This window comes from Diprion similis, chromosome 6 (genome assembly GCF_021155765.1).
Source record: "Diprion similis isolate iyDipSimi1 chromosome 6, iyDipSimi1.1, whole genome shotgun sequence".
In the NCBI taxonomy this organism is placed as follows: Eukaryota; Metazoa; Arthropoda; class Insecta; order Hymenoptera; family Diprionidae; genus Diprion; species Diprion similis.
Window position 1 is genome coordinate 16,956,988 of NC_060110.1, and position 59,843 is coordinate 17,016,830.

The 59,843-nt window shown below is 35.4% G+C and overlaps 11 protein-coding genes across 17 annotated transcripts; 6 read left to right on the top strand and 5 right to left on the bottom strand.

The window, feature by feature from the left end:
* Window positions 1-1,245: 1,245 nt before the first annotated feature.
* Window positions 1,246-6,698, bottom strand: LOC124407269 (coronin-6). 2 transcript variants are annotated; one of them, XM_046883250.1, is made up of 6 exons: window positions 6,597-6,698; window positions 5,829-6,055; window positions 4,131-4,612; window positions 2,517-2,895; window positions 2,002-2,244; window positions 1,246-1,900 (listed from the first exon to the last, which is right to left on the bottom strand). In XM_046883250.1, the coding sequence occupies exons 2-6, from the start codon at window positions 6,024-6,026 to the stop codon at window positions 1,724-1,726; spliced, it is 1,479 nt and encodes a 492-aa protein (XP_046739206.1). In that variant the 5' UTR covers window positions 6,027-6,055; window positions 6,597-6,698; the 3' UTR covers window positions 1,246-1,723. The 2 variants fall into 2 exon arrangements, with proteins under 2 accessions (XP_046739206.1, XP_046739205.1); XM_046883249.1 differs by lacking the exon at window positions 6,597-6,698 and adding an exon at window positions 6,182-6,344.
* A 313-nt stretch (window positions 6,699-7,011) lies between these two features.
* LOC124407270 lies at window positions 7,012-12,576 on the bottom strand. Of its 2 annotated transcripts, XM_046883252.1 has the most exons (6): window positions 12,254-12,576; window positions 10,535-10,915; window positions 9,893-10,171; window positions 9,052-9,545; window positions 8,717-8,861; window positions 7,012-8,604 (listed from the first exon to the last, which is right to left on the bottom strand). In XM_046883252.1, the coding sequence occupies exons 1-6, from the start codon at window positions 12,422-12,424 to the stop codon at window positions 8,596-8,598; spliced, it is 1,479 nt and encodes a 492-aa protein (XP_046739208.1). In that variant the 5' UTR covers window positions 12,425-12,576; the 3' UTR covers window positions 7,012-8,595. The 2 variants fall into 2 exon arrangements, with proteins under 2 accessions (XP_046739208.1, XP_046739209.1); XM_046883253.1 differs by having other exon boundaries at window positions 7,012-8,861.
* A 212-nt stretch (window positions 12,577-12,788) lies between these two features.
* On the top strand, window positions 12,789-13,659 carry LOC124407274 (cytochrome b-c1 complex subunit 9). Its single transcript, XM_046883258.1, has 3 exons — window positions 12,789-12,911; window positions 12,993-13,142; window positions 13,490-13,659. Exons 1-3 carry the CDS (start codon window positions 12,846-12,848, stop codon window positions 13,529-13,531), a joined length of 258 nt encoding a protein of 85 aa, XP_046739214.1. The 5' UTR covers window positions 12,789-12,845; the 3' UTR covers window positions 13,532-13,659.
* An 801-nt stretch (window positions 13,660-14,460) lies between these two features.
* Window positions 14,461-16,391, bottom strand: LOC124407271. Its single transcript, XM_046883254.1, has 3 exons — window positions 16,162-16,391; window positions 15,552-15,937; window positions 14,461-15,465 (listed from the first exon to the last, which is right to left on the bottom strand). The coding sequence occupies exons 1-3, from the start codon at window positions 16,194-16,196 to the stop codon at window positions 14,702-14,704; spliced, it is 1,185 nt and encodes a 394-aa protein (XP_046739210.1). The 5' UTR covers window positions 16,197-16,391; the 3' UTR covers window positions 14,461-14,701.
* Window positions 16,392-17,859: 1,468 nt separating this feature from the next.
* On the top strand, window positions 17,860-21,549 carry LOC124407273 (bolA-like protein 2). 2 transcript variants are annotated; one of them, XM_046883257.1, is made up of 3 exons: window positions 17,860-17,962; window positions 21,140-21,234; window positions 21,404-21,549. In XM_046883257.1, exons 1-3 carry the CDS (start codon window positions 17,900-17,902, stop codon window positions 21,498-21,500), a joined length of 255 nt encoding a protein of 84 aa, XP_046739213.1. In that variant the 5' UTR covers window positions 17,860-17,899; the 3' UTR covers window positions 21,501-21,549. The 2 variants fall into 2 exon arrangements, with proteins under 2 accessions (XP_046739213.1, XP_046739212.1); XM_046883256.1 differs by lacking the exon at window positions 17,860-17,962 and adding an exon at window positions 17,970-18,556.
* Window positions 21,550-21,623: 74 nt separating this feature from the next.
* LOC124407272 (mevalonate kinase) lies at window positions 21,624-23,599 on the top strand. Its single transcript, XM_046883255.1, has 2 exons — window positions 21,624-22,532; window positions 22,734-23,599. The coding sequence occupies exons 1-2, from the start codon at window positions 21,645-21,647 to the stop codon at window positions 22,992-22,994; spliced, it is 1,149 nt and encodes a 382-aa protein (XP_046739211.1). The 5' UTR covers window positions 21,624-21,644; the 3' UTR covers window positions 22,995-23,599.
* A 1,132-nt stretch (window positions 23,600-24,731) lies between these two features.
* LOC124407267 (two pore calcium channel protein 1-like) lies at window positions 24,732-33,791 on the bottom strand. Of its 3 annotated transcripts, none has more exons than XM_046883247.1 (12): window positions 33,655-33,791; window positions 31,487-31,668; window positions 31,183-31,347; window positions 30,465-30,590; window positions 28,539-28,846; window positions 28,075-28,355; window positions 27,642-27,860; window positions 27,457-27,576; window positions 26,903-27,242; window positions 26,463-26,764; window positions 25,867-25,973; window positions 24,732-25,642 (listed from the first exon to the last, which is right to left on the bottom strand). In XM_046883247.1, exons 1-12 carry the CDS (start codon window positions 33,758-33,760, stop codon window positions 25,397-25,399), a joined length of 2,502 nt encoding a protein of 833 aa, XP_046739203.1. In that variant the 5' UTR covers window positions 33,761-33,791; the 3' UTR covers window positions 24,732-25,396. The 3 variants fall into 3 exon arrangements, with proteins under 3 accessions (XP_046739203.1, XP_046739202.1, XP_046739204.1); XM_046883246.1 differs by having other exon boundaries at window positions 31,487-31,701; XM_046883248.1 differs by having other exon boundaries at window positions 31,487-31,782.
* A 633-nt stretch (window positions 33,792-34,424) lies between these two features.
* Window positions 34,425-36,985, top strand: LOC124406888 (60S ribosomal protein L6). The gene is made up of 4 exons (XM_046882549.1): window positions 34,425-34,619; window positions 35,186-35,371; window positions 35,949-36,222; window positions 36,558-36,985. The coding sequence occupies exons 1-4, from the start codon at window positions 34,440-34,442 to the stop codon at window positions 36,905-36,907; spliced, it is 990 nt and encodes a 329-aa protein (XP_046738505.1). The 5' UTR covers window positions 34,425-34,439; the 3' UTR covers window positions 36,908-36,985.
* A 1,295-nt stretch (window positions 36,986-38,280) lies between these two features.
* On the top strand, window positions 38,281-43,934 carry LOC124407080 (lymphoid-specific helicase-like). The gene is made up of 7 exons (XM_046882899.1): window positions 38,281-38,624; window positions 39,504-39,913; window positions 40,425-41,029; window positions 41,296-41,948; window positions 42,215-42,609; window positions 43,229-43,487; window positions 43,795-43,934. The coding sequence occupies exons 1-7, from the start codon at window positions 38,510-38,512 to the stop codon at window positions 43,884-43,886; spliced, it is 2,529 nt and encodes an 842-aa protein (XP_046738855.1). The 5' UTR covers window positions 38,281-38,509; the 3' UTR covers window positions 43,887-43,934.
* Window positions 42,637-49,247, bottom strand: LOC124407079 (SANT and BTB domain regulator of class switch recombination). Its single transcript, XM_046882898.1, has 9 exons — window positions 48,735-49,247; window positions 47,512-48,574; window positions 46,923-47,303; window positions 46,367-46,633; window positions 45,846-46,140; window positions 45,378-45,606; window positions 44,969-45,242; window positions 44,647-44,846; window positions 42,637-44,566 (listed from the first exon to the last, which is right to left on the bottom strand). The coding sequence occupies exons 1-9, from the start codon at window positions 48,853-48,855 to the stop codon at window positions 44,445-44,447; spliced, it is 2,952 nt and encodes a 983-aa protein (XP_046738854.1). The 5' UTR covers window positions 48,856-49,247; the 3' UTR covers window positions 42,637-44,444.
* A 1,004-nt stretch (window positions 49,248-50,251) lies between these two features.
* Window positions 50,252-56,894, top strand: LOC124406997 (phosphorylase b kinase gamma catalytic chain, skeletal muscle/heart isoform). 2 transcript variants are annotated; one of them, XM_046882759.1, is made up of 9 exons: window positions 50,252-50,473; window positions 51,439-51,614; window positions 52,090-52,374; window positions 52,464-52,554; window positions 52,661-52,797; window positions 53,013-53,110; window positions 54,261-54,344; window positions 55,734-55,892; window positions 56,116-56,894. In XM_046882759.1, exons 1-9 carry the CDS (start codon window positions 50,367-50,369, stop codon window positions 56,248-56,250), a joined length of 1,272 nt encoding a protein of 423 aa, XP_046738715.1. In that variant the 5' UTR covers window positions 50,252-50,366; the 3' UTR covers window positions 56,251-56,894. The 2 variants fall into 2 exon arrangements, with proteins under 2 accessions (XP_046738715.1, XP_046738716.1); XM_046882760.1 differs by lacking the exon at window positions 54,261-54,344.
* Window positions 56,895-59,843: the final 2,949 nt, after the last annotated feature.

Genomic DNA, 59,843 nt, shown 5'->3' on the forward strand with positions numbered 1-59,843 from the left:
TTTCGGGTTTATAAAAAAACATCGTTCTGAATTTCTCCAATTCAGCACTCGTTTTCAAACTCTCCAGTCACTCACTGACGTGGATAATTTATACGTTTTTACCGCCTTTAAGTGGTTGTCGTAATTCATATGCGAGTAACCAATATTCTATGACTGACTATAACTCGAGAACGAATTGCCTGATTGAGATGAGGTTTGTTCGCCAGATTTATATAAATAATCCATCACTAGCTATCCCTGATCACATTCAGAGCGAAATTAACGGAGTCGTTCCAAAGTTATTCGCAAAATAAAAAATATTTTCATCTACCATTTTCATTTTCGTTAATAACGGGAAAATCAGCAAATTCTAGCCCTGATTCTTTCAGGCAAGTCAATTTTTTTCGAATGAAGTATATAACGTAAATGTCTTAAGAATGGGCATTTGAAGCTCGTGATATTACGTGTTTTACGTTAATCATTCTTATTGTGAGTTTATTCTGAACGCCAGTAAAGGTCCGGATTCAAGAAAAAATATCTGATAACTTATATTGCCGATAAACGTTTAACGTGCGTTAGTCCAAGGTATTACTTGTGATAATCTTTGAAGTTATAGTGCTTGAATATATAATAGTATAAAAATATGATTAAAAAAAACACGATTGTGCAAACTTGTAAAAATCTATAGCACTATATCTTTGTAAAACGCAAGCAAATGACGAGTTATTTGAAATGACTCTCAAGTCAGTATAGTAGTAGTCAATCCGTTTGAAAAAATTAGATACTTATTTACTATAATCCATACATAGCTATAATTCTATACCATTGAACACTGGTCATAGTAGATTGCACATGGTTACAAGGCAGTTTTTCTTGACCCAATAATAGACCTCAATACCTACCGTAGTATAATATGTTATAGAGTACTTACACACGGTGTGTTTACACTATAAAGGTGATCTTGCATTATTTCTTCCTTATCAATCGAAATGCTGTCCTCGCTGAAAACTGCATCTCTACCGAACGTAGGCACGTAAGATTGCAAGTTGATTTTTGCCACAAATATGTCGATAAAACAAAACTCGCAAACGAACAAATAATTTTTGGATTACCCAAAAATCGGGGTTATGCAAGTTCAAAACGTAAGTTGTGAATACTGTTGGAACAATTCTCAGATCTGGGTGAGATATATTGATTCTATCAGGGTATCGTATTATACAAATATGTATGTACATACATATATCACGTATAATGATTACGACTAAGTTCAAATAGAAAAATCTCTTATTGTTGTTATCTTACAGCAAAATGTATTGTCTGTACAAATTAGGCACTCTTTGTTATTAAAAATTACTTTTACAGCAGCGCGCATTTACGTGTAAAATAATAATAATCATAATCATATTCATATAACAATAATATGTTAAGTTATAACATATGTAATATATGTATGTATGTATGTATATGGTAACAGCAATAATAGGTAACGACCGATGAATGACAATCGATTAGACAAATGATTTGAGTGAAAAGAGAAATAAAGGTAATAAAAATACGAAGATAATTCGATGATTGGATGAAAATAAATAATAAAAATAAGTAGCGAAGCTGCAAAACGCGCAAATCGGCTAGTACCTAGTATTTACACAAATTGTCATATCAAAATATAATACGCTCATTTAATATTAAATAGTAATATATGATCCTGTCTGTGTTCATGTAAAAATATGATCTCCAGAAGCATTTAGACCTCATCGGCAGCTAAAACATCCTTTTCGGTAGGAGAAGTTTTCTCATTTCTCTCCTGCTCTTTCATTTGCAGAGCAGCCGCAGCCTCGAGTACACGAATTCTTCCCTCGTGTTTTACGATTACAGCCTTCAACTTTCTTATCTCTTCGGCGAGCTCTTTCAAAACTTCATCCTAAAGAATTTTAAAACAGCAATAATATGTTATGATCTTAAGCATTTTACTGTCAATTTTTTGTCCAGTTGACGCATTGGAAGAATACAAATACTACGTACCGAAACGTTGGACGCTGGTGATGCGGCACTTTGAGTCGCGGTAGCACCAACTTTGGCACTTTTACCCAATACATTGGCTTTCTTATGCACCTTGAGTTCGTTCTTTGCCGCTGCTGGCTGATAACCATCCCTCAAAGAAATCAGAATGGGTTCAGCATCTGAACCTGATTCCCATTCCTCTGCAGTAATGGCAGCTGCATGTCCCGGAGTGTCCGGATACAAGTCTTCTTGGAATAGTTCGGACTATATGAAAACATAGACATCATCGTAATATTATTGGTAACTTGTGTAAAACTGTGACTCAATTTTCTCAATTAATCTTCATTAATGTCTTTAGTGTATATTTGCAAGATTTATAACCAAAAAATTGAAATGGAAAAGTATTATCGCTACTAAAGCCGCCTTATGAAGCTAGAAAAAGATTGCAAGAAGAGAAATCACATGATATTTTATGCCAATTAAGATGATACGACACATGGAATAAAAATTGTGTCATGAACGACTACTGACAATACCTTTCTCGGTACGGTCATGGAAACGACTTGGCAGAATCCAGAATTATTGAGGCGATAGAAACGAGATATTTCGCAACTGTTGACATCGCAGCCTCGTTTTGGCATCATTCCTATCCCTCGCTGAGGATCCGGTGTCTGAAAGGTGTTGATATAGTGGACAAAGGGTGGCTCAGGAGTGATCTCAAAATAACGAATCACAGAGTCGCCTTTGCCACACAGGAAGACTAAGTTTGTGTCAGGATCGTACAAAGGAAACATAACTCCGTTGCTTGTGTCCAACTCCACCATGACTATGGGTTCACCCAACATATCAGGGGCACGGAGTGAATACTGCCTCTCTGACATCTTGCTGAAACCTGTGGTGAAGATAAGACCACCCCTGTGAAAAAAATATAAAGGTATTCCATGAATGAGTGCAGCTAGTTTCGAGAATCAAAGATAGTAAGAGGTAATTTTTTTATACGCCACTCGATATTTGTGAATGATCGATCAGATTAATTTTTTGTATCTCACATTGGGTATAAGATATATGGACGCCATTTGATTTATTTAAATCACAAGACCCTATGAGGTTCAGCAGTCAATAATATTATTTTTCTTTCTCAATTGGTGAAGTCTTAAGAATAAGATATCAAATCTAATAATTAATCAAAATGTAAACTTGGCAATTAATTATCAAATCATATTTAATATACTCAGATATTTGCAACTGATATTTAATAAACGATGCGTGAGCACTGATATTTATCGGTCTATTTAGGTAATTATTCAAAAGCAAAATTAAAAATTGATGACAAACAATATATTATCTAAATCATCGTTATTATTATCGAAATAAGCCAGTTCCTGGTGTCTCTAATCTTTGCAGCTTATCATTAAATAGTAAAAATTTGGGCGGTGAAAAAGAGTAAAACTAAAATCAGATGAAATGGAATAAAATATAATCAAATTATTTAGCAACTGTGTTGGAAAATTACATTCGCTCGGTTGATTGTAGGAATACTTTTTTACAATCAAAAAACGTCAGAGTTATTGATTAGAACGTTACTAGTCAAGTAGAACTGACATAGAAAGGTTGTTTCAGGAGACATGAACAGACAGTTGACTGCATTCAAGACTTATCAAATTCTTATCAATGCCCTAAAAGATTAAGCAACCATGCCGTAACAATTTTAAATTAGATTTGAAGAACGAATAATCGTGACACTGGACGAATCTCCTGGAAATACAAGACTTCAGATAAGTAATGAATGATATCGATTCAACTGTCCATTTGGACAAAAAATGATTCGAAGAAGTTACGAAACACAAATCTCCTAGCTAAGCTTGGAGATAAAAATACAATAACTGTAATTGAGAATTGAATTTCAATTTTGAGCACTGAAGTGACGATTCAATTTCTCAACCTTCTCCCGAGATTCTGGATTTATTAAAACAGTTTATAGAAAAATATTGAAATAACTTTGCATCATGCGGTTTCAAAATGCGTTCGTGTGCCAAATTTGTTAGCCAATAAACTATCCAATAAACTATCCAATAAATTACCAAGGTATATTCTGCAAAACTGGCAGAAAAGAGTATTATTTTTTATTTTTAAACGAATGTTTATATTACCTGAGAAAAATAGCCCGAGTCGCCTTGGTGCCTTCATGAGCAATGGCTTCTTCGAGAACTTCTCCAGATCTAGGTTCAAGTAGACGAATTTTCTTGTCCTTACAAGTAGTGACTAAACGGGACCCATCCCAGTTCCAACAAGCCGAATAAACAACGTCGGGATGGGAGTCAATACGCACCAAGGCTTCACCAGTTCCCACATTCCAAATTATGACCAAATTGTCAGAGCCTGCGGTAAGAAGTACGTTCAATGCAGTTGGGTGCCAGAGAACAAGACCTACTCTGCGTTGATGCAGCTGTAGATCTACCACAGGCTCCGTGAGGGTGCGGGACAATCCACTGTCAGGGATCTGCCATACTTTAACGACGCAATCCTCCGATCCTGATGCTATGACATTATCATTGTGCGGGCACCATGCTATGTCCAAAACTGGTCCCTTGTGTCCACCCACCAAGGGATAATCAGCCGGAATTCTACCCACCTGTTCAAGTTGATTGATAGTTTTTTAATGTGTGGACTAAAACTTACAAGCTCTTCATTATTACATAATTCCTTCAAATGATATAACAAGCTTCTATAAAGTTTTGAAATAACTTAGAAAGCCTGCGAAAGCCGAACTCTAGCTCTAAATAAACCATACACCTTTTTTGCATATCGTTGTGGGTTTCTAAAGAGTCTTCAATTCATACAAAACAAACCTTGCATCATTTAATTCTGTGCGGAATGAAATTAAAGGATGTTCACTAAAGTTGGCTTTGCACCAAAAATGCAAACAAGAATGATCGAAACTGGCTGTACTTGTGCATTTGCCAATATTACGTCATAACTCCAGTTTCTAATCTAACCTCGGGCTTTGTACTCGGAAGTTTGCACGATATGAGCTGGTAACATGTCTCACAAAGCAAACTGATATCATGCTCATTATTGAATGTTATAACAAGACACTGAGAATATATGCTTATTTTTGTATATCAACTGACAAACTGAACAGTGTAATTAAAGTTTTTACAAATGACTTGAACTCAGATCTTGCAAGCAGGCAAAAAGAATCTCTCCATTACCAAGTAAAATCTAGTATATCTTAAATCTACTATGCAGCTCTAATGAAGTCTTCAGTTGATTCAAAACTTGAGATTACCAAGTTAAACTTTGTATTCCTGATGCTTATATAGCCAAAATTGCAAGAATACCATCGGTTGGATCATCATACATGCAAGAGAAAGTTATATTTCACTTGTTTACAGGATCATCTAAGATTAGCTCGACTGAGACTCTCTCAATGTCAGAAAGTCCAATCGCACGATCATGACTCATCAACCCTAACACCATTGAAAACTATTTATAGCTCACCCATAAAATATCAAATTTGTAAGATCAATTTACAAATAAGGTAATAACAAAAAAAGTAAACATGATAGTTTTGACAATAACCAACCAGAAACCATGCACATAGATTTTGGTGATGGAAATGTTCAATGGGAAATATTGTGAACAGTATTACTATACACACCACAACAACATACCTCAAATAGTCTAATGAGATTGAAATGTAAATTTAAGTGACTTAAGGGAATCTTTGGAACGTGCTACACAATTGGAAAAAAGTGACTTTCTTTCAGTCCCATAATATTCATGAAGTGTTCGTGGTAGAAGCGACCTGTGAAAAAAGAGAAAAATTCACACATACATCGACCCACCTTGTTATGGGGAAGTACTATGAAAGCACCGCCTCCGGCAGACTCGACAATGATGGCGAGAAACTTTGGATTAACAGCGCAAAAGGTTGAGTCCCATGAGGACTTAGAAACCCTGATGTTATCGTAGCATTGTTCCCGTTTCAATGCCGTGCCATAGACATGACGGAATTTGCTGCTTCGCACCACACGAAAAGACATACCTAACCAAGCTACCTACTACACTGAACCTGCAACAGAACAACAACAAACAATGGTGAGACAAGAGAACTTAACCTAAAAAAGCTCGGCGCTCCAACTTACTACTGAGCGTACGTGTATGTATTATAATATTATTGGTAATAAATAATTATTACGTAGGAAGCGCGGGAATGGCCGCCGCATGGATCATCCCCTTGACTTAAAAATAGATATTCCCCACCACCGGAGAGGAATAAAATGAAAAATATTTCCCAGATATTTTCACCGAATTTTCAACATGCGGACCAGGGGAAGGGAAGTGCCGCGGCGGTGTGCGTCAGTCGCGATATCTCATTTCGGTTGGGTGGATAACCGCGGGATGGCGGCACCCTGCGCCGGGACCGGAAACCGCCCTGCAACGCCTTATTTGGCAATGCGCACCCTCTCGCACGCACGGGTATCCACCCCATCCCTCTGCACATGTTCTTTCTCACTCGGTCGCACCGCCGAGGCACACCCTACCGCCCCTCGACGACGATGTATTTTCACAAAGAGTTTAACAGTTATTCAAATAATATTCAGTTATCTTACTATTTATCGAACGGCCGGCGATAACGCGGGAATTGACCGTCAGGAGACTTTCCTCCGATGACAGGCGGCACACGCTTTTGGAAAAGAGCTCGTTCTCTCCCCCGCCCCCGCGGCCATTCCGACCGCCCGTCGCCGTCCCACTTTGGCTACTCGGAACCACTCGGCCCGTTCTGCGCGCGCCCCGTGTCGGAGCGACCAGCAGCACGGGGGGAAAAGCGCGCTTATTTTAAAAATACTCATTGACTAACTCGAACCGCGACTAACGGCTATAAATAGATGTTGCGTAGATAATGCGTGGTCGTGCGTGAGCCAGTATCGTGTAACATTATGAGAAACATTTGTTTGACAATATTGGATAGGGTTTTTTACATTTTTTATTACTAACTTGATCGCGTGATTAATTTAAAAGTACAAATCAATTCAAGCACATACATCGTGCATTTATTAATACGGACAACCTGTTACACAATAATTATTTGTTATATTAATTACGCATCAGTAGATAAGGTTCTGAAAGGCTCCAACTGTGGTCTTCATATATAGGTTTATCTAGTAGTGTAGTTTAGTGGTACTTCAACAATTTATTTCACGTACATGCAACTTGCGTAATACTGAGTCTCCGAATTATATTTTTCACGGAAATTATTATCCTACAATGAAAACTTAAAAAAATTAATATCACTATTATATGATGATGCGAAAGTTTGAATTTTAAAATACCTACACTGTTCACACTTTGAGGACGTTGAGACAGTTACGGGCGAACTCCATTGAAAGAATTAGATTTTCAAATTTGACCAATGTTACACCAAGAACCGTATTCTTTTTTCTTTGAAATTTGTCCTCTTAACGTTGCACAAAAAATTGCTACAAGCTGCAGATCATTAATGTGTGAAAGAAAATTCTATAAGATCCGATCCTATTTTGTTTTTTAAACATTAAAAATTTTGCAGATGTAGATCTAGAATATCTAGAATAGGATTCTACAGTTACAAAAATAAACTGCTTCAAAGATTTTCTTAGTTAAAATTACACAGGCCTGTAGATTAATCTACAATATGTCGGTTTAAAAGTAATAGTAGTTTAATAAGCTTGTACACTTCGTATTAAGTACATGTTTCAATAATTAAAAACTGCTGTAACAGGTCGACGTACATTGTTTAAAAGATATTACTTTACAAAGGAGAGCAAAATAGGCTCACTCCTGCGGGGGAATGTCCAATACCCGGTCGTTAAGTACATTATCGATAATAATCGATAACTTCATCATATAATTACATATTTTATTTGAGTACCCTTAATTGAGATACTCAAGACAAGTATTAAGGCCGTTGTATTCTTTAATAATTACTAATTAATAATTAGAGTAAAAGCTAAAAGACTTATACTGATGCTTGAGTAAGGTTATGGACATAGGCCTGGGTGCGACACCCACGAATTCGTTCAATATATCTATAAATTAAACTGCAAATGTTCACTTGCAATATTAAAGTGAATAAATTTCATTGGAAAAACATAAAAATCAGCCCAAAGCAGTCACTTATTCTACACGGTATTAAACAAATAACGGAAAAAAGGAATTTGTAATGCTGGTACATTCGTTGACGGGATCTATAATACAATTCGAAAAATTAAGTTTCTTGCCTGTAAAAACTAGCGCCTCACAATAGTAAGTAAGTAGCAGTTGTTTGATCCCTCACTTTGTGGAGATATAAATATGTTGAGCAATTTTAAAGGCTACAAATATTTGCAAATTTAAAAAATGTCAAATCCATGATGCTTTGAATATTGTTTAAACATTCAATACTTTTTGGTGAATTTTTTTTTAATAAACGAACAACCTACTTTTCTAGTACTAACACAGTCTCTGCTATGTGAGTAAAATACTCTCGGTTCTAGCATGAAATCAGTACTTTGTGCGAATCTCAGAAAACCTTACTGAGCTATAAGTACTAGGCTTACAGTGTTAGCACATGTCCACTCTCTTGATAGGACATTTTTATCGATTTGATGTGTACAAAGGCTAGTTGGGCTGCTTTATCATTTGGCAATAACGAAGATCATAACAGTATGTACATATGTACAGAACTAAAGGAGCACCCATGTCAATCTATCTAGCTACCCGCATTATTGTAAGATGTTCGTCCACCCAGTTCAAGAAGGTAGCGGTCCGGGTGATCCAACCAATCAGTCGTACTTAGCTTGACCACCCTCTGTTTCTCAGCTTCTTTGACTTGCCACTTTTTAATTTCTAATTGTAATTCTCTGAAAAGTGAATAACTATTAGTTCGAATACTTGACACAATATGAAAGATGAATTGAAACTATGGAAATGTATAGCATTACAGTTTTCAGAGTAATTAGCCGCTGAACAGAGCTCATGAATAGCTGGGTCAGTCCAATAACAGACCAATGACCAAATTCGAAAACGATGAAGAATCAAAGTGTACCTTACCTGGATTTCCTGTCTCCACAACCCCAAGCTTCCAAGCTATCAAGACGATAAGGTACACCGTTAAGTTTAAGGCACTGGAACGATTTGTCCAAATCGACACAAGGATTTCGAGGATCGCTACCGGCTCTAACACCTTGCGGATAGCCACGGATCATTGTGTTTAGATATACTAGCTTTGGTCCTCTTTCCACGATTCTAAATGTAGGTGCAAGCTCTATAACCATGGAATCTTCGTCACCCCAATAGAGGTGAGATTCACGCCATTCAACAGCCGAACATATGCAGTATGTTGGGCGATCGCCTCCTTCCTCAGGACTCACACCCCTAAGGAACAATAACGTAGGGCCCTTATATCCCAGGACATGGTGTATGAATCGGTTGGCACCAGATCCGTGTTGCCCACTGTTATAAAGAAGAGTCCAATGACTGGGGTACGTTGGTCCAGCCATTTTTGCTATCAGTGCTTGAGTACCTTCCGTAGGAGAAGCCTCAGCCTACGTACATAAACATGACCACTCATTGAGTAAAAAGAATACTGGACCTATTGTGTTGACATCAAAATATTCCATACAATGTCAAATCTGCCAGAAAAGCAGCTATAAAATTGTAACCTCTCACACAAAAACACCCAACAAGTAAGAACTGATCTCTTGCTCTTTAAGTAACAGTGATTTGAAATAGTTTCACAAAAATGATCTATTCCCTTGCGGATAATAACTTTCATCAAACATGCGGCAGAAGCTACTATAAAATAGGCATAAAATTCTTTGGCCGTTGTTCCGAATTTATGGTTCAGACACAACAGCGACAGTGAAACGATGTTTTTTTTTTACATATTTACCTGTGTGTAACAAATCGGAAGACTTCCAGAAAGTAGCCAGACATGGCTTAAAGGAAGCAGAGGTTTTGATCCATCGAAAGGTGAAGATTGCTCCAGAACTGGTGTGGCTGCTGCTAATTGTGGTCGTGATTGAACTTCAGAAAGTAAGGCTGCGCCATTTCGATATGCCGTTGTGAAAGCGTGGACGATATAACGATGTAGGCCATTAAATAAACGTGGGCAATTCTGCCATAACCAATTGCTCACATAGCTCACAGATAGGACTTCTTTGCCATGAAACTGAAATAATTTTTTTTCACAGTCTTAACTGAATTACAGACAAAAGAATATAAAAAATTTGATAACAAGTCATAAAATTGAAGAAATAAGCATTCAAACGATCAGCAAAATCAAACTGTTTGTAACAAATGTGTAGATGACGTGAAAGTTATAATACAAGTTTCACTTTGAGATGAACTTTGTGAAAGTTTTTCAAAACTGAAAAACACATCGGCTAGATGAGGTAATGTAAAGTTTAAGCTATAATTTACTTTCTATTCTATAATTCCATGTATATTTGACAGCAGATATTGTTACCTTAAGTAAATTTTAACTACTGCCAGTAGATAATTATCATACAATGAAAAAGGTGGGTTTACTAACACAAGATTTGGTAACAGATTCGATTGTACGATGAATGTGTGGGCAGCGTTGTGGTCCTCCACTTGAACTGTCCACAGCTAATTGATAAGTAACCATTAGTAAATCATCTAAGCCTTCAGGGGCTACGTCTATGCTTTGCCTGGCGTACATCTTCACATAATTTTCCAATATCGTTTGGTCATTCATGATCGAAAGAAACCTTTCAATCTGCTGTCTGAATGCAGAAGTTCCGAGGTGGGACGTTGTTGCTTTTGACTGACGGTGTAAAAACAAAAACAACTTCTCCGCAAGCTTAGGATACTGCGGAAACATATATCGTTTGAATACATTCTCAGTAACTCCATTAACAGATTCCTCTTGCTGCGATCGTTCTGTTAGAATCTAAAAAGTAACAAATACATTAATTTTAACATTGCTGCAAACTATAAATTTATATTGATGAAATGTGATTTGAAATCTAACTGTGATAATGTTTCCGACACTTTAAGTATATGCTCTAAGCAGAGCCAGGGCTGATAAAACATTGATAACAAGTCTAGTCGAATAATCTGAAAGAAAGTGTTAAATACCAAATTTTAAATTAACTCTGCGGTATATAATTATTTGTACTTAAGACTGTGACTTGAGAATTTATAAATTTTCAGTCATAGCACTGGTTGGTTATGTGATTTTAAAATATTTACTATGTATAGTAAAAATTGTGTCAAACAGAGGAAGTGTGGCTCCTACTGTACAAAAATAGAAATTTGAAAAACACGTTTCCAACTCCTCAGTTCTTGATGTTGAATTTGGCTATACAGTATACTATAGGTTAAATCTCAAATAATACGGAAAATATACACAACCTAAGTCATCGTGATAATTTCCCTCAACTTCAGAAACAGAACTATTGCATTCATAGCTTGCAATGTGAAATATTGTGACCAAATTTGACAAGTTTATGCGTTTTCATAAAAGTAGCGATACAAGAATATTTAACACATAGGCATAGCGGATTATTTCGTTTCATCCGAAGTTCATCGTATTATTTGAGGATACACCTCGAGTAATGGGAAGTGCTCTGGTGAAATGGGCAGCCCAAATAATATGAAACCTTGGTTAATCGAAGGTCGGATAAGCGAGGTTTTACTATACTTCGCTGTCACAATTTCTTTTGAATGTGTGTATCAGTATTCGTTTCAAAATTGTACCACAGGACAGATTTTTAGAGACATACCAATATTGATGCAGACAGATTTAGTTCTGGAATAGAAAGTCAAAGAAAAAAACTGATTAATGATTAAGCGATTTCGTTTTTTTTTTTCGCGGCTTCTTAACCCGTGCAGGACACTACATGTCTATGTAAAAAAATACAGATTTTATCATAGTAGAATCGAATTTTACTCCGTGATGTTATCAGCGGTGTAAAAATTGAGGCACAAATCGTTATCAATATTTTACGATTCACGTGATCTACCAAACGGGGAAAAAGAGTCTTCAACGATTGTTCCCGCATCGCTATAAAAGCGATAAAAATACATGAATAAATACATCTGACGATGCGTTGTGACACGACTGTCATAACACTGCTCCATTCATTTGATGTGTCAGGAATTGTTGTTGAAAGAATGAAAAATAGGAGAATGCAATTCACAATGCCGTCAGCTCCGTTATGACTGTTACGAGTTGCGACAACATATTGAATGGCTAGAAAATAATTATGCAAACGGATGCACTTGCCTTGGCGAGTTTGTCAATCGGTTCGAATTGCGTGTGCGACGTGTGTTCAATGTCGGCCCCAGAAGCACTTCGTGACATGCCTTTCTTCGTTGTAACATCATTTCCCGTGGATGATACCGTGATTGCTTTCTTATGACCCCCCATGGTACCCCGTATGACCTGATTACCCATTATCGCAACTGAACCGTATCTTTTATTGCACAGTTTTCAGCTAACTACGATGCCCTCGCCTCACCATTCGCGACGTCAAGAAACAACAACACAACACGGAACCCTGACTTCGGACTGAACTGATGGGAAGCGGATGTCAAACCTTAGACAACGCAGTTTCGTTAGAAGTGCAGCAGTCCTGCAACTTGGACCATGAACTTGAATATGTGTAGGGTATTTTATTGTTGCGTGCAACACTGTGAGAAGTCAAAGAAATGAAAGGAAAAAATGTTCGTAACCTTTTAGACTGAGGTCAATTTATAACTGCTCAAATTCAAATCTGAAACTCAAATATTTCTCGACGTTTTTCCGAGAGATAATTAAGATCAACACAAGGTTTGTTTAGCGATATATTTTTATTACTCATAGTTGGTACGCATACATGCGAGCAGAACCAAGGCAAATCTCCCTAGGATCACTTGTCGTCTGTTCTCCTCCGAAGATTTACGTAAGGTATCGACGGATCCGAGATTTTGTTTAAAAGTAATTTCAACAGTTGATATCAAATTCTTTTGAATTTTGTTGACAGGTCAAAATGGCTGGTTTTGTGTCCACAGTCTACAATGTTATCTGCCGCCGCAGTTCAACATTTGCGCTCGCCATAGTAGCTGGCACGTACGTTTTCGAACGTAGTTTTGACTCCGTATCCAATCAAATTTTTGACTCTTATAACAGAGGAGTGAGTATTAAATACATAAGCGATGTTTTATTTAGGATTAAATTTCAAATAATAATTGATCTCTCCGTGTCATATACATGATTCATTTTTAATGATAATTCAGTTGGATTGTATTAGCTGGTAGGCCAGTTAGGTTAGTGTAGCATGGCTACTCACACGTAATTTATATTCGTTGAATTTTCCGACAGTAAAGTTGATTCTTTGCTGGATTTATTGACATTTTTAATCATTATTATTCATTCCGTTTTGATCGAATACCTGATTAATAAATCTAATAGAGGTAAAGATTTTGACTTATACTATATTGATACGTTTACTAAATCATATGGTGATTCTGTTATTCGCAGAAACAATGGAAGGACATCAAACACAAATATGAGAAGGAATAAGAAGAGACCACGATATGTGCATGCAATAGTATTTAATATTTCATGAAGATGATAATATAAATACATAATTTCGATGGACGAAAATATATTATAAGTAGTTTAATAAAAATATCACAAATATCTAGAGATTCTTCGTAGCAATTTTAGTTCTAAACTAGCCACGATAAAATCTTATTGCAACGCAAAATATAATGAGTATAAATGACAGTGTACTTTATGTTGAAAAATGCAAGAAAGTCCCATGGGAGATCAGTTTTCTAAATTGCATCACTTTCCATACTCTACAATGGGTATATTCCAATTTTGTAGAATGTTTCATAATTTTGTTATTTCACGTAAGTTATAGTTTATACGAATTGAAGTACAATGTATAGTTGAGCATTTTCATTAATGGAACTATAAAATAGGTATTAAATGCTATGTGTTGCAACTTGATTTTACCGTGGCGTGGGAATTAAATTACTCTAACCTAAGAAATTAACAGGAGTATTAGAAAAGCTATATTACGCATATGAAATGAGGAGGTGTTAATGTTCACTGGCTTTTCTTCAATTGTGTTAACAAAACTCGACACCAAATGCATTGTGTTAATTTTTTTTCAATGACCTGAATAGCAGAGCATTAATGGTAGATTGTGTACCAAGGAGACAAAGTAGGTCTCCTTATTCTGAGCATAGGTTTGCAATATGAGTTGTAGGTGAGTGTGTACGCGAGCTGAAGATGATTACGTCGAATACGCAAGGCAAAAAAGACTGCCTCTATGGTGTACATGATACTTTATGTAACAAAATTGTGGTTTACACGTTTTTTTCATAGCAAAATACAAAAAAAAAAACCATAGTATGTTACATAAATTATTTTATTGAAAATTTCACAATTTCTCCATTTTTGAATTCTGCAATAGAGAAATTTTGGAATTTTTCCCTGTAAATACACAGATATGTAAAATGGTATTACTCCAATACTTTTATGAGGTTGAAACTCGTAATGTTAATTATTGACTCATTGTTAGGAAAATGTTTAATTTACACGTTTAGAAATGGTTTGAAATGAAGCAAAATATGCTCAAATTTTACAAACTCAATCTCCTGCTTCATTCTGAGGCTGAAACCATCCTTTTTCTGCAATGCTTCGTCATATTAGCATTATTGATTTCGATCTCACGTACTTTTATTGATCACCTGATACTCTGCATGTCAGTTGGTGCTCCAAAACCTCCGTGAGATTTTTCAGTTCGCCACAGAGCTCGCAAGGTATTGTAGTCTGTCGACCCGCGGGAGAACAACAAATTTGATGTGCAGCCAATCTGTGTGGGCTAAAAGTTTCCTCGCAAAATTCACAGGGCAACTTTGTCATAGAATCATCCGTTTGGGACAAACGAGTGGAAGGTAATGGAGATTCAAGTACAGGATGGACGCAGTAAATGCGATGCCTCTGATAATCTTTAAGATCGATTGATTTGTTACATATCTCACATGGAATAACAGAATTTCTCCTGGTCTGGGATACAGTTATCCTATTACTCAATGGTGAACTGGAAGGATATTCTGAGCATTGAGTGTAGTGTGTTCTATATTCATTAAAAGGAACAGCTGAATCACATACGTCACATGGAATAACACTCGTGTTTGCCACATCTGCTTGGATGGGAACATCTGGCTGATCGCATACGATACGATGAGCCTCATAATCCCCTGAAGCAATCGACTTGCGACAAATGTCACACCGGACGACTGACATTTTTCTGAGTACAGGAGTAGTGGTGGACCAGCCATGCGTACATGATATCTGATGTCGTCTTAATTCATTTGGTGTAAACATACCATCACAGAATTCACATGGCAATAATGTGGCATCCCCATTCTTGAGACTAGTTGCTCTCGCACTGGATGCAGTAGCTCCAGTTACTTCCCAAGATGCACTCGGTCCTGGTTCTGAAACGAGAAGCATAAAGCAACTTTTGGATTTTTCTTCCAAGCAATTTTGATTTGAGTTTTGATTGATTCCTACAATAACCTACCATCTTCCAATTTTAAAAATTTGTGGTTTGAATCTAAATGCAATTGTGTGTATTTAAACATCACATATTCTCCACAGTCTTCACATTTCTCAGTGCGAGTGCCGCAATAATCAGTGTGTGCAGTCATGTCGCTAAAAGGTAACTCCAACTCACAGTAAAGACAGGAAATAAAACGTTTCGGGCATTCTGATTGCATATGTTTTTCAAGAAGTCTCTTTTCGATGCTTGCCCCGCAGCCAGAGCATTTCGCATTGGCATGCTCCAGGCTGTTATGTTCGCTGAGCTTATCCTTGGGTACTGGTTCCCCACATTTATTACATAGCTCTAAATGTCTGCTGCAGTGCACTGTATGCATAACATAATTCTGGGATGCAATTTTCTGTTTGCTGCAATAAATCATTCGCTTTACGCCAATTCAAAAATATCATGTTACATAAAGAAAAATATTCATTTTAGTTACCAATCGTGAAACAAAGAAGCTAATTTTTCAAGTATTAAAAATAGATGCATGACACCAATAAGGTTAGCCGTACGCGTAACTTCTCTCGAATTATTTCAACCATTTTTAAACAATTAAAAATTATATCGAACAGCGTCGAATGTATCTTACCAATTATCGCACTTTAAACTATCATTTTCACTCATCTTTGGAATCGTTTAATCACAATACTTCGGGATTTCAGCGATATTAATGGTGACCAAAGTAGCGTGCACGGTGCAAATATGTATCGTAACGATGAAACACCAATTGTTAATTTCAACAAAACCATGTAAAGTACCCGTATTCCTCACTAGTAATCCTCGCCTTTTTTAGCCGGTTGTCCTGTGTTCCCAAATTGCGATACCACACAGTTTTGAAATCCATTGGGTGCTATCCATGGAGATTAACATGTGACGTAGAGCGGCAGTTCCGGAAAATTACACAAGTTAGCCACTGGTCCCTGCGATTCATTATTTTTCACTCGTGAAAGCGGTGTAAGCACCGTCTAGACCAATCACAAAGCAGGTTTAAACGGAAAATCCTTCCACGAGTAAAAATCACGCAAATCAGGCCACAGGCAGTTTAGGTCGCTAAGTACCGATTAAGCTTTGAAATGCACCGGACGATTAACACGATTAGATTCAATCGCTTGTATCAGATAAACAGGGGGGTAATTGGTAATTAAGGATTAATAATTGTAGTTGATTACCTTTCAGATTGTCGAGCTCTGACAAGATGTTCCTTGGTTGAGTTGATAACGTGAGAGCGAGCAGCATTTTAAATGTGATTAAATCTTAAGCGCCTAAATTTATTTGAAACAACTCGGCGATATATTCGAAGGTATTTATTCTTTCAATAATCTGGCCACAGATAGTGAGTGCCAGATGAAATAGTGGGTCAAATGAAAATGTATCGGGGTGAACTTGTTCAGAATTGCCTGTAGAATGGGGCTATCAAAATCTTTTCCAGTGCAAATACACTGATCTGTCACAGCCCTAAATGGCAAGAGTGCTTATGGACAGTGCTTATCAAACACTGTGTCGACTGATTTCGCAGATGGAAAGCGCTCCAGGGGCACCACTCAAAGGAATGTGCCTTAACCGGAGGTCTTCTAGAAAAAGAGTGACATTTTACCATGCTCACTATACATCTTCCTTGTTCCTCTTAAAGTAATTCATATATTTTTGTTATAATGAGTGCGAAGTATGGAAACACGTTTCTATTTGGCTCACTATAGACGAAAAATATTGTTCGTATCACGGGCGTACAACTTTAAACGCCTCGAGTGATTGCCACACGGGGCGTAAAGTCATACTTTAGTAGTGGTACCAAGTAATACGTCACTAGCTACGACTAGAGTCTAGCTAGGACCAAGCCAAATAGACAAGTTGTAATTAAACACACCTGAAGAATGAAGATACTTCGTCATCCTCTTTGCTTTACGCCGCATTTGCATCTGTATTGTGATACCGTACGTCGACGGATCGCGGACGAATTTAAAGACAGTTTTCCACTGGGGCCACTGGGAAAATTTTCGTGACCAGTACTCGGCGGATAAGTAGGCCTGGGGCCATAAGAAGCCGTGTTACCGATTTGGTAGCATCTTTATCGGCGAAACCGCTCAACACCCAATCCCGTAAGATACACAAAACTCCATGCACGTGACTATCTTCAACCAATCTACAGTCAACGCCTGTAATATACCTGTAATTTAAGAATTTTATGTCAGTGTGATACCTGGTTGTGCGTATACGTATAAGAAACAATTGACGCAGCTGTAGCTATTTCGATGTGTAGGTAGTTCTTGATATCACGCCGCACCGGTATAAAAAATAACAGAGAAAATACGTGTAAACTCTAGTTTAATATGCCATATTCCGTGGATTATATAAAAAATAAACTGTCTGAAAAGCTGGATGCTCAACACGTGGTAAGTGAATCTTTCTCCAGTGCGTAAGACCGTCGGATCATCTGCCACGTTACTCGCGATTACGGGTTAACCTGTCAACGTTTGGTTACGGTCTGGCCTGAAGACATGTGACAAAACATTCAATAAAATATTCTTTATTATCGACTGATAACCGCATGATAATCCTATACATTGTTGGTATCAGCCATCGTGAACAAGGTTTTAGAAAATGTGCGAAGACGGTCGTCTGATTATTTTACTTGTGACTGTACTGCTAAGGTGGTGTACCACATATCACCCATATAGCGGTCAAGGAAAACCACCGATGTTTGGTGATTACGAAGCACAAAGACATTGGCAAGAAGTAACATTCAATTTACCATACCAAGAATGGTACACCAATTCATCGAACAATGATCTACAATATTGGGGCCTCGATTATCCACCGCTGACCGCGTATCACAGCCTGCTGTTGGGCTACGCTGCCAACAAAGCAAATCCAGATTACGTGAAACTCAGAGACTCAAGAGGCTTTGAATCCGATGGTCATAAATTATTTATGAGGCTGTCTGTGGTTGTTGCAGATTTATTAATTTATATACCAGCAATATTCTGGTTTGTTTCAAAATTAAAAATCACTGACTCTGAGAAAGTGAAACACAGTGACTCAAACATTTTTGCCCTCAAAAAACGCGATTTCATTCTAATATCTATTTTGATGTATCCTGGCTTGATACTAATTGATCATGGACACTTCCAATACAATTGCGTATCTCTGGGATTGTTTGTCGCTGCTGTCATAGCAATTTTACAACGAAAATTACTTGTCGGTTCGTGCTTCTTCACATTAGCTCTAAACTATAAGCAGATGGAATTGTACCATTCCCTGCCATTCTTTGTTTACATCTTGAGCAGTAATATAGTCTATAAAAAACAATCGCTAACTATTCAGTTCCGAAAGCTGATTTTCGTTGCTATGGTTGTATTAATAACATTTGCAGTAATTTGGAGTCCATTCTTATTAAGTATCGAAGTATTCTTTAATGTAATCGATAGATTATTTCCGCTTGCTAGAGGGCTGTTTGAGGATAAAGTTGCAAACTTTTGGTGTACAGTAAATGTGTTATACAAATTACGTGACACATTCTCTAATCTGACATTAGCTAAAATTTGCCTTGTGGCAACCCTTGTATCAGTTTTGCCATCAAACTTAGATCTCTTCCGAAAACCAACTAATGAAAAGTTTATATTATCGCTAATAAATACATCTTTAGCATTTTTCTTATTCTCTTACCAAGTTCATGAGAAAAGTATACTTCTGGTTGCTATTCCAGTGTTGCTCTACACCCATGAAGATCCTCTTGGGTGCTTTTGGTTTTCAATCATTTCTAACTTTAGTATGCTACCCTTGTATGCTAAGGATCAGTTACTTATAGCTTATGTCGCTATTACTACCTTCTACATTCTTTCTTTTTGTTGGATGTTCTCTGATATCTTTTGCCTTTCTAATGAAAAATCTGAGCATCCTTCTGATGTGAAGAATGATAAGCCAAAAGCCAGCGGATCTTTGCGAAAACCTCGATCGAAAAAGGAGAGCTCAAAGCTAGACTCTATTGAGGAAGATCCATTTAAAAATGTTAATTGGAATCGACTTGCAATTAAATTATTTTATGCTTCCATGGTGGGAATATTATTTTTAACATTGGGTATGTTTTGCCTAAAACCACCTAAAAGATACCCCGATCTGTTCCCAGTTTTAATATCTTTATACTCATTTGAACATTTCTTTTTATTCTTTATTTACTTTCACTTCAAACAATTTACTTTGGACACTAGTAATAGTAAAACTAAGTCTACGTAATACATCAACGGTAACTTAAGGGCAAACATACACTTGGTAGTTGTTAAGAAAATGCAGTCTTTGGCAGATAATTTTGAAGTAAAAGTGAATAACCATAAAAATTACCTTTAAGAAAATCTTTAGAAAAATGTCAATTGAATGTGTTAATGCGCAAACAAGAAGAATCTAGTTATTAGTTATATCACTTAATTATACATTGGATTACCAATAAGACTGTATTTTGAAAAGATTGATGATTATTTATTAATAAACTGACCACCTGTTATTGGTCAAACTAATTGCTCATGGAGTTTATATTAATGGATCCTAATGACTTCATATTTTTTGTGGGTGCACTCTTTTTATTTCTGCATTAATACAGACATAAATTTCTCATACTAGTTTTAACCATAATATTTAAAATGTAAAAGAGGTATGGTAATTTCCACTTGCTGTGTTAAGTTTGTTTGCCCCAGTTTGTGACATTAGAAAGGCTGATTACCTAATTGGAAGTTGATAATCATGCGTACATTGCCAAAGGTATATTTGTGGTGATGGACATAATACATATATTAATTTCGAATGCAAAAGCACTACTGATTTCCCATCCGACATAAATTGCAGAGCTTGTTGAACCAATTTTAAAAATAACATAAATTAATTATTAGTCCATCAGCTCATAGCCATATTCCACCAGCACTTTCAAATATTTCCATTAATGGTTACAAAAATTTTCTACTCTATTGTTAGTTCTAGAAACACATCTCAGTAGAAGTGTAAATCTGTCTGAACTTTAATCTCTTTTCTTACTCAGTCAGGGACACAAGGCTGTAAGCTAAAACTAGAAATAGCACTTTGGAGTGACTTTGGTGCTTCAGCCAAGATATAAGTGCTCCATTTTTTGTATTCAAAAAATATTGTTATTGTTGTGGTCTTATTATTAGTTTTATTCTTATTATCAGTAATTAAAGGTTACTGAACAGTTATTTGTATAGTACATTGTTAGCATTTGAAAAGGAGCAGCTAATTCCTGTCTAGACTCACTTGCCAAAATATTGGTTGTTTCTGTACTTCTTGCCATTACTCTGCTACCATGACGTGTTAGCAGAGCAACGTAAAAACGAAATGTAGAAACGATATAAAAATATCAAGCACCTAACTGTTGATTCAACACGTAAGAGCACCGAATTCTTTTTTTATTCGGCCAAGTTTTCTGATATGGTTGATATTCACGTCACCGATAATGCTATCAAAGTATACCATTCTTATTGTTACAATTTATAAAGTGGTTTGGATAACGAAATTCCATATTGCATTGCAAAATCGATTTTCGAATCAATCGCTTTTTTATTCAACAGGAAGTTGTGGACGAGTCTGATGGTTGTGGAGGAAAGTTTGTTGTGCTAGTTGTGTCAAACGCATTCATAGGGAAGCCTCTCTTACAAAGACACAGGTAAAGTAATTATCTAACCATGACTATTTCTACTCGATATTCTTTAAGAAATTCTTAATTTTGGTGTACTTTGTGCTCTAGAATATACCTTAAGAATGGATTAGTTTTCATTTTATCCAGATAAATGTCAAACACAACTACTGTTCATTTGGATTCCATTTAATTTCAGACTTGTCAATTCGATCTTGGAAGAAGAGTTAAAAGAAATACATGCTTTTTCTCAGAAGACCCTTACACCAGAGGAATGGGAAAAACGAAATGCTTAACTCTGCGTGATTTTATTAATACTGATTCAATGATAAATAAATATTAGCATTCGTCATAGAACGAATTTCTACTGATTCATTTGCCAGTATCTGCTAGCTGCTTATAATACATTATATACTTAATAACTATTTGATGTTAATACTATGGCCAGCTTTAAAATAACAGCTCCAGGAAAGCTTATTCTGTACGGTGAACATGCAGTAGTTTATGGTAAAACTGCATTGGCTGCCAGTTTAGATTTACGTACAACTTTGGAGTTCGAAGAATTAAAACCTGACCAGTTGTACATCTATTTGTCATTGCCAAAAATAAGTCTATCAGAAAAGATATCCATTAGAAAGATTCAAGATTATTTTTTCAACGACAAAGCATTAAAAATTGACAAGAATTCTGATTATTTTTATAAACATGTTCAAAACTTTGCTGAAGATGTAGGCTATGCAAACTTGCCACAGAAGTTGGCCATAGAAGCATTTTTCTATTTATTCATCAGCATTTTGAAGCATGATGAGGTCGAAATCAAACCGTTCCGTATACAAGTAGGTACCATGCTGTCCGTTAGTTCAGGTCTAGGAAGTTCTGCATCTTTTGCGGTCTGCCTAACTACTTGTTTTGTACATTACGTTAATCTACAAAAAAATGTATCTACAACATTGGACAAAACGCAGTTGGACGCAATATCTGAGTACGCCTTGAAATGTGAAAAAATTATGCATGGAAATCCATCAGGTATTGACAATGCCATCTGTACATATGGATCAATAGTTGAATTCCGAAAAAACGAAATCTTACAACCAATAATCGGAACTAAAAAAATGAGAGTTTTACTGGTAGATACTAAAGTTCTGAGAAGCACTAAAGCTTTAGTAGAGAAAGTAGCTGAACTGAAAGAAAAATATCCAAAGGTCTTCCAGCCAATTTTAGAATCTATAGATAATGTATCACAAGAAGCTTTAAGCATTATAAAACAAATGAAAGATCTATGCGAAACGGACACCGCTGCATTAAATGAGTTCTATGTCGAATTATTGGTAAGTTTATGTCTGCCTTAATGCAAATCATAATTCGAGGAGTAGATAGAATCAGAGACGAAAGAGTATTGTAAAATTCGTCAAATTTCAATCATTGGAAAAGAAAATTTGATTCAAATTGCTGAATGAAATTTCGAATTTGCCGTTCCTTTGATATCGATGTATTATGACTATAATGAATGTTTAAAAATTTTGTTGCAGACATTGATCGACGTAAATCAAGCTTTACTTGCATCTTGTCAAGTTTCACACTCGACAATAGATGAAATCTGTGCAGAGGCAAGAAAATATGCTCTTCGAGCAAAGCTAACTGGAGCTGGGGGTGGTGGTTATGCTTATGTTCTACTGCCGCCTGACACAAGTGATAATACAATCACTGAAATTTCCAATGCATTTGTAGAAAAGGGGTATGGCATTGAACTCACCAACTTAGGAGGACCAGGAGTAATGATTGAAAGTTGAAGTAGTAATAAATACCATATGAAAGATGAAAAAATTTTTAAATATTCACATTGACTGGTATCGTTGCTTCCGCACCAGCGGTAGCTATATTTTATTAGACTTTTTACTACTGTAGTTTATGTACGTAATCTTATTAGGTGTTGGAAATTAATCTTTTAGCGAAAAATATAGCGATTATATGCTTTGGCTTTATTTTGAATTTGACAATACTGATTTATAGGAGTTATAGTTTAAAATCATTTGGGATCTCACTTTCAAATTTCTATAGTTCACGAATATTCTTTAGCCAAAACTAACTGCAGTTCTGAAAAAAACTGGTTTATACACTGTGGTCACATCATAGCATTGAGTATAACACAGGTCACAACATAGAATGTTAATAAATTATTTATAATTATAAGCTGCCCTAAATATGATACAGTTTTTTGTTAAAAATCCACAAAAATAAAATCAAGTTCGATTAACAAAATAATAAATCTTTGTTATTAATATTATACTGCTTAAAACTACAGTAATATATACACTATCCACTCATAGATATCAATAATCCAAGGAGTTTAGTTAAATATTTTTTCTTGAGATTTAAAACTTGTGATTAGACTGAAATTAATGAAATTAAATAATTGATAAATGCATCTACCAGAGCTAATTAATTAATGCCGTATTTCACGTACTAATTATTATACAAGTGGAATTTGACAACTAGTGAAAACTATTTAATGAGTCGAACAGTTTTCTTTAATCAATTGTCTATGTCACATGAGCTATCGGTACAATACATGAATCTATCAATAGCTATAAGCAGAATATCTTCACCTGAATCACAAATTAGTTTTTCATCTACACAATTTCTCAGAACTTACATTATCAACTTGCTTAAGTAATGGTAAAATAAATTGAGACTTACACACAACCTGCAGATCTAAAAAAACATGTCGATTAAAAAAAGACATTCTCCAAAAATAAATGTAAAGAGTAAAATTTTCAAGAATGTAAGAAAATATGATTCTCTTTGTATCTACACTTTATCTCACAAATATGATTTAACCTACGTAATTATTTCAAATACTGGATCTAAATGGTCCTGTGTGTGAAATGTGTCACATATAATTAAAAATAATGCCCATCAACTGCAGCATTCCAGATGCTATTGATGAATACTAATTTCTATTCAAGAAAATCTTAATTGATAAAGGAAATTGTATATACGTACAAATATCGTATCAACGAATTATGAATAATTTCTTACGTATGATCATATGCATTCGTATGTTTTCAAGTAATCTATCAATGACATTTACTTTATTAAGTAAAAAAGTCAGTTTAATTGCATGAAAAAGGCTCAAGTGATGGTCAGTGTTTTTAAATAATTTTTGGAATTCAATCAGTACAACTTATTAAATACTACCACGCAACTCCAATAACCATTATAACCAATAATTATTCTAGTGAACATAGCTGTTTTGGTTTTCACCATTCTTTTCACAAGATATCTTATGGTTACAGAGTTTGAGAATCGCAAAGCTCCTCTGTAACATGATATGCGATAATGCTCATAGTGCACTCACGAGTTTTTTGATTCAAGGCTTAGAATTCCGAATAATACTAAAAAAGTTTTTTTTTGTTTCAAATCACAACAAATGATTTTGTAGTACTTTGGCTTGTACTATTAAATATACACGAATACCTCAAACTAGGTAATGTGTTCATACATACTTATAAAGTACATTTTCGGCATTTGATTACGAGATACTTGGAATCTGTTGTCTAAAATGAAGGGATTGCTTTAATACTATGTCAAATGATCGTGAGAAATGAAAACTATTTAAAATGAAAGAGCAGTAGCTTGCTAATTCTTAAACAGTTAGATTGAAGTGATTCATTCAACTATAAAATAAATAAATTAGTTGTTGATAAAAGTGTCAGCTACCCTAAAACTTGAAAGCATTTAACCCTGATAGACTTGACGACGAAATTTCACTCTTATGCGTCCTCATCAGCTATAAGCTTGCGGAGACAATGTATTTTAAAATTACAATTCACTGAAGCAACAATTGCAATAAGTTTGCCTAGCATATTGTGGACATGTGAAGTATATCACACTGTAATATGAAATTTGCATTTAATATACATACGTTTGTAAACTCATTACAATGGTTACTTTAGTTTGTGGTGACACTAAAATGTTGCTGTAAGTTCCCAAAATTAATCGTACTAGAAAGTTCACAGTATATGAGGATACACGAAGCTACAATTTTGTCGTCAATGACTGAGCCATGGTTATCTGGTTTATTTTGGTGATTCAAAAAATGATTACTGTGGTTATTCTGTTATTACCTTAGACCCATATTTCAGAAGGAAACCAATAGATTTGACGTACGAGAGACAAAACCATAACTCGGTTACGAAGGACTTGTAACACCATTCTGATGTTGCGATGATACTGTATCACCATTTGCTATTACGTGATCAGTACTCAGAATCATGTCTCCTGAATCGAGATCATCAAAACTGCCAATTGGACCAGAACCAATTTTCTTGTCCTCCAATGCTGCTTCAGCTAACCATTCGCATATTTCATGTATATACATTCTGCGCTGGAGAACTTCTCTAGTTCGTGGACGAGATCCAATGAATGTTGTGACACCCTTCACAGAATAAAATAATCAATTAGTATCTTTCCTTTCAATGCATTAATATTGGATTGTTTGCTTTACATGTATATATAGGGTGTACACATTGGAGATTAAACTGGTCGTATGTTCCACTAGAGTTTAACACTGCCATCCTCATACGTATAACTGAGCTACTTCTTGACCTTTTACATGTGAGTCGAGTTATACAGAAAAATGAATGAAATGTATTTACTTACACCAACAACCAGGGTAGATCTTAGCTGCTCTAGTAATTGGAAGTCCTGAACAACAGATTGCAGCTCATCCCACCTCAACTCCACTTCCTCGTGTAACATCTTCTCCTCTATTATTAAAGTGCAAAGATTGTTTAAGTATTATTTCTTAACATCCCATTAATGAAATCAGATGTGGTCAGTAATTGATCTTTTGTATGAATTGTTTTTGCTCTTTACGCATATTACAGAGTGCTTCTAGAATGTTGGCAATTTTTTTCGTGCTCACATGAAAACCACTGGAGATAGTCTTGTAAAGTAGTTACTGTCAGACAATAGACCTCAAAAAATTATTTTTCCTACCCAGTCTCGCCTTAGCTATGTTCGTTTAAAGTGAGGCCATTGAATCAATTCACTATAAAATGTTTCAAATCGATAAAGACATATCTATCCCAACAATTTGATTTTTGCCTTTGGGAAAAGAAGGTCGTCTAAAAGATTCGCCAAAGAATTTTCTAACCATTCAAATTTAGGCAGTAGTAAATGTTGAGGAAGTTATTGGTCACAATTCATATCTTCTACTATGATTTAAAACATAGCGGATTGTAAAATCAACGTACCGTCTCGTTTGGATGTTGACCTCTTATATTGAATCCTGAACCTGAATGCTTCCAGGAAACTGGAAACTACAATGGTCAGCACTATCATTGTGAAAAGGTAGAAGACCATGAAGTACACTCTCGTATACAGTCCAGCAGTGAATGCGTAAGCATTCATCAATATAAACCAATTGTTTACGACCGTCAATTCAAACAAAGTCATACCACTGGCCATCAGATTATCAAACGTGTTTAGGTAATAATAACCCAATGCTGTACTTCCGTTAGCGGAATATTTGTAGAAATCTTCAACAGTTGTGTTACTAAGAAAAATAGAGAATAGTGATCATATAATATTGTACATGGCTTCACGGATTAATACTATTCAGCTGTGCACTTCTCATAATTTTCATGAATTACCCAATAATTTTGATCAATGTTAATAACGACAATGTACTCACGGGCAACAGTTACGCATATCATATCCCTCAAACATTTCCATCCCGATTATAGCAAAGAAGTAATAAAGTACCAACATAACAATCGCAGTTGAGCACATCAAAGGGGACAGTAGTACTAGTGTACCAAATACATCTCGATATCTCTTTTTGATTTTGAATAGTCTGAGTAGTCTTAACGGTCTAAGTACAACCAGAAACGTGGCTGCTGGAGAAAGAAGCAAAAAAAATCCAGCTCCAAGTGCAAGAAGAGATGCGCCCAAATCAAAAAGATTCCAGCCTGAGCTTAGGTATCTCCTGGTACCCAAACCTAATACTTTTACGAATGCTTCCAGCAAAAAAACTGAAATAAAAGTAGAATTTATTGGAAACGTGCACACAAGATCATGTATTGTGAAAAACATATAAAACACAGACAGTGGTTTTGAGTATTTTCTTTACATATTTTGAGAAACAATTACGATATGCATAAATATTCTTTGAAATTTGTGCAATAGAAAATGAATTAATGAGTATGTGGAAGCAATGCAGTGGTAATCTACTACGAAGGGACTTACTCGATACAAAGAGGAATGTGTCCCAACTTGCTGCAAACCCATGGGCAGACTGCTGCAAACTTGTGGATGGTTCAATTAGTCGCACCACCATAGCTACACCATTTCCAATGATTATTCCATCTGAAAAAGAATGTTTTTCTACAGTTCTAAATTATCTTGCATGATGTTTTGTGAAAGATACATACAAACGACTGTTTCAAAGTACGGCCATGCAATGGCTGCATGAGCACCCTTGCAGAGGATCTGTAGTGGCTGCCATGTGGCATGGTACCATGGAATACTAGAATACTGTGGATCCCATTGAAGCGTTGTAGCGTCATAAACTTCGACAAATTCATCAGAACTCAGGGTACCAGTGCCGGATACGTTCATGTGCCGAAACATCAAGATCACATCTCTGATAGCTACAGGTTATTAATGTTGTATTTATGGAGTTCCTCCACATTAGTTTCCTTTCCAATAAAATGTAGTATAAATATGTTTCGTTCAGGTTTCATTTTACGTAACTATCACCTTAGATGAAAGCTTGATATATTACTCGCATTGCATGTAGAAGTTTTTCATGAAATTCTTCTGAAGGTTCACATATTTATAACTGCAAATGTTTAAAGCAATTACATTTCTGTGGAGCGTAGTATCGCATCAATCCTCTAAACTGTCGAAATTGCATCTTATCAGGATTTTGCTTCGAAACAAGCAATTTAAATGCATGATGGCAAGCCCTCCTTTTATGAAGTAATAATTTTTTGAACTTGTCTCGTTCTGCAGTAGTGAAAGTTTCGTTCACTACAGCCAACATCAGGTTCATCATCACGTACAACATTGTGCAGAGGTATGAAACAAAGTAAATGGCATACCATTTGTTTCTCGAATACGATGGCATCATGACATCTGGAAAGCTAAGAATTTATCCCATTTAATCTCGGGTGAACATTTTATATGCCCAATTGAATTTCCGTATGTAACTATAATAATACAGCAACAATTAACTTGGTGTTTTAGTTACATTCAGCCTAACATTATTTTTTGTGATTACACTTATTTACACTCGCAAATAAACTAATCTTGCTGCTCCTACGTACTTAGCAGTGGTTAGAAGGACGAAAAGGCTAACGAAACTGTCTTCCAATGTTGCAAAATTTCTGTTCATCTCAGAGAACATGTAGTAGCCTAGTACCATATACGTGATGATGAAGAACAAGAGCAGTCCCAACATGTCTATGATTGGTGGCAAAGTTTGCAATATTTGTCTGATGAATCTCCTCACTCCCCCACAATATTTAGTATCCACTAGAAATATTGGCCTAAGAGCTCGAGTCACTCTGAAGTGCGATGATTGTCGTACCAACACAGTCATTGCCTCCACAAACATAATGGCTAATGTCATACACTGTAAGAATAACGCAAATTTAAGACTGAATTACTTATCATTTTTTGAATATGAGGGTCAAACGCCAAGCACTTATAGTGTATCTTGTAAATACAAAAGTAATTATTTTTATACATGACCGCATCGTAAAATAATATGTTTGATACATAATATATAAAAAAAGTGTGCAAGAAATCTTCAACGAATGAGTAATCTCAGAAGAGGAAGAAACTGACTATTCTGAGTTTATTATAAAACTGAAAAAATACCAGGTCAATTATGGTTCAACTATTTTGTATTGTGAATTATTGATTTAAGATTAAATGCATTTGGATTTTTGAGAATTCGTTTTCCAGAGATTTTTTGACAAAAATATTTCTCAATAAAATCACTGCAGTGTCAGAGTGCATTGTCCCAGAGAAACTGAATGACAAGCCAGTGATACCAGTGCTCTGTGTGTTAGAAATCTTATACTGTGTGCTGTGACTAACAAACTTACAATTTGCATACAACTTAGTATTGCTAGATATATAGTATGCACTGATTTTTCCCCTTCTTCTTATTGTGCTATTAAAATGATAGTTATATCACATTTCTGAGACAAGCGGTTACTCAACTATCGAGTTGAATAACTGCAAGAGAGAGCAAAGGCGATAACACTAACACTACTAGACACAGATGAACGCATGAAAATTCTTCAATACCGTAACAGTAACACATCCAGGCACAACACGATGTATCCATAAGATCACTTCTGGTGTACATGTCAGTACTATAGTTTGTGAACTATGATATTAAAAACGTTTTAATTATCTCAGTAGATTCAAAGAATTTTAATAAGGACTTGCTCACATCATAGCTCTTACTCTTAAAGCGCAATGTATTGATAAGCTTGAATTAATAATGTCTGAATTCTAGGTTGAGTAAATTATATATTTTTTTTTTATTCTTTAAGTTTGCAAAACTTAAAATTTCGAATCGATTATTATATTCGTATGTACTACGTAAGCGAATTATTGATATATCATGTAAATAGTAATCTGATGTTCCATACGTCAGCTTTGCACCGGATCAGTCTGGTATTAATATAAGGCGTATTAACGGTACTACTTTGTACGTACCTTCTGTTATGTAACAGACATACAAGCTGTAATGTAGAGTAAAGTATGGACGTTTGAAATATGGACATTGAATAATAACTGGTATATCGACATATTACGCGTATATCATAACATGAATGATGTCCTCAAAATATCGATATTACAGAACGAAAAAGTGAAAAAAACTATTTCTGAGCTAATTCAGCATATCTCATGGTTTTCAAGATTTCAGTTTACGAATTGTGGAAACTCGATAGCGAAAAAATTTATTTGACAGTTTATACATCATGTGTAATAATAACTTTGCAATCTGAAATAAAAAAATTTTTGTTTGTTAATAATCCAAACAATATCATAAGTACAATTCTCTATATTTTTCATTGTTTTCAATAATTTTGAGATGAAGTGACTAAAAAAAGAAAAATATATGTCAATTACAGTATGATCAGTAATTTGGATTCGTAAGATGGAAGGGCGATGCACAACAGTGTATGGCAACAAATGTAAAGTAAGAGAGTGTCTCGTTATTTTATAAATACCTTAAGCATTGTGCGTTTGTGTTTCAAAATTGTTCCCCATCCGATCCATCTCAGTTTCAATGCTAATTCTATACCTATTATGATTAGAGCCAGAAGCTCAATAGATCCATGCGCCCAGACCGGTAGCTATCCCGAAAAGAGATAAATGTCCATTATGCATATGCATAGAATAAAAGTACCTGTGATCTGAAACTTCATATAAGACCAATAAAAGGTTGAGATCAGATTTGAATGACTCATGATCTAAGGATGACAAGATATCATATTATGGTAGGAGCAAAAAATTCTAATTTCAATATTCTTACTTGGGAAGTGAAAAAAAAAATATAAAAGAAATGAAACTACTGGATGTATCTTGTAAGTAACTTTATGTGATACTTAATGTATATGCATTGAATATAAACGTACAATTCTGTACACACATATAAAAAGGAAACAATACATGGTCACCATATCTTATCAGGGCCTACTTACTTAATACAAATTTATTCCAAGTTTTTCAAATGATAGCTATGAATTTAAATCTGGTACAAAGTGTGTCCATAATCACACAAATATTTTCCAATGAATGTAACATATAAGAAAAGAATTCTTGCTAGTGAACAGATATCCAGTTAACTTTCCTAAAGTTAAGTATATGAATTTCTGTAAATTTAATTTCAATAATGAAATCTCAGTAATAATTATGACGATAAATTGCTTGAAACAATTTTCCGACCTTGAAAAGAGGCACTGCTGGCTCCTCCACAAATGCCAAGGCTAAAAGAATGAGGGATGTCAATAGGTCAAGGCCATAATACCAGCTGTTATGTACCAGAAGGTAGGCTGGTAAATCCTCTGGATGTCTGGGATGAGAGTCAAACTTCTCATTATTTCGACCTTCCTGTCGACAAATAAAATTTTCTGAAGCTACCAATCTTTCCATGTGTGAGTTACAATTTCCATGAACGTAGATATTCATAATACATACTGATACGAAATCATAACTTTTGAATCAAAGTGACTTTGTCGTTAAAAGTTACCTCGAGAAATATAGCTGCTTCATGATAATTCATTTCCCAGTGTACGTCTGCATCTATACCAATCGCGTATCTCGCCAACGCCGCATTTTCCGACAAAGTTTCACCATCTGATGCGCCTATTCTGTGACCGATTTCATTCGGGGTATCCGTATTGTCCCTTGGCGTCATCCTGATTCTGCCGTCTGAAGAAGCGCAAGACAACATAGACCCATATTCTAGAAAAAAATTGAAAGCACGCAGCAGAAATGAGACAAGCATGCGTTAGCAGCAAAAGCCTTCCTCCATGGTTGAGTGCACTGACAGATGATTTCCAAGATGTTCAGGGTGATGACCGATACCAGTTTGGTGGTGGTGGTAGTTGAAATGAAGAGAAAAAAAAGAAAGAAAATAAAATAACAACATTTTCTTACATGTTAACACCAGCCTCCATTTGTTACACCCTACACACGATGAGAATAGAAGCTCTAAATTGATATTGTGTGAGTCTATGATAAGATCATGGTCAGAATTATTTCTAACATCTAGAACAACTCATACTGATGGACTTTTAAATTAGTTTATTTACATAGTTCACACTTTCTATTAATGGCGAATTAGTCGCAAGGAATATAATTTAGCTTTGTCTTTTTTTTTTTTTTTTTGTAATTGCTGTTAGGATACTTATATTTCATAAATTACAAGTCTGTACACGACTTTTTATAAACATTAATACCATTTAAATATTCATGACAACATGAATCAGGAGGTGATATATGATGTCATACTGTATATGTATAGTTTGGAATGAGTGACAGACAAGCCTTAGTTTGAATGTTTCTATCAGTTTGGAATAAGTTGTGCAGAAGAAATTTTCTTATCAAATATTTGAGCATTGAAACAGATTATATAGAGATAAAATATAACACTCGTGCAAGATGAGAGTACTACTTTTGTACAGGAATAGGAATATTGAAAAATAGTCACTCTATTGACACATTTGGTTGAAATAAGTGAACGAAACTTCCATCTTTACAAAAAAAAATTACAGAGTATTAACTACTGGAAATACACCCAAACCTGAGGTAAAACACAAAAGTATTTTTAGCTACTACTAATGTAATTAAAAATTACCAGGCAGTCTAATTTAGTTTAGGTAGTACACATAATCCAAAATATTTAGTAAGCCAATTACTTATTTGTAATATAGTATTTTATTCTGATCATCCATCAATGAATATATTTTTTAATATTATTTGACATAAAACTGCTGAATTTTCTAAATTACGCATCAGATCATCTGTTTATAAATGGCCAGGAGTCAATGTGAAAAATTCCTGTCTACATTCTCACATTTTTTTCACACCTCGACAGAACTCGTATCTCACAATAATGAAGTTGACATATTATGAACAGCTCATTGTATTCATCATTTTAATTACATTGTGTATAATTATTATATGGAAGGAATACAAGGTATTGCAAATAATAGCATTTAACACATTGATCAGAAGTCTATAAGCAATGTGTAGTGACCTGAACTAATATATTAGTGAGCTTTAATATACCAAGTATTGGGTTATTTGAATTATTATATACAGTATAGGCTAATATTGAATTTGTGTAAAAATCAAACCAAACAAAGTCACTGCAAGATAAATACAGACACTGCATTATCATCTAAAGTAATTACCAACTGTTACACTTTTGGTTAAGAAGAGAATCTCAAGACAACGATTAGCAGTTAATTGTATGTGTCCAATTAACAAATTTAACTGTATAACAGTAGAGACTGACATTTCCAGGCAATCGAATAGACACACAGACGCAATAGCAAAGCTAAGAAAAGAAACTCATCAACCAAATCTGTCTGTAAAAATGCATATCTGATTAAACTCTTCAAATTTGATTTGAGTACTTGAACAGCTAATTATAGGGATGAAAAAAAACTTGTACTTTTCACACAATTAAGTCATACACGTTATCACCTTGGAATGAGATCAAAATCGAGATCACGAGCTTAGATTCGGTTCAAGAGGTGGAGGTTTAGAAAAGAGAAATTGAAAAAACTAAATGATTCACTACTGCATCATGTCCCAGTATGTATACCTTTTGGGGCAAATTGCTATGCAATGTAAGTTTCTTTTCGTTTTAACGTCCCGCGTAACGGAGGAATGGAAGCAACTGCTTACTTGGACTCGCTCCGTAGGATCCCTCTAAACGTAAAGTGACGTTTGGCTCGTCATCGAAACGCTGGTATCCGTCCGCAGATCCAGGACTTCTCGGGGACGAGGACATCTTCGTTGGCAGCTTCGACTCCTGACAGCCGCCTACGAATCCTACGATAACTGACCGCCGCACGAGTGACGGGATTCTCTTGAGTGTCTGCGCGACCGCGAGCCGCCGCAAACCTGACTCCTACCTCACTGTTTCAGAGTTGCGACGCGACTGACGATGTGTGGTTTTGTCACGGATATAATATGTTGCGGATGACTAATCCCAGAATTTTTTAACCCGAAGCCAGACAGCGGAGGAGATTCGGCCGTAATCGTGATGTCCCGCTGGAGCCGCGGCTGACTTCATATCAGCGGACTTCGGGCCTTTCACCTAAAAAGGCTTCGGGATTGGTTCGCCTTCTACGTTATCTCCGATCATTGCTCCGATCAGAGATAAAGTCCAAGCTGAAAATATTGGTCCATACTGTTTCCGCAATTGAATGGCACCGTGAAACCGCAATGAAGATTTTTAGCTTAATGGTGCTTGTACCGGACTGAAAAATGCGCTAAGGCGTATAGTAGGAAAATAACTCTCATTGCTTGAATGCGAGTCAACGAACGTGAGCCGACAGTTAGTTAACGCTGACTGTTACACTTTGGAACATTTATTAATCCCATTGCGACTTGAAAATCTACAAATGTTTCGTGCAAATATCTAGCCATTATAAGTAACGATGTAAAGATAGTAAAAAGCTTCATTGATGTCAATTACGCAGCTGACATGTCGGGCTTGGCATGGAATTGTATGTACATGTATAATAATTTTGAAACATCGCAGAAATCGCGCGTTGCGCTTGTACCGGAAACGTGTGTCCCGAGCAGTGTTATTTCCAGTCTCGTTCGGCAGATGGAGGCTCTTTCAACCATCCGCTGGCTTCGACGTAAGTATCAGCTGCCGTAATTTTCATCAGAAAATCCGAATAATCTAACGTTCTTGGTGGTGCTAATTTGGGAGTTATATTAAATAACATCAGTTTAATTTTCCCCCTTCAATTTGTGCCTAATATTTCTATAACTCGTTACATTTTTAGCATCAAAGGTTAAAATGTTTATATGGCATGTCGACACGGACGTCGATACGTCTAGCTCACATTAAATGCTGTTTATTCTTTGTTTCGATTTTTTTTCCGCATATTATTAATATCGTGGCTGATGTCTTGTATCCAAGAGTCTATATTAAAACTATAATCTGTAATCTCTCGAATAAATGAGTTTATGCATTTGTATTAATTCTAACCAAACATAACCTCTCTGCTAGATTACAGTGTGCATCGCCTAACATGTCATTACAATTCAACTGAACAATTCTGTGATGTGTTTTCATTACTCAATCAAAATCGATTAGACAATACAAAAAACTTCTCATATCCTACTGCACTTTGACCGCTATTGTACTTTTGGGTGTTAAAAGTGTTTCAATTCTGATTGAGTCCTAACTTTATTGCAGATGGTGGATACTAAAGCGAAGGCTCCGGCCAAACCTGCGGCTACTGAAGCCAAAAAGGATGGACGCAAAGCCCGTGGCAAACCAAGAAATCGTGACTTAGGAAATGGAGTCTACAGGTTCAGCCGAACTCGAATGTATCATAAAAAAGCTCTTTACAAGTTCATCGGCAAGAAGACTGAGAAAACTGTAAGTTGATGTTTACAATTTAAATAACGTACAACATTGAAAACTTTAAAACCTCGTAATACAATTATTTGATCACGATTGTAGGTAATAATCCCTTCTGATCCAAGGTGGTTCTTGCATATTGTAGCTCCATCATTTAATGAAAGGGAAATTAAAGCGATGAAATTACCAACCAATGTGTTGTTTATCTAAACAAATTGGGTGTGAAGACGCTACATTTAATTTCCAAGAGTAGTAAAAGTATTAACGCATAATTTTATAATTTTTAGTAACCCAGTTTAACCCTAGAACTGTAACATTGTTTCTTTTTTACATCTATTCCAGTAATGGGGGGTGAACAAACGCCCCAATCTTGTAAATTCCATGTCCCGGGTATATCATATCGTTGGGTCTTACAGGTCTTATTTCCTCACACTCTTGTAAACCAACGTTCTAACAATTTTTCAATCTATATAGTGATGGTTTATTGCCATGGGACGTTCTTTGATTTAAGGTTACTAATCGCCGGAATTTATATTCAGACTTTGTAATAAAATTTTGCTAAACCACTGATGCAAAGAAATCACCTGCATTGTAGGTAAAGCCCAAGAAGCCTGTTACCATTGAAAAGAAGATTGGTGGTGATAAAAATGGAGGCACTAGATTGGTTCTGCTTAAGAAGAGGAGGAAGAACTATCCTACTTCTGATCCAGTCACCGTTCATCACGCAAAGAAAACTTTCCGTGAGCATGTTCGCAGACTCAGGCCCACCATCACTCCTGGTACAATCCTGATTCTGTTGGCTGGACCCCACAAGGGAAAGCGAGTTGTTTTCTTGAAGCAGCTTCGAAGTGGTCTCTTGTTGGTAACTGGTAAGTGAGCTTTCCATACATGTTTGTCATCAAGTATAGAAGACTTAAATTTGTTTGAATAACGATTATGAATTGCAGTAATATAGTTCTGCTATTTTTTCAAAAAACTATGGCCTTAGTGTTTTACGTTATACGTAAAACATACGATTGAATCGACCGAGATGCAGTTTCAGGCATTTATGGTGTTTAAAAATGTGTGCAACAATGTCAACTTCTCTTACTTTATTTATTAAGAACTACTTTGAAGTAAACAGAGCTAGTTCTATCGTTTCTGTCAGTATTTTATTGCTATTACCATTATGTGAATCAATTGTTACATGGTTAAAATTTTACAGGTCCATTCCTCATCAATGCTTGTCCTTTACGTCGTGTTAGCCAGAATTACGTGATTGCTACATCGACGAAGATCGACCTTTCTGGTGTGAAACTACCAAAAGAAGTAGGAAAGGACGAATATTACAAGAGGACCCACAACAAGCGTGCCAAGAAAGAAGAGGGAGATATCTTCAGCACAAAGAAAGTAGACTACAAACCTTCCGAACAGAAAAAGAAAGACCAAAAAATTGTGGATACACTAATTATTGGAGCCATCAAGAAACACCAGGACAAAAAATTACTCTTCACTTATTTGTCAGCGATGTTCGGTCTTCGAAGCAGCCAATATCCCCACAGAATGAAATTCTAAATCCATTTGATACATCATTTATGTGTATATCACTGCAGTGTTGTATATGTGGAATAATAAAAAATTAAAAACTTCTCATAAGTTTGAAGGATTTGGTTTCACATAGTTTCTTGATATGATCTACCTTAAATACGCAGTTTGTAGATTAGTGTGACCAGCGATCTTAACCCTAATCCGTTAATGTGATTTTCATCCAAAAGAATTTTCGAACGCTTCGTAGATTCACTTAATCGTAGAAATGGGCCTTTTCATGCCATTGCTCATGTGAAATAAAGGCCTTTTTTCGACATTGTGTTGGCATTTTAACTTTGCGATGTTTTACAATATTTAAACAATCAATTTAGGTCACGAAAACAGAGAGCTTTTTCTGCGATCTCTAAGCAATGTCTAGATGTTATTTTGGATTTTCAGAACTCTTTCTTGGAACAAAATATCATGTTTGGGGCAAATTTCACCCCGTGTGGCCGTTATGCGATTCTACAGAGGTAGACCTATTAGGGTTAAATTTGTCGGAAGAATCCTGGAATTCCCCAAGATGGACCATAAGGTTTGTATTGAATACAACAAAATTAAATTTGATCATATATTAACACATTTATCTAAATCATCTAAATATACATTTGTTTACATTCGTGAAAAGTACTTTCACATCTAATTAGAGAACATTAAAAACTGTTATTATAAATAGCAGTATTATCACCTAGTCAATGTAATCAAATGTTGTAAATAATTTATTGATAGAGCGTTTTCAACAATTGACAACGATTCGTTGAAGCAATATTAGGATAGCCAAATCTCAATTTGCATATAAAGAAACCTTGTCAGTTAAGATGGTTTCGGCAGCTTCAGAGCGTCTGGCGCATGTCTTCGGGTATTGCATAGAAATCTCCCATAATTTCTGTAAAAAAAGGAAAATAATCGTATAATTGAAACCCGTACTGAATTAAATTCTAAACTGTCAGGCTCCCCAATACTGTATCATCAAATCAATCACTGTGTCGATTTCTGTTTGCAGTTGAAAGATCGTTTCTTTGTTTTATGAATTTTTATACGTAAAAAAAACTTCCCGGTTAATCTCTCTGCCCTATCATCAAGCTAATGGTGCCTAAAAAAAGATTGAAAGAAATAGTTGATGTCCTTGGGTGGAATAGCTAAAGCAGGTATGTATTTATATTGCACCATCTTTTGAAATGACGGAAACATCCAACACTAATACCATATCACGAGTGATATAGACAGTGATGAAGATACCTCGTGAATTCTATCCTATAGGCATACCATAAGTGATACAGACAAAGATAGTTCACCCCCTTGTCAACTATCTCACTTGATAGACAGAAAGGTTCGGACCGTGGCCGATGCAGTGTTCTGATTGGCTAGTACGTACCGAAATTATTTCGAAGTGACATCACTGGGTTCTTTGTGCTTAGCGTTCGACGCAACATTTGGCGGGAATCGCGTCCGGCCGCATGATATCAACGCGAGTGCCGGCAAGACCAGTGGACTCGGTATGCAGACCTCGTGGAGTGATCTGAGTTTGTAGATTTTTGTGTCTTTTGTCAGGTAAATTATTTTTCGAGTGTTGTTTGATGTGAAGTCATTATGAGTGCCGAGTTACATAGCAAAAAGCTTCAAGATATTGCTGAAAATCTTGAATACGTCGGGGTTGCAGACGATTCTGGATTTGCTAGTATTTCTGGATCCATAGCTTCCACAGGTATTGTACACGTTTCCTCTTCTTTATTAAAAGCACGACGCGGCATGTTATGAACAGCAAAGAACAGTTGACTGTCGTCAGTGACAAACAGAAGGGATAAAGACAAAATTGCGGTAGTTTTGCATACTTTTAGATGTGAGCCGTGTGAATTTTCAGGGTTATTGAATTCAAATCTCTAGTCATGTATAAACCACTTTTCAATGGCCTGCAGTTTCTCTTCCACATCATACGAATTTTTGGCCTTGACAAGTTCGTTAAAGGCAGGTGTTTATGTGAAATCCCTGATTTTTTTTATGCATGAGATTAACCATTACTTCGATGCTTCTAGTAAATATGGGCTCTATTTATTTGTTGGTGTGCCCTCTATGCTGGCGGATAGAGACATACCGTTTGACTTCCATTTGTCTGTTTACACATTCAAAATATATAACTATTTTTATATTTACTTTCTTCTATATGCCAGATTGGTGTAAGTCTTTAATTATTGCTGTTTTCCCTTGAATAGTGAATAAAGAGGGTGAACCTGGAAGCTGAAAATTATTGCTTGCGTCCAAATAATATTTAACAAAAATCCTTTTGTCTAATGTTTGTTTAGTGATTTTTAAATTTTCTATTTTTATCTTCCATTTCAATGTCTCGTAAATTTTTTACACTTAGAGATTTTGTAATGTATCGATTTGCATAATTTTTGGCCAAAACTATACTACTTATATTTTCACCCCAGGAACAAATATTTAAATTTGCTATCGCATTCATTGATAAATGTTGAAATTCTCCATTTATTTTTTACTGTTTAATATTTCACTTTGAAATAAGTTTTTCCATAAACTTTTACTATTAATATCTCGTCAATATTTTCATTATTTTTAATACCTTTAGAAGTCACGAGCATTACAAAGGACGAAACATTGGCAATAAGCAAAATTGCAGATGACGTCAAAGTTAATAATGGACCGCTTGAGATCGACAATAAAGAATCTACGAAGGCAAAGCGTAAGAGAAACCTAGAGATTGAGGCAGAAGATAAACGCTTAGCTGCCGAGCAATATGAGAAAGAAGTTGTGGAATTTCGCTACAAACGTTTGATGCATTTGCTCGATCGTAGCCAATTTTATTCTAAATATCTGGTTCAAAAGATTGATCAGTCTTTAAAAAAAGAATCTAAAAAACCAGGAAACAAACGTAAGCCCAAAGTAAGCGATGAGAACTCACCACCCAAAAAAATGACGAAGAAGACTCAGAAATTAAAACAAGATTATGATATAAGGGAATATGTGACTGTGAAAGATGTGAGTGTTCCCAGATGCATTATTCTTATAGCTCCTCTTGTCCTGTACATGTGCGTATTCACCATCGCTTTTTATTTGTATGGATTGTTTGCGCAGTGTGTACTGTATCCTATAATCCCAACCAATAAATTTTTTTATAATTATCAAGTCTCAACTGTGTGCATTTCATTGTTAGTGGCTTTTAGAAACTCGTAAGTGGAATTTATCGATATACATTACTATAAAATACAAAAATACTCTCGACCTGATACAATAAAATTGTGTTACTTGTTTGAAATTTTTTTTACAATTTTTCAATCAAACAAACTTGTAAATATGACAAAGATTGAATGTTAACTATATTAATCACGTAATCGTCAATTATTATTAAAGACTTGTTGGTTACTCGCTTGAATACGTATTATAATTGTTTCTGTTCATTTACTTCTCCGAAAATCTCAAAGCAATTTCTACACCATGTATTATATTGGCGCAGTTTTTTTTAAATCGTTCTAATTTGATATACCTACAGGTCAAGGATAAAGAAGAACAAAAAAAAAAAATGAATCTCAGTCAGGAAGAAATAGCAAACGAACTCATGATAGAAACAGACGAAAACGTAGCAAAAACAGACTATTCGGACAAGGAGCAAAATGTTGAGCCTGTACAGTTGAAGTATTTCGATGGCACATTGCGTGACTATCAGGTTGAAGGTTTAAAATGGCTTCGTGTGCTTTATGAAAATGGTGTAAATGGTATATTGGCAGATGAGATGGGTCTTGGAAAGACTATTCAAGTTATTGCATTGATTTGTCACTTGATAGAAAAGAAAATTCCAGGACCTTACTTGATAATTGCACCACTTTCTACTATTCCTAATTGGTTAATGGAGTTTGAAAACTTTGCTCCAAAGATCCCTGTTGTTTTGTTACACGGACCTCAAAATGAGAGGGAAAAACATTACCGATCAATCAAACAGAAACATTTCGATATTGATGGATACAAAACACAACCAGTGGTTCTGACTACTTTCGAAATACCTATGCAAGAGGAAAATTTATTAAAACGTGAGCAGTGGAGGTACATCATCATTGACGAAGGTCACAGAGTTAAAAACTACAAATGCCAACTACTGCAGTAAGTGTATTCTAACTTGCATACAATGTCTTTTCAAATGGATTGTTGCCATAATTGTCATTGGCATATTATAGCATACTGTTTATAAATTAAAGAATTGTCGTTATATTGTGCGATATGCACATGGCTTTTAATATTAATTTTCTCAACAAAAAGTAGGGCCGAACAAAAAAACACTTGAAGTTTACTCAAAGATTAAAATTATATAGAATTTTTTTGAAACCCAAGATTTTTTCCTCATCAATGATCTGGTTCTTTTTACTTAGGGTTCTGAAGAAATGCAAATCCATGAATCGACTTCTGCTAACTGGTACACCACTTCAAAATAACTTGTCAGAGTTGTGGTCTTTGTTGAATTTTTTGCTGCCAGAAATTTTCAATGACCTAGCAGTATTTGAATCCTGGTTTGATGCTAAAGAACTACAAGATGCTGAAGGTACCAAAAGGATTCTCCAGCAAGAAGCTGACAAGCAGGTTTTGATGAGTTTAAGAGAGATATTGAAACCATTCATGCTTCGCCGTGTGAAATCAGACGTTTGTTTGGATATCCCCCCAAAGAAAGAAGTTATTGTCTATGCACCGCTTACTGAACTACAACATAGCTTATACAAAGCAGTATTGAACCGCGATATTCAAACTATGGCAAAACTGGAACCTGAAAACCTTATAATCCCTAATCTAAACGGAAAAAGACCAACACGACGTTGTAGGCTCAAATCAGGTTATTCCGATTACCAAGATGATTCCATGAGTGACGTGTCTTCGTCACGTGCCTCAACTCCGAGCAGTGATGGAAGTGATGATGGTTGGAAGAAAGATGTAAAAATAGAGAGCAATGCACTTTCCATGTGGAAAAAATACACAGATGTCAATGAAAGGAACCAAGAATTTTTAATACGGATTCAGTGGCAAAATAGAGGTAAGGTAGAATCAACCAAAAACACTTTTCGAAAGATCTTTTTCGCTAAACCTTTTTAGTTGAAAATAAATAACAAAAATTAATTTCAAGTGTAATCTTGAAAAATATGTGTTTATACATCAACGACAGTTATTATTTCAAAAAATTTTAGATATAAATATTTAATTTGGTTGACTTATAGGTAGCGTAATGCCATATTTATTTTGGAGTAAAACTAGATCATTAAATTTCGAATAACCTTTAAAATTCTGAAATATTATTTTTAGCCGTAATATACAAAAAAATAGTGAACCATCCATACTTAGTTCACTGTCCATTGAATAGCGTTGGTTTGCCACGAGTTGATGGTGAAATAATTAAAACTTCGGGAAAGCTGTTGGTCCTGGATGCAATGCTGGCAAAACTTAAATCTCAAGGACACAAAGTCCTACTGTTCTCAACAATGACCATGATTTTGGACATGCTGGAAGATTATCTTGAACTCAGAGATTACAGATACGTACGGTTGGACGGACGTTTAAAAATAGAGGACCGAAAGGAAAATATTAAATTATTCAACTCTGATCCAGACGTATTCCTATTCCTTATATCCACTAGAGCTGGAGGAGTGGGATTAAATTTGGCTGCTGCTGATACAGTTATCATGTACGATTCCGATTGGGTAAGATATTTACTTACAACAGGCATATATCCAGTAATAACATGTATTTAAATAAACAGTCAATAACATCTTAATAAAGTAACACCACTTGGTAACATCTTGTGCACACTTGTACTGTTCAAAAAGTGCAATCATACAGAATCAACCTTACGGTAAACACGATTAACAATAAAACACTATACATACATATATTCATTTTGGATCCTTGGAAATTAGTAGCAATCTTGAGTGAACATTGAAATTTAGGCATGACGTAAATATTTCTCCATAATCATCAAGCTGGCTGAGATTACATGTTTACTACAATTATACATTGATACAGCTTAAGTTTCACAGAAAATTTGACTTGACCTAACGTTTTGTTTCACATAAGTAACAGAAAATATTTCTGACATCCATAAGAAACTGATCCTTACAACCTCGTATCTCTAATAAATTGCAGATTATTACTAACCGAATTAAGTATAATTGTAATTTGTTAGTTTCCTCGTACAATGATTACTAATGCCATAGAATTTTCAAGAGTTTACTTTTAAGTGTTCTTAGATTAAATATCTGCTTCATGAAGTTTGTGACAACCGTGTATTAGACAAATGATGAATATATCTAAATTTTACAGAATCCTCAGGCTGATATACAAGCTATGGCACGTTGTCATAGAATTGGTCAAACACGACCTGTTGTTGTATACAAGTTATGCACTAAAGGAACAATCGATGAAACAATTATTAACCGTGGTGAAGCAAAGCGCAAATTAGAAAAGATGGTCATCTCTAAAGGAGCTCTAAATCTTTCCATAAACAGTCGGGACACAATCATTCAGCTTAAAAAACTTTTAGAATCCAATGAAAATCACATTGTACATGCAGAAAGTGATGGTGAGTCACTTTTATAGTTCACTTTGTTGAGTCTTAGAAAGTACTCTCAAATGTTATCCCTCTTCAATATAGTTATAGAGATCAAATGTTACTGGTATTAATAATACGTGTTAAATTAATTCCTGTAGGAATCAGTTAATTATTCTAACATGCTTCAAATTTGGGAATTAGTGCATCTTTTCTACAATACCTGCAAGTTTTAGTAAAATTTTGTTTCCAATAGCCTGACTCAGCTATAGCTTCAATAAAAATGTAGCAGCTGAACTAAATTCTATTACTTTAATTTTTTTTTTTTTTCTCCAATCAGTCTACACACATAAAGAACTTGATGATTTATTGGACCGAAGCGACCTGATGCCAAAGAAGAATGTCGCAGATAAGAAGATAACAAATAAATAATCTGAACTATCAAATGGTGTCAGAGATCACTTATGAAAGTGAGAAGATATGAAAACTGGATTTTCAATCTAATAATGTTCAAAAAAATATGACTTGAGTACCTTTTTTATGGTCGAAGAATTAATTTTCGATCTTTTTCTTCGTGACTGTGTCACGCCATACCTCTTTGTGTTTCATGTTGTGTTTTAATAGATATTAATCTATATCGCTGAATAAATGTTTAATTTTGTACTTATTTATATGAAATGTTTGTACACTTTGCTGATATATTATCGTTCTTTAAAAAGTAAACTTCATGAACTACCTATGCAACTGTTTCTTTCCAAAATTATTTCAATCAAATTATCCTGCTTTTTTCATCTCATTAAAACTTTGTCAAAAAGAAAATGACCATCAGAAGTCCTTACATTCCTCGCAGTGTATGGACATGCCACGAGCAATTCAACGGATATTCAATAATGAATAATTCGATTACACTAGTACACTTAATATACTGTTGTGAACAAAATACCTAAACTCTCAATTATTATGTGATAAAATGTGACATCTCATGCAATTTTATTGTAGCATTTTTGAGGACTTCATACGTGCAGACCCTTTTACTTGTGATGAATTTTTGCACTTGTATGTCTGAGCTAACTGCTCTCGAAATTCAGCTTCTAATTTTACGTATGTTCCACCTGTAAAATGTAAAACAATTATTTGCATTATCCTGAATCCATTTACGGGGTGATCATCTTAGCTTGAAAACACTGGTTACCCATTGGTTGTGTCTGACTCCAGATGTGAAATTGTTGCCTATTATGATTATTTGTACGAGAATGAATTCCACATTCTGCAGATGTTCTCTTTGTGAGCAAGGCGGCCATTTGTATTGCTGCTCGTTCCTCAAAGTCTCTTTGATTATCTTGATTGTATCTTACTGTCAAGTTAGAACTCCATGACCGGCCACCATCGCTTCTGTATTGTATAAGATTGTATGTGGAGTTACTACTTCTATGTAAAGCTCAATCAACATATCTAAAGAACATTGATTTCTATCATAGATAATTTTCAAAATTTCTCTGTAATAATTTAACTACCTTTTTGCAGCGTAATATCTCGTCTTCCGTTTGAATTTCCTGACCTGCCTGAGCGGTGGCCATGCATGAGATTCTTCACTGTTATCAGTATCATCGTCGGCCGTGCTATCACCACAGGCTGTTCCCCGGTCATCATCGTCACTACCTGCAATCGAGGATCCTGGAGACGAAGTATCTGTCACTTGCGACGCCTGTCTTCGCATTTTACGAGATGATTTCATGAAATCCGGTGCTTGGCAAGCTTGTCGAAGCCCGGAACCGCCCCAAATTTTTCCTGAACAATAATTTAACGATTGAAATTTCAGATACACACCTTTTTGATACACAACTCGTTCGATGGACTCAAAACATATATGAGAGAACCTCTTACTTTATTCGCGTCAACTTTTACTGGTCTTCTGAACTTTACCTAAGAGCCCTAGTTTTGATCTTGGTGGTACGAGCTCGATCCCATCCCACCACATGATCTCTTTGCAGGCCAATTTCCCAGGTTCCAAACTTGGATCTCTAGCAACCAGTCTTGTTATTTTTTCTGGGAAAAACAGCTGTGGGGGTTCTAACGCTATCACATCTCGATGTGTCGAAAAGATGTTGAGAATATTTTCATCTGTATCAGATGTGGCGGTTGGAATATGCTCCTGCCAAACGTAATTAATGTCATTTCGACTCATTTCATTACACCTGATTCAGCAATTAACTAATATAAGACGAAAAATATTCAACTGAGAGATTTGAGTGTTTCACCTACCAAGGAACAAAAGTAGGTTTGATCACTCCCAAAGATTGTGCTAGCGTTTATTACTTATGAAAAATCTGAATCAACTGAATTATCAATATTTTTTTATCAATTGATAGGTAGGATAGATTACTGTTATACCTTAAACCGGCAGCCCTCTTGATTCGGCAGTGTCTCGAACCTGTACGCTCTTTGGCTACAACATGGATATCTACCAAGTGGAAATGGGGAGGATCTTTGCTGTTCATTGGCAAAGAATTGTGGAATCTCCGGATGATAACAACACCAATCCATTTGATGAATTGGGAAGTATGTTCCGCACTGTCTGCAGAAGAGAAAGTGACAGTCACCCCATAAACGCCAGTAAACCTTTCTCCAAGATCGCAGTTCAGAGCGAAGTGTCACAATATAGTCATTCAATGTCCATGACATATCCCTGCAACAGCAAGTATTTTTAAAGATCATATTCAATCTTCAAATGTTTATCCATTTCTCAAAATACTCAACAAAGGCATAATGACGAACAAATCAGATCCAGATTAAAATTTATCGATTTCAAAAATCCTCTCTTGATGAGGACAATTTGTTAGTGGATAGTAAGTGTAGTTTTAAAAATGAATTGAAACTATAGAATCAAACTCATATTTACCGATCAGTCATACCTTGTATGCATACTGTGAATATCTCCTTTAGTATCGAGTCTCATAGCACTTGGAACGCAAGGTACAGAGTCAGATATTGATCTGACAACATGTTTTCCACACTTGCCACATTTGAATAATGTTGCCAAAGAACTGTAGTGTCCCCGCTTATTGTCAGGGGTGCTATCGGCTAGTGACACTATTAATTTGCAGAAGATCCTGCTTTGAACCTTATCCTTCTTGTCTTTCAATGACTCAACATCCACGTTGCTGAAACGTGCCGCCAGTCTGCAAATCATGATTTCTCTATTTAATAATTATTTGCCTTACATACTTGGAAGGTACACGGTATAAGGTATAAGGTCACAAATTTTAATATTCGAGAAATCTCGTGTAATACGGACAGAAAAATTTCACCCTTTTTGATACTTGTCCAACACATTACCTACTTTTTCTAAATCAACTGTAAAACGAATCTTCAGAGCTGAGAATTATCTCTGATTGAAGTTAAAAATACTCGAAAAAATTATCACAATAACTACTAAGTTGCATTATAGGTGAATTATAAAATATATACCTTGTTAGAAGATTGTCATTCAAGCATGTTAATATAGCCGAAGTTTTTAAAACCTCGGACATATTGTTGTGACAATACGCTAAACAATCTTCAAGAAGTGGTTCCATCTGGAGAAATGATGCAGATACCATAATCGGAATAACATTATTAGCTTCAAAAACCGGCCATTCAGACTTTTTGATGATGTCTTTTTTAACCCAACGCATGAGCCAATCAAAAATGACAATATCGCAATGTACAGAGATATCCATCTCTTCGAGTTTTTGACCAGCAGTTACATCTGCAAAGTAACACATCTTCTGGACTAACAATTTTTGTGGGCATTTGAAGTCTTTTTTGATGTTTTTAGCTTCATCGCAAACATGGATTTCCACTTCGTTACTGAAAAACATTACACATTTAACATCTAATCATTCTCATGTGAGCAGAAAGTTCTTGATAAGTAATAAATAAATCTGAATTGTGTGAATATTATATAATTTTGAACTTGGTCATTATTAAAAATCAGAAAGGGACAAAATTTCCATTTAATAATTGATGTTTTTGAGCTTGAGTGGTACATTTTCTGATTCCTCAAAGTGATACTTACTCGAAAGATTTTCTTTGATACTTATGTTTCTCTTTATCCTTTTCTTTATTAATGGCTGGTGCTAATCGATTGTCGATGTTACTTGCTGACCCTGTAGTTTTCTTTAGATCTGTATTAGTAATAGATTTTTTTATCACAGGCTGAGATAATACTGGCTTAGGAAGCATGTATGGCAATACTGAATCCAGGATTCCTTCGTGCAAAATATCACCTAATTTTCGTTTCATAATTTTTGCGAGCAACTGCTCTTTGTGTTCTAAGAATGTTTCAACCGTAGGTATTTTAATCTTTTTCGTAGGTGTGCACAGAGGTTGATTTTGTTGCTCGTATAATGTTTCAATTTTTTTCAGTTCATCTTTTTGTAACTGCTTCTTTTCTTGGGTACGACAATTTTCATCCGGTGGTTGTTCTTCGCACACTGATACCGTCTGTGTTGGTTTTTGTAAATTATGATGTTTACTCAAGCTAAGCCTGCGATATTTTGTCTGTGAATTCATATTTGATTCTTGATGCTCGTTTTTACTAGATGGTACTTTAGCGGTACTTTCAGTACAAATTACCTTTTCGTTATCTAGCTTTGTAGATTCAGTGTTTTTTATCTCATTAGTGACTGTACTTTTGTCATCTCTGAGATTCAGAAGAGGAGAATTGTTACTCAATTCTGTAATTCCATCACTTTCGTCAAACTCTACTGGTGTTTGTGAAATCAGATCTGTTTTTGCCAATTTTGACCAATCAATTTCACTTTTTGCAGACAAGGTGGTTGCCAACTCTTCGAAACTATCATTAACTTGATAAGCAGTACGCATAAAATCGAAAAATGATTGAATAGATAGTTCTGGACACTTTTTTTCATCTTGCAGACGCTGAAGTCTCTCTGGAAGTTTTTTAGAGTACAGACCATATGATTTTGAGGGTGATGAGTCCACATTTTGAGGGATCGTGGTTACATTGAATGAGGAGTAGGGTGGAGATGATATCTTTGAGTTTGAACTGCAATTACGAACTTTGGTGGCAGTACAAGTTTTATTTTCTTGAGTAGGCTCTGGCGCCACGAGTGAACCTAGAAATATTATATTTAAACTGAGTCAAATCTGACACATGTGCATAAAAGTTATTATTTGTTTCTTTTTTCCATTACTTAAACTCAATTAGTAATAACATCACGTAAACCAAAGTCAATTTCCCTCGTTTTTTATGCTGTCACATTTTTTTATATATACCTTCGCTGGTTGTCGTGGATGGAATACTTGACGAAGATGTTGAAGATGATGTGTTATCGCCCTTTAAGGCATCATTATATTTTTCTTTTGATTCGAATTTTTTGAATAAATTGGGATACATATTTGGTTAAAGATATGTAGTTATGGATCTTGAGATGTTTTATGTAGGGTCTCTGGTTACTTTACGACGTCATTAATAGAAGCTTTTGACATTTAATCAATAAATCCTGTAATCGCTGAATATACAATAGAATTTAATGTTCGGCTGAATACGTAAAAGCTCATGTTTTTGACAAAAAATTTAATACTAGTAATTTCTTGTATCTCGCAGAAGCTCAAGAGATGAGGACAGATAACCAAAGGACTTTCAGATCTCCAGTAGGTTGATAGTCACTTTTCAACACTTCAAATCGTTTCCAAGGAGCTGTGATATCGATCAAACAATTTGTATAGCATCCATATGCGATGATTATACCTATATTACTGGACTGTTATATGATACGAACATTCAATATGCTAGTTTGCAACAGTTTGTTTAAAAACTACACCTTACTATTGCGCATCAATGTATCTGTGTTGGGCTGTAGGTGTGTTATATGCAGAAGTATTTTTCTGTAGCATCAACCCACAATTGGTGATCAGTGAATTTGATTGTGCATAAAAATAATTAAAGCCTTAAAATGAAATCACTATGAATACTATATCTGTTCCTTATAAATAATAAATGAATCGTGAGATAAGTAGTATTTAATTAATTGTTGTGTGATGCTATAGTCGTATGATTTTAGTGCATGCCTTATATTCTTCGATGATAATACTTGTATATTGTATGTAGAATTCAATCCTATTCAACATTTGACATTTATTATGAAAAATCTCCTTTACTTTTTTTGAAAATCTTGAATATTTTCTAAAAAAAAAATATCGAATGATTTGTTTAAATTCGGTAAAGTGACAGGTGTGCAAATATATAGAGTAACTTTCTCGAAAAAAATTTCTTGAGATCAATTTTCGATTTTGCTATCAGAATTAATCGCACGTAAGATGATCAATAAGTTCGAAAAAAATGCATAACCATTTGGACTTGTTTTTTGCACGACAAACTGATTATTTCGAAGAAAGTAGGCAAAAATACATGAATTTCAGTAAACTGATCGTAAAATCTTCCTGACAGTGAGGCCTGTGGCCGCAAAACCTGTACTGGTGGTAACTTCTGTGAAATTTCGGGTATTGCATTTCTCTGAAATTTACTTTCAAAATCACTACGATTTTACAGGGAATATTCAAAGGATTTCAGTGTATGTAGGCACAGTTAGTAGGCAGTACAATTTATTCAGTACAATTTATTCGGTACAATTTTAACTGTTCGTAATAATTCTGCTTATAAATTGGCAATTGCCTTCGAGTGAGTGGTTCAAGTTCATTGAAATATTGTAGGCAATTTGAAGCAAATAGACCTCGTGATATGCCGCGACTGCGCAATTGAACATGGATCAGTTGCTTTGGCATGCATGCGGGGAGAGCTGAGAGGAGAATAGTTGTAAATAGAGAGTGTCTTCTAGTTGTGTGCAACGTCGTAATTGATATTAATTATGGATCATTAGGGAGATTTTAAAACGATTTGACGGGCTGATGGTTGTTGAAAAGATGGCTAAAGACGAAGGCGATGATCTTTTGCCAGACAAGGACGCGGCTAAGGGCTTCTACGCTAAATACGAGCCGAAAGAAATTTTGGGAAGGTTAGTGTTTATTTTTAATTTCACGACATGCCGTTGCGCCAATTATACCATGTATTTCATGCTATACACTCGCTGATTTGATTCTTGCATTTCATTGTTTGTTATATCAACAATTCTCGTAATTATATTGACAGCTGCGTCTTCGCTGCCAGTTTTAACATGCGGACAACAAAGGGTTGCACGTTTACGATATACCATAACATTGCACAGCGTAACATAACCTCTAACGCCTCGAAATTATGTAACGTAATTTATGTTTTATCATCAATCCTTTATGTCTTGTTGACAAGTTCACGGTTCGATGCAATTAGGTGACACATCCTAATGTCGTTGCAACTGTTTGTTCCTAGAGATATTATACTATTTTTAAAATCCAACGATGCTTGGTCTAGTGCAGCCACATTTTAAATGTACAAGGCGTTCTGACACGCTCCACAAGATTTTGACGCTTATTTCTTTGATCTCTTTCATCGATCGTAAATCGTAAGACTTTCTACATCTTGATTAGAAAAATTATTTCAGAACAGATTTGTCAACAATTTATACATCACTAGTTGTACATTTTTTACAAGGAATCCACCCACGTTCTTTTTTGTAATCACTCTCTACTCACCTATTTTATCCTTCTATGACCCACAGGAACTATAATTATTTATTTCTTTACTTGTGACTAGAAAAATACAAGCGAAGCGAATGCCATTTGTATGTACATACCCTATAGAAATGATATCCAAAATTCTTACATGGGTTTGGTGTTATGTCAAAACGAAAGAATTATAATAAAATAATATATGAAATCATAGTTTTTGTCTAATTTTAGACCATGAGCTTTTCAACTTGTAAGCAATATATCTCAATTATTTGATAACGATAATTTGGGTTTCATTATCATGAAAGGTAGCTGTCTTGAATCTAAAGTAATAGAATGAGTAGCTGATCAATTATTTGACATTTGATTTGTTCAGAGGGATTTCATCTACTGTAAGAAGGTGCATAGAGAAAGAAACTGGGGTACAGTATGCAGCAAAAATTATTGACATTAGCAATGAGCCAAATGATGGTGCAGATGACCACACTATGAAGGATGCAACTATCCAAGAGATACATATTCTTCGCAGAGTGGCTGGCCACTCGTATATAAGTAAGTTTTCATGAAGTAGCTAAAACAAAACTTATATTCTAGGTTCATAGTCTTGTACGTAATATTCGAGTGATAAGTTGATAAATTTGCTAACGAATGCAAGTAAATCGTATTATCTGATAGCAATTGATCATCAATAATATTCAGTAACCTTGGAATAATAATCAATGAAGGCACTTAATAATAGTACACGATATGAAATGGCTACGCTTGATCAATGCTGTGTGTCAGCACTGGTATACAAACTTGAAATTGAAAATATTATTGGCATATCGAGTAGTCATTAGCACCAATCGGGCCATTTAACGCAATGAAATAGAAGAATGAGTTATGAAATTTGGCGAAATCTTTAATAAATTCGTTATGTTTTATATACAGCATTTATTTAAAAGCATGACGCTACTATTAAGTAATTATAATACGTGTAAAATCGAATACAATATCAAATTAAAGGAATTACTGTTTCATTTTTCAGTCGAACTGCACGACGTTTTTGAATCAAGTACCTTCATTTTCCTCATTTTCGAACTCTGCAAGAATGGAGAACTTTTTGACTACCTCACATCGGTTGTAACGCTTTCTGAAAAAAAAACACGATATATTATGAGGCAGGTGCTAGAGGGTGTACAGCACATTCATAATCAGAATATAGTTCACAGGGATCTGAAACCTGAAAATATATTACTAGATGACAATTTAAATGTAAAAATAACAGACTTCGGGTTTGCAAGATGCTTAAAGCCAGGTGAAAAATTGTTTGGTGGGTGAATTTTTACAAATTTATAGTCACTTCACAATCATGAAAATTGCCAATCTCCCTATCACCCAAACAGGTAATTTTTATTCCAGATCTGTGCGGCACACCTGGATATCTTGCACCAGAAGTATTAAAGTGCAACATGTTCGAGAATGCTGAGGGCTATGAGTACGAAGTTGACATGTCAGTATTCTACTTTTCTCAAATTGCTTGCAAGCTTACTTATTTTGTTCAAGTATGGACGTGCTGACAAAAAGCCATGAAATAACAGTGCTTTTGTTTTTCACAGTTGGGCTTGTGGCGTGATCATGTTTACCCTATTGGTTGGTTGCCCACCATTTTGGCATAGGAAGCAAATGATTATGCTTAGAAATATAATGGAAGGAAAATACTCATTCACATCTCCGGAGTGGGCTGATATAACAGGCAAGCTATGACTGTGGAGAAAATGCTTACCAGACAAAGTAAAACCATAGAAATAAAGATCTAGTACTAATTATGTCACATGTTGTATAAAATTCAATAATGCTGAAAGCTTGATCTGATTGTGAATGGCAAAATCATTACCCCTTGAACCTATGGTATCAACATTTTATTTCTTAATGCTTTAAGTAAAACATTTTCATTTCTCTGTGTTTCAGAAGCTCCAAAAGATCTGATACGAAAATTACTCGTCGTTGATCCAAAGAAGAGGATTTCAATTAAAGATGCATTGGAGCACTCTTTCTTTCAAACAGTGGTAAGTCTTAAATTTCTTTGAATACGTTTTTGTTTTTACTTAAGAATCCTATATATATATAATATACATTAACCCTTTGCCCTACAACCACGTGTGATACTCGTACTACGTCGATCGAGCCAAACATGAGAATCGCGAGTGAGAGCCGTGGTATCGCTGTTAATTATGAGCCCGCACGATCAGAACTTAAATCATAGGGTAAGGGGTTAATATCAGATTTCCGATTTCACATATGATGATTTGATTAGGCATTGTGACATGCTTAAGCTCAGGTTGATTGCAAGTCACAAGTATATTCTCATTAGGTATTTTATAGAGAATGGCTGAGAAGACACAATATGGTCCATTTGGAACATTTTTCATTTGTGTGCAGTATTTTTTTGAAACTGGTTGTAGTAGCTCAGCCAAATTTTGAAAACTCAGTGAGATTAATGAGAAAAAATATCCCAATGATGACATCATAATAAAAAGAAACCAATTTTCTGTCCAGCTATACCTATATTTATACTTATATTTGAAGTTTTTTTTTATTTAGATTTTTTTCGTATACAAAGGAAACGATTTTACAGTGTATGTAGTCTGTTAAATTATGCAACTTGCGATAAATTTATTAGTATGATGTCATATGCTGTATCTGGTGCAAATTTTCCACAATGTTTGCTGGTCGGAAAGAAAGTATGAGTAGCAAATCAAATTATTTCACAATTTGTGATACAATATACAATATGCTGACACAATATATTAGGATGAAGTCAATTTGATTGTATATATGTAAAAATTGTACAATTACGAATCTACATTGCATTATCATGACTGTATCTAAAGTTTCAACATCTGTACATAGCAATTAATCTTTCTTTCTAATTACTTGAATTCTATTGCCATTGAATTGCACTGCATTCACTTCTATGCTTTTTACACAATTTCACTCAGCTCTTTATTTGGTATAATTTTTCCATCAAAGAATACTACGGTTTAGATTGTTGAAAACTTTTCTAGATGTGGTTTGTAAATATTTTCACCCTTTAATCAACTGCATAATAATCTCTATTCTTTCTACAACAGGTGCACAAAGAGAAACTTGCTCTTACCAATATATCATATTGTAGTATTAAGCTTCAGTTCGTAAGATAAATTCTTGCTATTACAGTTATGGGATCAAGACATTGCACCTCTAAAACGGTCTCTATCCTCTAACTCTCGACGTCTCAGTCGGATATCCCAGTTAGCTTTGGTAAAATATTTTTTTCCCATTTTATTATGTTCTATGTAATTGTCAAAACATGTCTCTTATTTTATACTCATTTTACTAATCGCCATTAACATATCATTCGTTTATTCTTTGGATTTCAAATGCTACTAATATTAAGGACATGTGTTACTGTCCAACTGCCTGTCTTGGGTTTCTGTCAATTAAATCTTTTTACACCTGCTACTTTGTCCTAATAATGTCTTGTATAGATAAAAGAATTTCATGTCAACGTTTTTCATATGTCGACTTCCCAAAATATTATTCGCAACTTTGCAATGGTGGTTACTTCGCAGTGGGTTGAGAGAAATAAAAACAAAAGGCGCAGACCCTAACAATTCTATACCATGATTGCTATCAACTTTTAGAGAACTGTAGATGTTCTAGTCGAGTCTGAGTTATAGTTCTGTATGCCTGGAACATACTTATTTCGAAAATTAATTGCATTCCATTAGTTGGTTCATTATAATAATTTAATTATCTATTATCTATTAATTTTTAATCATTCCTTGAATTTTTATTCCTCAAATGATGTATGCACCTTTCAATCAGAGTATTCTGAGAAGACAGGATTTTCTCAGTATATTTTCTCTGTTTTATGCTCTTGGGAATTTAACGATTTTCATTTGATTTTCTTCTATAATGTGGCTATTCGCAATTTCATTCAATGTGAAACTCAGAACAAAAGCAAAACACGCTGGATCAAAATTTTGTGGAACCTCCTCATACCTGCAGGACATTTATTACATGTAGAATACGTGTTATTAAATGGAGTATTGTAGTACATTGAATTGATTAACCCCTCCATACTCTTTTATTCTGAATAATAACGTTCTGTTTCTCTGTACATATTCTATCTTATGCTTTCATCTTTGTGAATGCATTAAATGATGCATTTTAATAATCTGGAATAATGATATGGGTAAAAGAAGTGATCATTGCTAATTTTATCATGTAAATCCCAAGTTCACACTTTGTACACTCGCAGTTATAACAGTAATTAATTAATTTCAATTCTAGTTGGCAATATGCATCACTTTTTGTATTCTTTAATTGGGATAAGAATTAACCGCATTTTGAAACATTATTTAAGAAATTAGTTGTCTTATTCTGACATATTGAAAGCTAAAATATCTATCAATCGATCATGACATATTCTTAAATAAATGGGACTAATACACTTGTATTTGATTTGAAATAGATGTTTGATTATTTGCTGGTATAACAAATTGTTAAACAGGATGTTTAGCAACTAGATATGAACATCTTGGAATTTTTAAGAAGTGTTTAACCACCTAGTTGATGGACACCATACTAGTGAATGTAAAATTTTTCAGTCACAGTAAGAAATAACTTTATCTTTTTATCAAATAGGAATTAAAAGCAAGATCGTTCAATGCTCGGAAACGATTTCAATTGGCAATTATATGCGTCAGAGCTGTGGTTCGTATCAAAAGATTACATACTACTCCTGAGACCATGTCTGCAAATGTGGCTCGCACCGATCCGTATAGGATCAAACTTTTGAGAAAGGTATGCTATTGCTATTCATTTTTGTACGGATATTTTGTATTTCTGAAGTCACTAAGCATTATTGAAATAGAGCAGTGGATTATGAAAATCTTGTGCCTAAGTTGTTACCAATAAATTACTCTTCTTTAGATTCGTACAAGAAATATTACAGTCTCAGAAGCGTAGATTAATTTAATTCAATTTCCATTTCGAGACATTGGGCTGATTAGGGTTTCTTTTACAGGTAATCGATGGCTGTGCATTCAGAGTTTATGGTCATTGGGTAAAGAAAGGTGAAGGCCAGAATCGAGCAGCGCTGTTTGAGAATACACCAAAAACTGAACTGAAACATCTCTACGTGACGAACCTCAGCAGATAGCTGCCAATTGCATAGAAAAATGCCTAGTTCAATTCTTTTATTTGATAAGCCCAAGAAAGTGTTACATTGTATCATTTTCTCTACCTTTAAATATGTTACAATTTGTATCCTATTTTTTTCCTTCATCGCATTTTAGCCAAGACTTGGTTAAACTCGATTGTTCTGTGATTTCAAATCTTAGAAATTGTCGTAATCAATGACACACGAACTCTCAACTGTGTGAAATATAATCTAGCACTGTTTGAAATGAAAACAAAGTCAATTCTTCACCAAAAAAGATTTGACAATTTTAAATTAAGAATAACTTTTTAATTTAAATTTACAATCTTGGGGTATCAGTGTTTGTACAGAAACCAAGGTACTCAGTATAAAGTGGAATCATGGCGATTCGCGTTGATATTATTTAGTTAGATATTTCGTTATATATGCAACAAAACTTGTTAAATATAAGTGATGTTTACGTAACATTATAAAAGCGTTATGATCTGCACAAAAGAAAAAGACAAAAAATGTAGCAATGGCGTTTGCGGTCGTCTCTCTTTCAATATCCTAGCAAAATACCACTATTAATTTCTGATGGTACTAATGTTTAAGCACAGCAGAAGCTATTTCAAAATAATATTGACAAATATCACATGATTGTAGTAGAAAAAAAAAAAAATCTCATTCAACGTAAATGATTTTAAATAAGTAGAAGGAAAAAGTTCTAGTCAGATTCTTTTATTCATGAATTTGTCTTAAAGTCTTTGGTAAGAAATACCGGTGCTGTAATATAAATAGTACCTGAATATTCTGATTCTTTTTTCCGCTCTACAGCGAAATAAGCTTTCATACGTATTCTACTATGAAACTAATGTCGTTGTACATCAAAATTGGTTCAACTAATTTGAGAAAGTTATCTCAAACTTTCGTTTTCAAAATTTTATCTATACCGAATATTAGATTTGATGGAGATTAATGTTATGTACCAATCAAATTTTTAGTAGATAAAACAGTGGTTTATAGTTTACCCAAATGAATATCTCTTCTTTTTTATTTGTTAGTTTTTTTGGTCGAGTTGCAAGTTAAATATTGCAATAAATTTGCTATGTGGCGACTACTGTTTTTTTAGCTTATGATGTTATTTATTTTTAACGGGTGTATAAACACATTCTAGACTAAAATTTTAGATAAATATTCTCTTATGTGTGTGTTCATAGTTTGTATATTTTTGGAGACAAAATTTTCCTATACACTTGTCACAATTTATTCGACGTTGTATCAATTAATAGTAAAGAAATTATTGTCGATAGCAATACATTAGTGCTTTGAACATCATTATTCTTACAGTAGTTTCTATCGTCAAACCTTAACCTAACTATCAGCTATTTCTCTGGTAAAACTTTTTTCACTTATATGTATGTTTTTTGCTCCAAATCATCGAGAAAGAATTGAAATATATGTCAGCAATCGAGGAGCCACCTGCAACATAATACAAAATTCCAAGAGATTATTCAGTTTCGCAACAATTGGCAACATCTCAATTGTTTGCTAAATTTGTTACAAGGTTTCATATTCTCAAGAGTCTATTACTGATTTACTGACTGTGAGATCTTGAAAATCGTCAGTAATATTGTTTGCAGTGATTCCAAACTGTATGCACAGTGTGATAAGCTTTAATTACTTTCAAGTATGTGACATTGTGATATTATTTTCGTGCCCGTGTTGTGGGTAAGTTATTCTACCGTCGAATGTGAATTTGAATTGTCACTGGTTTGATCGATTCGAGCAATTCAAAGTAGGAGTTTTAGCATCTTCGTGAAACATATATTTGAAAAAAATATAGTATAAACAAAGTAAGGAAATGGAATTTTGAGCGGGCGCGCGCGCGCGCGCAATCGTAAACAACAGAACGGAGTGATTCGGGGTCCGCGCGGAAATCTGACAACGTTGCGCACCGGCGATCCATGTGACAGAGAAGGAACGTGACAAAAGGTGGGTGACGCCGAATCGAGTGTTTGCCCGGGCAAGCCGGGTGTCAGGTGTTGTGTGTTATTCTTCAAAAAAATCTCGGTTCTTGGGTGCGCTAGCAGGTAAGCTTGTTGACTAAGAGCCTGATGAAGGGTTCAATATCAACGGCGAATAAAGTTTATTCGTAACGAGACGCGAGGTAGCGTGAAATTCTGCTCATAAAAGGACGTGCACTTCTAAATGGCAATACAACACCGCGACACTTCACACGCCCAGTGGGCTGCTGCGTCACATGGGACGCGCTCATTGGTCGATAGAGCTACGTGACGTCACGGGGCAAGCTGCCATTGGTCGATAACGCGGATCCCAGACACGTGAATCGTGGTCGAGCAAGCATGGCAGTTTGATGCGCAGTGGTAGCACTTGTAAAATGTTTCTGCCACGCGCCAGATCGATTAGGTTATAACCCGCCGTACGTTTATTATATTTCTTGACCGTACGTCACCGAACCCTGCGTTTAACCCCGGTTCGGTGTATATTTAACGGGAGTGAGGTGCCGATAAGCAGAGAAAATATCCGGGCCAAGATTTCTCGTTCGCGCAAGGAGTTGGTGGTGATTTCGACTCGTGAAAGTGAGTTTCAGTGGTTCTATATTATTGTAAAGGAGTTAACAACATACGATTTCTCGTAAGTCTCCTTCAGCATTTACCGTATCAATGAAATCCCTTTTAAAAATCAGTCGCACCACGCCCGTTGTGGAAACCTTCCGTCTTCTATTATCTCTCCCGGGCTATCGCCTATTTAATTAACATGTGTATAGGTGGTTGCGTGGCGTGTTTTCTGGTCCATAATAGATTCGACCAATCCGGGATGACATGCGCCTCGTGATGTCATGGCGCCGCGATATTCCATTGGCTAACGTACCGTGCGTCGGCACCGTAACGTGTTTCGCTTTGTCAGTTCGAGCCCGCTCGGCGCTCGCTGCTCGCTTTGTTGCGTAGTGACTTACACAGAAATTACTACGTATTACATCTCAGTTACGTTTTTTTTTTTTAACCCCTCGCCACCTACCCCGGCCTCTCTCATTATCCGGGCCAAATATCACGACATCCTCTCTTTTATAAACGTCATATTCATACCCGGTCAAACACGGCTAAATACCCCCCATCATCCTGCTACTCATAAAGAACTACTTCGCTTCGCGGGCCGCCGCCGCTGCCGCCGCCGTCGCCGGGACGTCGTAACGTCGTAACGTCGTAACGTCGTAACGTCGTAACGTAGGTTTCGGAGTTCGGGGTCGGCCCTGCACTAGCCTCGCGGCGGTCCCTCGCCACAATAAGATTACATACACAGGGACAGGCACACACAGGCATGTGCCACTCTGCCAACGCTCGCGAGCGAGTTCCTAACGGCTGGATGACCCGGGCTTACGGTTTTTCACGCACTTCCTTTACGTGATGTTGTTTTATTTTTTAATCACGGTGCAGACGCGGATTTATGGAAGGTGTAGCAAAGGGAATTAAAAACTACAATCTACAAAACAGTGTTTCACACGTACTCCACTTTGTCGCACGGATTATTATACTATGGTATAATTTTGAATACAGCGTATGATAATATACCTAAATGCGACATTCGCACGC

Coding starts and splice junctions, on each gene's coding strand:
- LOC124407269 (XM_046883250.1), bottom strand. CDS start 6,026: ATGTCTTTTCGTGTGGTGCGAAGCAGCAAATTCCGTCATGTCTATGGC. Junction 4,613..5,828: donor TAGTACTTCCCCATAACAAG/GTGGGTCGATGT, acceptor CAACTTGAACAG/GTGGGTAGAATTCCGGCTGA. Junction 2,245..2,516: donor CCATGACCGTACCGAGAAAG/GTATTGTCAGTA, acceptor GTTTTCATATAG/TCCGAACTATTCCAAGAAGA.
- LOC124407270 (XM_046883252.1), bottom strand. CDS start 12,424: ATGGGTAATCAGGTCATACGGGGTACCATGGGGGGTCATAAGAAAGCA. Junction 10,916..12,253: donor CGATTGACAAACTCGCCAAG/GCAAGTGCATCC, acceptor GTTACTTTTTAG/ATTCTAACAGAACGATCGCA. Junction 9,546..9,892: donor TTCCGATTTGTTACACACAG/GTAAATATGTAA, acceptor TTATGTACGTAG/GCTGAGGCTTCTCCTACGGA.
- LOC124407274 (XM_046883258.1), top strand. CDS start 12,846: ATGCGAGCAGAACCAAGGCAAATCTCCCTAGGATCACTTGTCGTCTGT. Junction 12,912..12,992: donor GTTCTCCTCCGAAGATTTAC/GTAAGGTATCGA, acceptor TTTTGTTGACAG/GTCAAAATGGCTGGTTTTGT. Junction 13,143..13,489: donor TTGACTCTTATAACAGAGGA/GTGAGTATTAAA, acceptor TGTTATTCGCAG/AAACAATGGAAGGACATCAA.
- LOC124407271 (XM_046883254.1), bottom strand. CDS start 16,196: ATGAGTGAAAATGATAGTTTAAAGTGCGATAATTG. Junction 15,938..16,161: donor AGTTTAAAGTGCGATAATTG/GTAAGATACATT, acceptor GATTTATTGCAG/CAAACAGAAAATTGCATCCC. Junction 15,466..15,551: donor ATTTTTAAAATTGGAAGATG/GTAGGTTATTGT, acceptor TTCTCGTTTCAG/AACCAGGACCGAGTGCATCT.
- LOC124407273 (XM_046883256.1), top strand. CDS start 18,171: ATGTGCGAAGACGGTCGTCTGATTATTTTACTTGTGACTGTACTGCTA. Junction 18,557..21,139: donor TATATACCAGCAATATTCTG/GTTTGTTTCAAA, acceptor TTTATTCAACAG/GAAGTTGTGGACGAGTCTGA.
- LOC124407272 (XM_046883255.1), top strand. CDS start 21,645: ATGGCCAGCTTTAAAATAACAGCTCCAGGAAAGCTTATTCTGTACGGT. Junction 22,533..22,733: donor AGTTCTATGTCGAATTATTG/GTAAGTTTATGT, acceptor ATTTTGTTGCAG/ACATTGATCGACGTAAATCA.
- LOC124407267 (XM_046883246.1), bottom strand. CDS start 33,760: ATGTCCTCGTCCCCGAGAAGTCCTGGATCTGCGGACGGATACCAGCGT. Junction 28,356..28,538: donor GTCCTTCTAACCACTGCTAA/GTACGTAGGAGC, acceptor ATAAATTCTTAG/CTTTCCAGATGTCATGATGC. Junction 27,577..27,641: donor GTACTTTGAAACAGTCGTTT/GTATGTATCTTT, acceptor ATTCTTTTTCAG/ATGGAATAATCATTGGAAAT.
- LOC124406888 (XM_046882549.1), top strand. CDS start 34,440: ATGTCAATTACGCAGCTGACATGTCGGGCTTGGCATGGAATTGTATGT. Junction 34,620..35,185: donor AACCATCCGCTGGCTTCGAC/GTAAGTATCAGC, acceptor ACTTTATTGCAG/ATGGTGGATACTAAAGCGAA. Junction 35,372..35,948: donor GCAAGAAGACTGAGAAAACT/GTAAGTTGATGT, acceptor CCTGCATTGTAG/GTAAAGCCCAAGAAGCCTGT.
- LOC124407080 (XM_046882899.1), top strand. CDS start 38,510: ATGAGTGCCGAGTTACATAGCAAAAAGCTTCAAGATATTGCTGAAAAT. Junction 42,610..43,228: donor TCATGTACGATTCCGATTGG/GTAAGATATTTA, acceptor TAAATTTTACAG/AATCCTCAGGCTGATATACA. Junction 43,488..43,794: donor TGTACATGCAGAAAGTGATG/GTGAGTCACTTT, acceptor TTCTCCAATCAG/TCTACACACATAAAGAACTT.
- LOC124407079 (XM_046882898.1), bottom strand. CDS start 48,855: ATGTATCCCAATTTATTCAAAAAATTCGAATCAAAAGAAAAATATAAT. Junction 47,304..47,511: donor TATCAAAGAAAATCTTTCGA/GTAAGTATCACT, acceptor AATGTTTTTCAG/TAACGAAGTGGAAATCCATG. Junction 44,847..44,968: donor AGATATTACGCTGCAAAAAG/GTAGTTAAATTA, acceptor TATACAATACAG/AAGCGATGGTGGCCGGTCAT.
- LOC124406997 (XM_046882759.1), top strand. CDS start 50,367: ATGGTTGTTGAAAAGATGGCTAAAGACGAAGGCGATGATCTTTTGCCA. Junction 51,615..52,089: donor GGCTGGCCACTCGTATATAA/GTAAGTTTTCAT, acceptor TTCATTTTTCAG/TCGAACTGCACGACGTTTTT. Junction 52,375..52,463: donor GCCAGGTGAAAAATTGTTTG/GTGGGTGAATTT, acceptor TTTTTATTCCAG/ATCTGTGCGGCACACCTGGA.